Source organism: Triticum aestivum, chromosome 2B (genome assembly GCF_018294505.1).
Source record: "Triticum aestivum cultivar Chinese Spring chromosome 2B, IWGSC CS RefSeq v2.1, whole genome shotgun sequence".
Classification (NCBI taxonomy): domain Eukaryota; kingdom Viridiplantae; phylum Streptophyta; class Magnoliopsida; order Poales; family Poaceae; genus Triticum; species Triticum aestivum.
In genome coordinates this window covers 812,546,181-812,618,269 of record NC_057798.1, presented here as the reverse complement: position 1 = coordinate 812,618,269, position 72,089 = coordinate 812,546,181, and the positions used below count along the sequence as shown (strand labels likewise).

General features: G+C 42.8%; 1 protein-coding gene across 1 annotated transcript; it reads right to left on the bottom strand.

Annotated features, from left to right (window-relative positions):
- Positions 1-19,318: 19,318 nt before the first annotated feature.
- On the bottom strand, positions 19,319-26,124 carry LOC123043010 (cytochrome P450 87A3). Its single transcript, XM_044465336.1, has 9 exons — positions 25,910-26,124; positions 22,868-23,192; positions 22,558-22,707; positions 21,973-22,224; positions 21,369-21,458; positions 21,144-21,222; positions 20,851-20,957; positions 20,164-20,297; positions 19,319-19,409 (listed from the first exon to the last, which is right to left on the bottom strand). Exons 1-9 carry the CDS (start codon positions 26,122-26,124, stop codon positions 19,319-19,321), a joined length of 1,443 nt encoding a protein of 480 aa, XP_044321271.1.
- Between the last annotated feature and the right edge of the window lie 45,965 nt (positions 26,125-72,089).

The window sequence follows — 72,089 nt, the reverse complement described above, 5'->3', positions numbered from 1 at the left end:
CCTACACGCATTCATTTTCTTTTATGGGCATATTTTATTTTAGTGCAAAATGAGACAACTAACATTTTTATTATCTCATGTTTACACGTTAGATTTCACTTGGCATATTCTATATGCATTAGAGTATGCTCATTTCATAATCTATATGACAGATGTATGGGATATTTATACTTCCCTGTTTGTATTACTACTGACGTGGCATAGCATGTATGTCCGCAGTGTAACCAACAAGAGGCCTCAAATATGATTTGGCAAGCACCCGATTTATGCATTTTCATGCACTAGGTACGGAGGTACATGCACAATTTACATGACCTCGTTTTGTGCAACTCAAACGAATGAAGAGTGCATTTTTTGTAAGCACGTACTTATTCTATGATTTTATGTAGTTGGTTATATGGCGTTTGTGTATGTTTCATATTTGTTTTCCCCCGAGCTTTACCTTTGCGTCGCTCTCTTTTAGGATGGAAGGGAAAGATATGTCCTCCTTAGTTTGGGTCGCCATGATCCACCAAGGAGTGAAATTTATCATCTTTGACATAGTCGCACTTTGTTTCGTATCACGATGATCAACCAAGGCAAAAATGACAAGATGGGACTATATGTTGTATGCTCCTTGATTTGTATCATGATGATCCACCAAGGAGTATTTTGTTGCTCTTAAACATATTTGCACCTTGACTTGTATCATGATGATCAGCCAAGGAAAAATGTCAAGGTGAAAATATGTGAAATATGCTCCTTGGTTCGTATCGCAATGATCAACCAAGGGTAATTTTCCTCTTTTGAACATAATTGCTCTTTGGCTCGTATCACGATGATGAGCCAAGGCAAAATATCAAGATGAGGCTATATGACGTATGCTCCTTGGTTTGTATCACAATGATCAACCAAGGGAAAATTTCCCCTCCTAAACATAACTGCTCTTTGGCTCGTATCATGATGATCAGCCAAGGTAGAATGTCAAGATGAGGATACATGAGGCATACTTCTTGGTTTGTATCACAATGATCAACCACGAAGAAAGGTGAATATGATGAGACATATGGGGAGGAGCAAGAAGATTAGAGGAGGATCATGATTCCCACCTGAATTACCTTCCTCACGCTCCTCGCCGGACGACGGCCTTGCAACAGCAGCGTATATGAGCCCTTTTTTTACAGCAGCAGTCTATGTGTGTGGTTGAGAGCAGCAGCGGCAGCACAGCGGAGCGATTAGGAAAAGGAGGAAATGGAGAGCAGCCCCTCTGGTGCTATTTATAGGAGGGAGCAGCACTCTCGTCCGGCCAGAAGCGTGCCCACGTTTCTGGAGATCGTGTGCATCATGGGAGATCGTGGGATGATGGAGTGTCTCTCCCTTTTCTTTAATCATATTTCTTTAATCACTTATTGACTGAGATTTGGATCGGCTTGGTCCTGTGATTGGCCGCTATGGGCTAAAACGCTATTTCTTTAATCACCCATGTGGGCCTAGGCATAGTCCATTTGCATGCTTTTAATCAAAAAGTGGCCTTAGTACGTGCATGCAGCCTTGTATCGAAATTACAATTACGCTTGTTAGCTACGCGTAAGCATTTCTCCAATGGGACAGGCCTAATTATTTACTGACGGCTCATTAAGAATTATTTCTCAACGTGCATGCCATATATACATGGAAAATGTATTTTTTTTCTTTTCCTGCTTGCCGTTATATCCGTCGTACCCATATTTCATTAGGAATTCTATAAGTCTCTTTTTCTCTGTTGCCACGATATTTTACTACCGGCGATGAAATAATGCCCACGTATATTGCATGGTTCAATATTTGCCAAATAAGCGACGAAGCGATGATTTTATGTTGACATTTCATGCGGTCTAATATTTTGAAGATATTAGCGCCGCCTCATGACAATGTATTTTTGACATCGGGCACCCGCCGTCACTGGCGGCATGCGTGCGTGCTAATTATAATTTCAGAGGATACATGCATTTTGCAGCTATAAGTGGCACTTTCTTTCTTTATTTTATTTTTGTGACCGCTATTTCATACTAAGCGACCCAAAATTCACCATAGTCATTTCCTCGGTCTGTTCGGCAATTCGCCATTTTTTATATAATTTGACTTTATCATATTTTGATAATAGATATCCCTCTGTATTTTACTTCGGCGAAATTCCATATCAACAATGTATGTCTTGCCGTGCTTATCTGTGGTGACAATGGGATATCACGTGATCCACTTGATGTGTATTTTGGTTATCAACTTGCTGGTTCCGTCCATGAACCTATGCATAGGGGTTGGCACACATTTTTGTCTTGACTCTCCGGTAGAAACTTTGGGGCACTCTTTGAAGTACTTTGTGTTGTTTGAATAGATGAATCTGATATTGTGTGATGCATATCGTATAATTATGCCCACGGATACTTGAGGTGACAATGGAGTATCTAGGTGACATTAGGGTTTTGGTTGATTTATGTATTAAGGTGTTATTCTAGTATGAACTCTATGATAGATTGAAAGGAAAGAATAGCTTCATGTTATTTTACTACGGACTCTTGAACAGATCGAGCAGAAAGAATAACTTTGAGGTGGTTTCGTACCCTACGATAATCTCTTCGGTTGTTCTCCGCTATTAGTGGCTTTGGAGTGACTCTTTGTTGCATGTTGAGGGATAGTTATATGATCCAATTATGTTATTATTGTTGAGAGAACTTGCACTAGTGAAAGTATGAACCCTATGCCTTGTTTCCTACCATTGCAATACCGTTTACGCTCACTTCTATCATTAGTTACCTTGCTGTTTTTATATTTTCAGATTACAAAAACCTATATCTACCTTCCATATTGCACTTGTATCACCATCTCTTCGCCGAACTAGTGCACCTATACAATTTACCATTGTATTGGGTGTGTTGGGGACCCAAGAGACTCTTTGTTATTTGGTTGCAGGGTTGCCTGAGAGAGACCATCTTCATCCTACGCCTCCCACGGATTGATAAACCTTAGGTCATCCACTTGAGGGAAATTTTCTACTGTCCTACAAACGTCTGCATTTGGAGGCCCAACAACGTCTACAAGAAGAAGGTTGCGTAGTAGACATCAAGCTCTTTTCTTGCGCCGTTGCCGGGGAGGTTAGTGCTTGAAGGTAGATCTTTAGATCTTGCAATCGAATCTTTTAGTTTCTTGTTTTATTACTAGTTTAGTCTATAAAATAAAACTAAAAAAATGGAATTGAGTTTGCCTCATATGCTTCATCTTTTCAATATCTTTCGTGAGAATGATGGGGTGGAAAATTGTGCTCAAGTGCCAGAAGAAGAAGTCTATAAAATGTTTGGCACTAAATCTTTGTATGATGAGCATGATTGCAATGGTGTTAGTATGAATTCCTTGAATATCCATGATGCTAATGAGATGCAAAGCCACAAGCTTGGGGATGCTACGTTTAATGAAGATGATATTTTTAGCATCCCAAGTTTTGATATGCAAATTTGTTATGATGATAGCATGCTTCCTACTTATGATGATTATATTGATGAAAGTGGGTTTGTAAGAGTGTCAACTTTAGGAAGTAGTGATCACACTTTTTTCGAGGATGTTGAATCTTACAATATTTATGAAAGCGTATTTGGAGAGGTCATGGCTTTATTTAGTGATGAATCCACTATTTCGGAAGAGGTTCCAATTGATTATGAGAACAAAGTTGCTATCTATGATGATTATTGTGATGACTTGTATGCTATTAGGAATAATGATAACCATGAAACTTGTCATCATGATTTTAGTTTTCAATTGGATTATGCCTCACATGATAACTATTTTGTTGAGTTTGCTCTCACTACTATTCATGAGAAGAAATTTGCTTATGTGGAGAGTAGTAAATTTTCTATGCTTGTAGATCATGAAAAGAGTGCTTTATGTGCTGGTTATATTGTTGAATTCATTCATGATGCTACTGAAAATCATTATGAGGGAGGAACATATGCTTGTAGGAATTGCAATAATGTCAAGTTTCCTCTCTATGTGCTTAAAATTTTGAAGTTATGCTTGTTTTGCATTCCTATGCTAGTTGATTATTGTTCCCATAAGTTGTTTGCTCACAAAATCCCTATGCATAGGAAGTGGGTTAGGCTTAAATGTGCTAGTCATATGCTCCATGATGCTCCCCTTATGTTTCAATTCTTATCATTTAAGTGAGCATCATTGCCATCATCATGCCTAGCTAAAAAGGCATTAAAGAAAAGCGCTTGTTGGGAGACAACCCAATATTTACCCTTACTGTTTTTGTGTGTTCACATGATTATGCTACTGTAGTAATCATGTTTTATAGCTTTTTTTCAATAAAGTGCCAAGTAAGACCTTTAGGATAGCTTACGGTGATAGTTGTGTTGATCCTGCTGAAAATCAGAAACTTTTGCACCCAGTAAATTAGTTTTGATAATTCACAGAAACGTGTTTTTGATCTGATTCTTTTTGCTATGGATTGGTACACAAATTTCTTAGGACTTCCTAATTTGGTAGGATTGTTGGATTTCCATAAGTATATGTTTGACACAGATTACTACAGACTGTTCTGTTTTTGACAGATTCTGTTTTCTATGTGTTGTTTGCTTATTTTGATGAATCTATGAGTAGTATCGGAGGGTATGAACCATAGAGAAGTTGGAATACAGTAGATATTACACCATTATGAATTTAGAATGAGTTCATTACAGTACCTAAGTGGTGGTTTTATTTTCTTATACTAACGGAGCTTACGAGTTTTCTGTTGAGTTTTGTGTTGTGAAGTTTTCAAGTTTTGGGTAAAGATTCGATGGACTATGTAACAAGGAGTGGCAAGAGCCTAAGCTTGGGGATGCCCTGGAAGGCATCCCCTCTTTCGTCTTCGTTCATCGGTAACTTTACTTGGAGCTATATTTTTATTCACCACATGATATGTGTTTTACTTGGAGCGTCATTTCCTTTTGTTAGTATTTACTTGATGTTAGTTAGAATAATGTTTTGCATCTTTAGTTTCAATAAAAATGTCAAGGATAGCCTTTACCATGCTTATTTTGCTAGTATACATGTTGCTGTTTGAAAACAGAAAGTTTACCGCTGTTGCAAAAATTCCCTAGAAAAGTCAGAGAATGGTATAATGTTGAAACTTTTTGCATATTGAGCTCTGATAAATCTTCTACAACGTAGTATTTTTCTCATAATTTTTGGAGCTAGGGAAGTATGATGAAGCTTGCATTCTTTACAGACTATACTGTTTTGGCAGATTGCTGTTATGTTTGCATTGTTTGCATATGTTTGCTTGTTTAATGATTCTATTTGAGGATAGGAGTATTAAATATGCAGAGGCATTTAGTATGCAATGTTGAATAATAATTTTAGTGATTTGTTACAGTAGAAAATGATAAGGTTTTGCATTGGTTTATACTAACTTATCTCACGAGTTCTTGTTGAGTTTTATGTGGATGAAGTTTTTGAGAAATAGAGAAACCATGACATGAGAGGAATTAAGGAGACACAAAAGCTCAAGCTTGGGGATGCCCAAGGCACCCCAAGATAATATTCCAAGATGTCTCAAGCATCTAAGCTTGGGGATGCCCCGGTTGGCATCCCACCTTTCTTCTTCAACAACTATCGGTTAGTATCGGTTGAACCTAAGTTTTGCTTCTTCACATGAGTTGTGCTATCCTTGCAATGTCATTTTATTTTGCTTTGCTTGCTATTTGAATAAAATACCAAGATCTAAAATTCTTAAATGAGAGAGAGTCTTCGCATGGTTACATAATTATTTAGCTACTCATTGATCTTCACTCATATCTTTTTGGAGTAGTTTGTCATTTACTCGTGTGCTTCACTTATATCCTATGAGTAAATGGTTGAATGAGTCAAATGTCATAAATCTGAAATTATATATGTCTCATTTGCTTATCCCATGGGGAGTAATGATTTCACATCTAAGAAGTAGAGGTTGTAAATTTATTGAAGGTTAGCAAGCATTGTATTGGTCAATTGAACAATTCATGAAAGAATATTGAAGGAAGAGAGATTTCACATATAAATATACTACCTAGACATCTTTTATAATTGTGAGCACTCATTAAGTATGACATGCTAAAGAGTTGATGTTGGACAAGGAAGACAACGTAATGGGTTATGTTTTCTCACATCTCAGTTAAAGTATATTGTCATGGATCATTCAAACATGTTGAGCTTGCCTTTCCCCCTCATGCTAGCCAAATTCCTTGCACCAAGTAGAGATACTACTTGTGCTTCCAAATATCCTTAAACCCAGTTTTTCCATGAGAGTCCACCATACCTACCTATGGATTGAGTAAGATCCTTCAAGTAAGTTTTCATCGGTGCAAGCAATAAAAATTGCTCTCTAAATATGTATGATCTATTAGTGTGAAGAAAATAAGCTTTATACGATCTTGTTATGGAAGCAATAAAAGCGATGAATTGCATAATAAAGGTCCATATACAAGTGGCAATATAAAGTGACGTTCTTTTGCATTAAGATTTTGTGCATCCAACCATAAAAGCGCATGACAACCTTTGCTTCCCTCTGCGAAGGGCCTATCTTTTACTTTATGTCTTTTACTTTATGCAAGAGTCAAGGTGATCTTCACCTTTCCCTTTTTCATTTTATCCTTTGGCAAGCACCTCGTGTTGGAAAGATCCTGATATATATATCCAATTGGATGTAAGTTAGCATGAACTATTATTGTTGACATCACCCAAAGGTGAATACGTTGGGAGGCAACACTATAAGCCCCTATCTTTCTCAGTGTCCAATTAAAACTCCATAACCATTAGTATTGCGTGAGTGTTAGAAATTGTAGAAGACTATATGATAGTTGAGTATGTGGAGTTTGCTAAATCAAAGCTCTGACATAGACCCTTCCTGAAAACAAGATGAATTGTAATTGTTTGATGACTGAGAATGAAGTTTGCTAGTTTTCAAGAAAGTTTATGGTCTATGCTTTAACATGTGAATAGCTTGTTACTTGTTTGTGAGAAGTTTTATGAGATGAACTACTGTTATGACAAATAATCATGCTAGAAAAGGTGATTGAAATTATTATTAATCAAACTTGTGCACCTGCTAGCATTCACACTTCATAAATTCTTTCTTTTATCATTTATCTACTCGAGGACGTGCATGAATTAAGCTTGGGGATGCTGATACGTCTCCAACGTATCTATAATTTATGAAGCATTCATGCTATTATCCTATCTGTTTTGAATGATTACGGGCTTTATTATACACTTTTATATTACTTTTGGGACTAACCTATTAACCGGAGGCCCAACCCATATTGCTGTTTTATTGCCTATTTCAGTGTTTCAAAGAAAAGGAATATCAAACGGAGTCCAAACGGAATGAAACCTTCGGGAGCGTGATTTTTGGAAAGGATATGATCCAAGAGACTTGGAGTTGAAGTAAAGGAAGCTTTGAGGTGGCCACGAGGGTGGGGGGCGCGCCCACCCCCTGGGCGCGCCCCCTATCTCGTGGGCCCCTCGAGACTCCCCCGGTCGACTTCTTTCACCTATATATTCCCATATACCCTAAAACCATCGAAGGACAAGATAGATCGGGAGTTCCACCGCCGCAAGCCTCTGTAGGCACCAAAAACCTCTCGGGAGCCTGTTCCGGCACCCTGCCGGAGGGGTGATCTCTCACCGGTGGCCATCTTAATCATCCTGGCGCTATCCATGACGAGGATGGAGTAGTTCACCCTCGGGGCTGAGGGTATGTACCAGTAGCTATGTGTTTGATCTCTCTCTCTCTCTCTCGTGTTCCCTCTTTGGCACGATCTTGATGTATCGCGAGCTTTGCTATTATAGTTGGATCTTATGATGTTTCTCCCCCTCTACTCTCTTGTGATGAATTGAGTTTTCCCTTTGAAGTTATCTTGTCGGATTGAGTCTTTAAGGATTTGAGAACACTTGATGTATGTCTTGCTGTGCTTATCTGTGGTGACAATGGGATATCACGTGATCCACTTGATGTATGTTTTGGTGATCAACTTGCGGGTTCCGCCCATGAACCTATGCATAGGGGTTGGCACACGTTTTTGTCTTGACTCTCCGGTAGAAACTTTGGGGCACTCTTTGAAGTACTTTGTGTTGGTTGAATAGATGAATCTGAGATTGTGTGATGCATATCGTATAATCATGCCCGCGGATACTTGAGGTGACAATGGAGTATCTAGGTGACATTAGGGTTTTGGTTGATTTGTGTCTTAAGGTGTTATTCTAGTATGAACTCTATGATAGATTGAACGGAAAGAATAGCTTCGTGTTATTTTACTATGGACTCTTGAACAAATCGAGCAGAAAGAATAACTTTGAGGTGGTTTTGTACCCTACCATAATCTCTTCATTTGTTCTCCGCTATTAGTGGCTTTGGAGTGACTCTTTGTTGCATGTTGAGGGATAGTTGCATGTTGAGAGAACTTGCACTAGTGAAAGTATGAACCCTATGCCTTGTTTCCAACCATTTCAATACTGTTTACGCTCACTTTTATCATTAGTTACCTTGCTGTTTTTATATTTTCAGATTACAAAAACCTATATCTACCTTCCATATTGCACTTGTATCACCATCTCTTCACCGAACTAGTGCACCTATACAATTTACCATTGTATTGGGTGTGTTGGGGACACAAGAGACTCTTTGTTATTTGGTTGCAGGGTTGCTTGAGAGAGACCATCTTCATCCTACGCCTCCCACGGATTGATAAACCTTAGGTCATCCACTTGAGGGAAATTTGCTACTGCCCTACAAACCTCTGCACTTGGAGGCCCAACAACGTCTACAAGAAGAAGGCTGCGTAGTAGACATCAGTAAACTACTCACGCTTCATCGAAGAGGTAATGGTGTTGATGTAGAAGCCTTCTGTGATCGAATCCCCCTTCGGCAGGACGGCAGAAAAGGCCCCTAGATGGGATCTCACAGGTACAGAAGGTTGCGGCGGTGGAAAAGTGGTTTCGTGGCTCTCCTGGATGTTTTCAGTGTATGAGAGTATATATAGGCGAAGGAACTGGGTCAGGGGAGCCACGAGGGGCCCACGAGGGTGGGGGGTGCACCCTCCTGCCTCGTGGCTTCCTCGTTGCGTCTCCGACTTCATCTCCAAGTCTTTTGGTTTTCTTTCGGTCCAAGAAAGATCATTGCGAAGATTTCATTCCGTTTGGACTCCGTTTGGTATTCCTTTTCTGCGAAACTCTAAAATAGGCAAAAAAAAGCAGAAACTAGCACTGGGCCTTGGTTAATAAGTTAGTCCCAAAAATAATATAAAATAGCATATAAATGCCTATTAAACATCCAAAACAGATAATATAATAGCATGGAACAATCAAGAATTATAGATATGTTGGAGACGTATCAAGCATCCCCAAGCTTATTTCCTGCTCGTCCTCGAGTAGGTAAATGATAAAAGCAGAATTTTTGATGTGGAATGCGACCTACATATTTATCCATGTATTTTTCTTTATGCTGGCATGAATGTTCATATCCGAAAGATTCAAGACTAAAGTTTAATATTGACATAAAAATAATAATACTTCACGCATACTAACAAAGCAATCATGTCTTCTCAAAATAACATGGCCAAAGAAAGCTATCCCTACAAAATCATATAGTCTGGCTATGCTCTATCTTCATCACACAAAATATTTAAATCATGCACAACCCCGATGACAAGCCAAGCAATTGTTTCATACTTTTGATGTTCTCAAACTTTTTCAATCTTCACGCAATACATGAGCGTGAGCCATGGATATAGCACTATAGGTGGAACAGAATGGTGGTTGTGGAGAAGACAAAAAGGGGAAGATAGTCTCACATCAACTAGGCGTATCAACGGGCTATGGAGATGCCCATCAATATATATCAATGTGAGTGAGTAGAGATTGCCATGCAATGGATGCACTAGAGCTATAAGTGTATGAAAGCTCAAAAAAGAAACTAAGTGGGTGTGCATCCAACTTGCTTGCTCACGAAGACCTAGGGCATTTTGAGGAAGCCCATCATTGGAATATACAAGCCAAGTTCTATAATGAAAATTCCCACTAGTATATTAAAGTGACAACATAGGCGACTCTCTATCATGAAGATCATGGTGCTACTTTGAAGCACAATTGTGTAAAAAGGATAGTAACATTGCCCCTTCTTTCTTTTTCTCTCATTTTTTTAATTGGGCCTTCTCTTTTTTTATGGCCTCTTTTCTTTTCGTCCAGAGTCTCATCCCGACCTGTGGGGGAATCATAGTCTCCATCATCCTTTCCTCACATGGGACAATGCTCTAATAATGAAGATCATCACACTTCTACTTATTTACAACTCAAGAATTACAACTCAATACTTGGAACAAAATATGGCTCTATGTGAATGCCTCTGGCGGAGTACCGAGATGTGCAATGAATCAAGAGTGATATGGTATGAAAAAATTATGAACGGTGGCTATGCCACAAATACGATGTCAACCACATGATCATGCAAAGCAATATGACAATGATGAGCGTGTCATAATAAACGGAACGATGAAAAGTTGCATGGGAATATATCTCGGAATGGCTATAGAAATGCAATAATAGGTAGGTATGGTGGCTGTTTTGAGGAAGGTATATGGTGGGTGTATGGTATCGGTGAAACTTGCATGACACAAGAGAGGCTAGCAATGGTGGAAGGGTGACAGTGCGTATAATACATGGACTCGACATTAGTCATAAAGAACTCACATACTTATTGCAAAAACCTATTATTTATCGAAACAAAGTACTACGCGCATGCTCCTAGGGGGATAGATTGGTAGGAAAAGACCATCTCTCGTCCCCGACCGCCACTCATAAGGAAGACAATCAATAAATAAATCATGCTCCAACTTCATCACATAACGGTTCACCATACGTGCATGCTACGAGAATCACAAACTTTAACACAAGTATCTCTCAAATTCACAACTACTCTACTAGCATGAATCTAATATCACCATCTTCATATCTCAAAACAATCATAAAGAATCAAACTTCTCATAGTATTCAATGCACTTCATATGAAAGTTTTTATTATATCCATCTTGGATGCCCATCATATTAGGACTAATTTTATAACCAAAGAAAATTACCATGATTTTCTAAAAGACTCTCAAAATAATATAAGTGAAGCATGAGATTTCAACAATTTCTATAAAAGAAAACCACCTCCGTGCTCCAAAAAGATATAAGTGAAGCACTAGAGCAATATTGTCTAGCTCAAAAGATATAAGTGAAGCACATAGAGTATTCTAATAAATCATGATTCATGTGTGTCTCTCCCAAAAGGTGTGTACAGCAAGGATGACTGTGGTAAACTAAAAAGGAAAGACTCAAATCATACAAGACGCTCCAAGCAAAACACATATCATGTGGTGAATAAAAATATAGCCTCAAGTAAAGTTACTGATAGGCGAAGACGAAAGAGAGGATGCCTTTCGGGGCATCCCCAAGCTTAGGCTTTTGGTTGTCCTTGAAGTTTACCTTCGGGTGCCTCGGGCATCCCCAAGCTTAGGCTCTTGCCACTCCTTATTCCAAAGTCCATCAAATCCTTAACCAAAACTTGAAAACTTCACAACACAAAACTCGACAGAAAATCTCATGAGCTCCGTTAGTATAAGAAAATAAATCACCACTTTAAGGTACTGTTGTGAACTCATTTTTTATTTATATTGGTGTAATATATACTGTATTCCAACTTATCCATGGTTCATACCCCCCCCCCCCCCCGATACTACTCATAGATTCATCAAAATAAGCAAACAACACGCGAAAAACGGAATCTGTCAAAAACAGAACAATCTGTAGTAATCTGTAACTCTCGAATACTTCTGTAACTCTAAAAGTCGTACAAAATTAGGAAAACCTGAGAAATTTGTGTACAAATCCAGATAAAAAAAGAGTCAGATCAAAAGCACGTTTCGGCGAATTTGCAAAACTAATTTACTAAGCACAAATGTTTCTGATTTTCAGCAGGATCAACACAACTATCACTGTAAGCTAGCCTAAAGGTTTAACTTGGCACAAACACTAATTAAAACTTAACACCACATCTAACCAGAGGCTAGATAGATTATTTATTACTAAACAGGAGCAAAAAGCAAAGAACAAAAATAAAGTTGGGTTGCCTCCCAACAAGCGCTATCGTTTAATGCCCTTAGCTAGCCATAAAAACACGAATAGATCTAGGTATTGCCATCTTCGGTATGCAATTCTTTTCTCATCAAATCCTCCAAAACTCTTAAATCTATCCTTTCCCTTATTTCCCTTTTATAAGATGAACTTAAATCATGGAAAGGTCTTCGATTTGTAATTTTAATATTCATAAACCCATACTCGGGATCATCACCGTATATATCATCATATAAAATGCGTAGTTCATTTCTAACGGGTTCGTTCATCATTTTATTCAACCAATTCCTATTGAATCCTACGTAAATTCCTATAGTAATCCAATCAAACTCCTCAAAAGCCTCAAGGTACAAAGATTGAGATATTTCAGGATAGGGAACTCTCTTCCTATGATTTTCACTATAAGATTGATAATCTCTAGCTTCCAAACTACGCATGATTTCTTTATCATAAAGAATATCTATAATCGGAGGGTGTTCAACATCCTTTTTACAGAAAGCAAAAATATCCCTAGCTTCTTGTATTATAAAATCAAATTCACGCATAAGGATAATGGTGGCAATCTTTTTAGCTATTGTGTGATTAATATTGGGAAGTTCATAAAACACCTTTTGCAAAGCAGGATGAATATGCACAAATTTTCTTTCTAATTTCTCAATGAGCATAACAATGGCATCTGCATAGCAGTTGGTCTCAAGAAGAATAGACTTTTTATTAATAGGCATGGATCCTGTGCAATCAAAGAATTCTTAGATAACACTTTTTCCAATAATATCACCGCTACCAATGCGGAACTTTTTAGTGTGCAAAATAGTAGGTTCTTCATGAGGATTATCAAAAGCATCAAAGTTCCCCCCCATCGCTACTACTATCCTTTTCAATGATAACCTCCCCAATTTCAGAAATAGTGGCAACAAACCAAACTAACCAACGAGCACACAAGAAGCAAGCGAAAAGAGACAAACAGAAGAAGGGCGAAGAAAAGGCAAAGGTTTCAAAAATCGTTTTAGAATTGAGGAGAGGAAAATGAGGCGAATGGCGAATAATGTAATGCAAGGGAGAAGTGTTTATGATGGGTACTTGGTATGGCTTGACTTGACGTAGATCTCCCCGACAACGGCGCTAGAAATCCTTCTTGCTACCACTTGAGCTTGCATTGGTTTTCCCTTGAAGAGGAAAGGGTGATGCAGCACAGTAGCATAAGTATTTCCCTCAGTTTTGAGAACCAAGGTATCAATCCAGTAGGAGACAACGCACAAGTCACCGAATACCTGCACAAACTATCAACAACTTGCACCCAACGCGATAAAGGGGTTGTCAATCCCTTCATGGTCACTTGCAAAAGTGAGATCTGATAGAGATAGATAAACGATAAAGTAAATATTTTTGGTATTTTTGGTTTATAGATTGGAACATAAAGATTGCAAAATAGTAGATCGAAAACTAGCTAGATGTAAACGAGATTCCATATAATGGAAAAGAGACCTGGGGGCCATAGGTTTAACTAGTAGCTTCTCTCAAGATAGCAAATATTACGGTGGATGAACAAATTACCGCCGAGCAATTGATAGAAAATTGCATAGTTATGATGATATCTAAGGAAATGATCATGAACATAGGCATCACGTCCGTGTCAAGTAGACCGACTCCTGCCTACATCTACTACTATTACTCCACACATCGACCGCTATCCAGCATGCATCTAGAGTATTAAGTTCATAAGAATGGAGTAACGCATTAAGAAAGATGACATGATGTAGAGGGATAAACTCAAGCAATATGATATAATCCCCATCTTTTTATCCTCGATGTCAACAATACAATATGTGCCTTACTGCCCCTACTGTCACTGGGAAAGGACACCGCAAGATTAAACCCAAAGCTAAGCACTTCTCCCATTGCAAGAAAGATCAATCTTGTAGGCCAAACTAAACCGATAATTCGAGGAGACTTGCAAAGATATCAAATCATGCATATAAGAATTCAGAGAAGAACCAAATAATATTCATAGATAATCTGATCATAAATCCAAAATTCATCGGATCTCGACAAACACACCGCAAAAGAATATTACATCGAATAGATCTCCAAGAACATCAAGGAGAACATGGTATTGAGAATCAAAGAGAGAGAAGAAGCCATCTAGCTAATAACTATGGACCCGAAGGTCTATGGTAAACTACTCACGCTTCATCGGAGAGGTAATTGTGTTGATGTAGAAGCCCTCCGTGATCGAATCCCCCTCCGGCAGGACACCGGAAAAGACCCCTACATGGGATCTCACGGGTACAGAAGGTTGCGGCGGTGGAAAAGTGGTTTCGTGGCTCTCCTAGATGTTTTCAGGGTATAAGAGTATATATAGGCGAAGGAACTAGGTCAGGGGAGCCACGAGGGGCCCACGAGGGTGGGGGGCGCGCCCTACCCCCTGTGCGCGCCCTACCCCCTTTGCGTGCCCTTCTGCCTTGTGGCTTCCTCGTTGCGTATCCGACTTCATCTCCAAGTCTTCTGGTTTGCTTTCGGTCCAAGAAAGATCATCGCGAAGGTTTCATTTCCGTTTGGACTCCGTTTGGTATTCCTTTTCTGCGAAACTCTAAAATAGGCAGAAAAATAAAAACTGGCACTGGGCCCTCGGTTAATAGGTTAGTCCCAAAAATAATATAAAATAGCATATAAATGCCTGTTAAACATCCAAAACAGATAATATAATAACATGGAACAATCAAAAACTATAGATACGTTGGAGACGTATCATGCGTCACCCATGCCAAATCTGGCTTGGGCAACCGGAAGCAGTGTCTCTGCCTCGCCCTCCTCCTCCTCCATCCCTATGACCGACACCTCCTCCTATCCTCTTCCTTCTCCCCCCGGGGGTATAGGGCCAAATATGAGGGGTGCAAAGTCAGCCGAGATGTATAGGGCCAGTTTGAGGAGCCCGTCTGGTTGGGAATTTGTGAGCGGCTAGTGATCGGGTTGTCTGCTCGGGCGTATAGGGGGGTGGTTTGGATCCCGGCTATAGATACTCTAATTGTCTTGTTGTAGCTTGCCAAAGACGAATCCATCGCCATTGAAAGAATCTAAGCGAGGTAGCACCCGGACACGTGTCGAACCCCAAATCTGGCACCCGCGCTCAACTAAGATGTCGGAGGAGGAAACCATACTTGTCAGCCACCAACCACAAACCTAGCACACGATCCATTGTCTTTCAGATGCCGCTGATGCGGACAACTATCTGCATCCACTCTTGGATGACTTCCCGAGCTCCCCGCCGGAGCTAGAGTAAACATCGTCTCAACGACGGAGCGCCAGGACACAAGTCCACCACAAGGATGCAACCGCCACTACATCATCCCCACTTGAAAGGACTAATTCTGAAATACATTGCCGACCATAGAGGAGAACGCCTCACCGGGGAACGCGATCTAGAGCTTATTTATTCAACGACACCATCGCTTCCTCCGCCAAAGCCAAGACGTCGAACGAGGCAAAAACCTAAACTACTAGGTCACTGAAACCTAAAACTATACGATCCGCATGCGCGGGATCAGACTGACTAGTTATATATTAGGCCAAGCGAGAGTCTCCTAAGATTAATTGGTAGTTAGCATCGATCAATGTAGTTGTTGGTAATACCATTCTTAAGAAGTTGCTTCCCACTACTCCCTATTCTATCACCACGCACACTGTCCACATTGGCGATGTGCCACGTCATTGCAAGCTGTCCACATCATCAAATAGATCCGACATGTAAAATTGATTTCTCCTTCCATTACCAGTGTCCAGAACCAACCGAGGATCAGCCATCTCCGGATCTATAATGTATGTTCTCTCCTCTTCCCACCAAAGCGACTCTTCCTTCTCCAGCCTTTTCCTCAACTTTAATCTCCTCCCATGAGGCGTGAGCTCCTCTTAACCATAATCCACTACGAAGCATCATGGACAAATTCGCTTCAAAGGAGGGAGATTCCTTCTGCAACTGACTAGGCAGTTGAAAAGCACAGAGGCATCGTCTTACCCTCATTCTTAATTGACCCTTCGCCACCAGAATCAAGCTCCCGTGTGCGCTACCTCACCACGCGATGTCTCACCATCACGCCACCTGCCCGGTGCTGCTGCACGCCCGCAGCGCGTCAGCGGCACCCGCGGCGCTTTGCCATTGCCCCGCGTCGGCTTCGCCTGGACTGCGCTACCACACACCCGCAGTGGGTCTTTCGTACCCAACTACTTTTTCTTATGTTTGTGCATTTGTTGTTCAATTTGTTCTACGCTTGAGGGCTAGAAATATTGTTATATTCATTTCCATGGCCATTAGCCTCTTTAGTCCTAGAATGTTTCTAGTTTTTATAGATAATTTTTCTTCTGCAGATAAAATTTATTTCATTGTTTCTCGAGCAGGAACATGCTTTTTCAACTAATTTGGTTTCTCTAGACCTTTAGTACCACCCCCTGATTACTGAATGGCTCAAATGTCCAAACATGCTTTCCTATTCATTCACTATGTACACATTTTTCTTCAATCTATAAGTCCCGCAGCAACGCTCGGGGTATTATCTAGTTTGCGTGTCATCGTCAGCCGCTACCAATTGATCGATCATTGTGTGTCTGACTTCTAAAATGAAAAGAAAAAGGTAAAGCAAGTAAATGGCGGCCACCAGACTGTTGTACAGCGAGGTGGACACGACAACCACGGTCAGGCATGCGTGCGCACCTACTCAAGTTGCCTGGTCCGTTCAAGCTCAAGCTCAAGCTCAAGGAAATGGAAATCGAGCAGTGTATCCATCACCCACCTGGCCTCGCCCAACCAGGCCAGGCCACCCATGGCTCCTTCCCTTGCTCAACAACGGCAGCGTCGTCGGCATGTTCAGCTGTGACGGAGACGGGTATCTCCACGCCATCGGCTTCGACGTCCTCCCCGAATCAGTTTCGCATCTCTAAAAATATTTATATTTCATGAACATTTTAAAAAAATGTCATGTAACATATTTTCAAACACATTAATATTTTCTAAATGGCATGAACATTTTTTGTTTGCTTCAGACATTATTTCAGAACACTCGAACAATGTTGTACATTTTCATGAACATTTTTAAAATATGTCATGAAAACATTTTTTTGAACGTGTGAACATTTTTTAAATATCATGAATATTCTTTTGAAAGGTATGAACAGTTTCTAAAATTAAGCAAGCAACTTATTAAATTTTATGAATTTTTTTTAATGCGTGGTTAAGCTTTTTGAACATTTAACCAAGTAATTTCTGAAATACATATATTGGAAATATTAATAACAAAATAAAGGATTGCCCGCTACAACCGATTGTTGAGGGAGGCGAACGCCCCCGTCTCGCAGTAAGGGAGGTGTAGCCGATTCAGGCAGCGCTTTTCCTCGCCTCACCTCTATACTATTGGGCTGGCACAGTACTGGCCTCAGGTCTCCGCTCGTTCTCTATTCTCCTTCTCTGTTTGTTCCTTTTACACTTTTCTTCTTCTTTGGTTTGTATTTTGGAAATATTCTAAAGGTATATACCAAAAATTAATTAATTAATGAATTAAGATTGTGAAAAGCGTTCACTGGAGATTCAAAATAATGTTTCACATGAATTCAGAAAATGTTCAGCGTGTATTTGAAAAATGTTTAACATGTATAAAAAAAGTTCAAACATACATTTTGTAAATGTTCATCATGTATTGAAAAATGTTCAGCTTATATCAAAAAAGGGCAGAATGCAACGCATATTTGAAACAATGTTATTTGGTAAATGTTTCGAATTTATTACAAAAATATCCTATGTGTATTAAAAATGTCCGTGACATTAAAAAAACCACGTGTTGTAAAAAAATGTTCACGTAATTTGAAAATGTCTCTTACCATTGAATGAAATGTTCTTGGCATTTCAAAAGTATATTCATGAGTTTCAAAAATATGTTCATGTCATTTAAAAAAAAGTTATATAATGTACCAAATGTTTAGTTCATTCAAAAAATGATTGTGACATTTAACAATCTATTCATGCATTTAAAATATTATGTTCGTCCCATTTTTTTTAAAAAAGTTCATACAATGTAAAAAAATGTTGTAGGCCAAGACAAAGATCATGAGAGGGACGGTCTAGGCACCTGTGGCAGGAGTGCCTAGATTGGCTGCGTAGCGGCGGGCGAAGCGTTGTCTAGTGGCCTTGGAGGTCTTATCGTCATTCTGTATCATGTGATTTAGTACATGAGGAGGAGCACCCGTAGTTATGTCCCGGGGATGTAACCATGTTGGTGAACCTTATTATCACTTGGTGTTGTGCTCCTGTTTGTTTTTCCTCGATGGATCGAATTATTCTAACGTCGTCAGCCAACCATTCTCCCGCACGAGTTTCTATGTATAGAAATGTAGGTTCGTCATGTTACCAACTCAGAAAGTACATGTGTATATATTTATTTAGGTATACGAATTGGAGGGCCATGTAAAAACAGTTAGTGTGCGCAAGCACTATGTTGGATTGTAAATTAGGCCTATGTTTTGCTTTTTCTTTCATTCTCATGGCATGCTCCAAAGCAACATATTGACATACTACAAATTAATCATTGGAAAAAGTAGCACATTTTTTCGTATTATTTACCAAGTAGAAAATGCTACCATACTTTTTGGGGGTATTGTTTACCCCATCGCTTTGACTTACTGATAAGCTCTCTGGGTCAATCAAAAACCGCATGTTGGCATTCTCTTTGGTGACATTCAACATGTGCTGACTTAATGATAAGATCAACACAATGATTGTCCCCACCATTGGAGTCAACACACTGGTGAGTACAACAGTTTTACAAGCCTTAGCTCACAACAAGTTGAATATATAGAGATAGCGAGAGCACTCTTCAAACTGAATAGGAGAACCTCAGTTCACTAGCATTATTATTGCCGTCACCAGCGTTGCGACTACACTCAGCGCTTACACTTGGGGGGGGGGGGGTATCCCAATGCTTCTATGGAAGAGCAAGCAGAAATGACACATGCCCTTCACTAAAAACAAGCTTTTGAAACAAATAACGGTTTGACCAATGTTTATACATTGTTATTTTAATCCATAGCCACACATGGATATGACACCATAATAGAGATCTGTATAAACGACTATATTATGAATCCTCCAGAGGCTAAGAGGTCTTGCACGTATTGAAGCATTGACATCCATGCATCAAGCTTTTGGGAGAAGTTGTATGTGAAAACCACCAGGAAACTGTAGTCCAGGAGAAAGCACCATGGTTCCTCCCTTGACCACTTTCCAACTGTAAAGGAACAAACAAGTTTAAAATTTAGAGTGTCAAGACCTATGTACAATATTCTACTTTTGTACTGTATTCTATTTTTTGTACTAAACACATTTAATATGATCCATGTTAGTTACATCCATGGAGGTAGCACTAATCTTAAAAACTAGTTATCCGCTAATAAAGTTTCATGTATAACAATTCGTGCTTAGGATTCCGTTGGCGCTAGTAACCTTGATAGTTGATTTTTTACGAACATGCATTTAAACGATTATAAAATTATATTGTTAAACTATGTTATATGAATGTTTATCATACTTTTTATTTAATCAAATAGAAATTATTTTTACTAATCAGTTTTCAATGATAGAAATTCAACTACAGAGTTATGACCAAGCCATAAATTTTCGAGCAAGTAGTGGTAGAAAATGCATTTTTATAGAAATAGAAACTTCCATGTAGGATATAATGACAACAAAGAAGATCCATCTTCTATTTCTGCAATTGTTAGTCATACAAATACTGTAAGCCTACTAAGGAAATATATAAAAATGGGTATATACAACATAGTTGTGCCATTGAAGTTACATTCATTCTCCTACTTCTCATGTTACCAACAATAATAAGGATGCTCCATTGTATGCAAGCAAAAACCTAGAACTACATGAGTAAGCACTCACATGTCTATTATTAAATAAGAAGCAATCAATACTTATTATTATTGGTACAGTTATAATAATTAATATTTTGAGGACATGAAAAAGCAATTCACCTATATTTGGTAACTAAGCAATGCAGGAAGATGGCCATTTGTAGCTTAGCAAAGTCGGCACCAACACATAATCGTAGCCCGCCACCAAAGGCCATGAACTCCTTTGAGGAGCCACCAGCTGGTTCAGTAGTATCCTGTGTACAAAGTTGTCACAAGTTTTAGAGAGAGTCGTTTTTTATTACATAAATACTCCCCCTTTGTTTGAAATTTTCCTAGAAACTCTCCTTTTTAATGCTTTCTCAAGAAAAATATTTGGGATAAAAGAACCAAACATTATAACTAGCCATGTATTCTCCTATATTTTAGTTCCTTCTCGAAACATTTTTTTATATTGTAATTCCTTCTTGAAAAATATTTCCAGTACTCTCCATGCCTAAATATTTTTCTTCAAAAAATAAATTTTACTTAGTTTGAAGGCTATAGGCCATGAGCTACTTTTCCTTTCTTAGAAAGGTTTTGAGCTACCATTTTCTCATAATATATAGATTTTCAGCTATATTGTGGATGCACGTTAACTAAAAAATTAAAATCACATTAATATCTATTACACATTATGATAAAACATCATATACTTTAGAAAAGGCATAGATCAATCAACCAGATTGTGTTGCTTTATAATAAAAACATATGTACTGATTTATTAGAATAACAAGGAATATCCCTTCGAAATTGATAAATTTGACAAACCTTCCACCTCCAGGGATTGAACACACTAGGATCCTTGTAAACCGTAGGATCCAGATGAATGCTAGAAGGATTAACCATGATCTTTGATCCTTTTGGAAGAGTGTAACCTGCACAAATCACGAGCATATATAGAAGAGATATTAAGACGTCATTAGTTGAAGTGTTATAGCTACAATATATAGTCTCTCTCCCCCAATTTGTGATTACAAGGAGGGTGCAGACACTCCCTATACACGCACAAACATATATATCCTACTGTCCTACATGTCTCATTCTTTGAACAATCTTCTCACCTTTGATATGAACTTCCTCTGTTGCTTTTCTAAACATTAAGGGAGCAATGTTAGCCAGCCTTAATGCTTCATGTATGACCTACAAATAATAATGAAGCTGATGAAATAATACAACTTGTACAGTGCTCATGTCACTAATTACACAATAAGAATGGACCAGTTTACATCATGTGTGTATGGTTGATGTCATGAAAAGGAAAGGCCAAAGAGAGACAAACTATATACATGAGATGTAAATTTCATGGACTTGTATTCCTCCCATGTGATTTCAGAGTCAGGATCAATCCTTCTTTTCCGGATGTTGTTGTGCTCCTCCTGGAAAAATATAAATCTAGCTTAATTAGTCATTTGTGTACATAAGTTACCTAATTACATATATAACTGTTTTCTTGAATTGTGCCCAACTTAATTAATTATCTATATATATGTACAAGAACTCCTATTAGTATTATTAGGTTGTTATATCCACATATATTTCACATGACCAAGGAGTTTGTGACATAACTGGGTATCTAGTGGTAGATTGGTAGTAATAGGAATATACAATACCACTTAGTTGTGACTACTTTTTGGTGGCATATGAGGCAGATGTATAACTACAACCAAGAGTAAGATGGATATTTCCTATATGGATAATCATGTATATCTATTTAATATCTATGTATAGAAGTATAAATGCTAAATTAGTGTATTGTGTGTAACAGAATGCACATACGTAGGTGTGTACTAGCGTGGTTGAAGACTTCTAGTGTGTATGTCTAGATAGAAATATCCTTTTTAACTGGTGATAAAAATACTGGAGTGGCTACTTCTCTTTGTCGACACTTACTGTTAGTTCCTGCAGCGCCTTAGGATCATCGGCTAGAAACTTGAGTGTCGCAGTTATCCCAGATGACGTGGTTTCAAAGCCTGCGAACAATAATAAGAAGAGCAAATCCAATGCAATTTTCTCATTCATTATAGTCTTCTTCTCCTTCATATCGTTGATCAAGAGATCGATAAAGTCAACACTCTCCCGATGTGTTTCCTTCTTCCTCTCACTGAGCATTTCCTGCAAAATCTTCATCACATTCTTCCGGCCCTAGGCAATGAGGAAATCATACATATAAGAAAATGATTTTTAATAGTGTAAAAATATAGTTTGAATTTCTCGTGTAAAATCACATGCCTAAGCACAATGGGACCCCAATTAGTTAGGCTATATATACACACTATTTCCTTACTACTAGGTGCAATTGTGTCTTGTGGGAATACTATTGGGTGCAGTTGTACTGACATATTGTTTTATACTAGAATGTAGTGGGGGGTCTAGTCTAAATGGACGAGAGTGCCTATTAATAGATTTGTTCATATGGATTTATTTATTTATGTTATGATATGAGGAAATATGAGGGTGGTAGTAGTCCCTAATTACCTGCATACATTTGTAGAATGCTGTGCCAGGAACGTAAAGTGGAAATGCTAGTAGTCCTTGAAGAAATGCATCGAATTGCTTCCACAACTTCCCATCCGACCTTGAGGAGTCATAGCTGATTAATCGCTTTGCTGTAATGCTGAATATCATCTACAATAAGGAAATTTTGGAGTTGCTTTAACCCTCATGTATATATAAGCTTTGCTAATTAAACAATAATAACCTGTAGTATATCCTAATTAATCAAGTTGTTTAGCTAGCTTAAACCACAACACCATTAACATAGGTAGAGGCTGATTAAAGGACATACACTAGAGGTTGCCTCTTTCACTTCGATGCTAGGATGATCGAGCCAGGAGAGTAGACTAGCCTGGGCCGTCTGCTCCACTTCATGGAGCAGAACTAGCCTGAGATTTTCTGGGCCAAAGAGACGAAGTACTAGAGTCCTGAGGTGCTTGTGGAAGGTCCCAAGTGTCGCAATAATGCAGTCGGCTCCCATGATTCTCATGATTGACTCCGGATACCAAATTTGGAATAGCTTCTCCTCCTTTTGGAACACTAAGTTGTTCAACTCTGGATCCATGGAGACAATGAGGTCTTCACCAATCAAATTTGTCCTAAAAATTGGACCGTACCTGAAATTACAGCAGACGTGAATTTAGATTTATTATGCATACATCGCTTGGTCAGATCGTCCATCTAAATAGATCAACATTCCAATAAGATTGCCTTTATTGAATGATGTCATACGACTAGTGACTCTTCTTTGTGTATAAAAAATGACACTCGTTGTATTTCTAAAATTATTTTGTGTTGTTATCAACATATAATAATGTTTATCCTGCCTAGGATAAGCTCATATCCTCTTGTTCTAGATTATGGGACACAACCCATAAATCACTATGATCAAGGAGAGTCTAATTAAATGCTAGACCATGTGTTAAATTACATGTATTAATCACCCTCCTTGATGCATTGGATGGTTTTAGTTAATACCATATTGAGAGCAAGAATTACATTAAAAACAACAACTTATAATTTATGATTGCATATTTCCAAAGCAAGTAATTAAATAAAAAAAGGGATATGAGTCATTGCATGCCTTACAACTAGAAATTCCAGATATTTTTTGATGAGGCTAATAAACTAGAAATGAAGGGGTAGAAAAATAGTGCCATTATATAATCGTCTTCCTGCAATGGATGGTGAGTGATGAGCCTGCAACACCTCCTTGCTATTTGCAAATAGTGAAGGGGTGGTGAATACTTTTGTATAGCACATATTCATACTAGACTAGCTACATGGCAACTTCATCCGCAAAGAAAGAAAATACCATCGAAACTTACCCCCTGGAATGCAGCTTTATTGTGCTTGAAAAAAAAATAGGAATGTCCAAACATACCACGAATTGGATAAATTGTTGGAGTAAGAAATTTTTTAAATTTTGGATTAACTAATTAAGTAATTATTGAGTTTTTTTGCTATATAATAATTGGAGTGCAGGTAGAGTTAATATTTGGTAAGAACAAGTTTGGTTCATAGCCACATCTTGTCAAACTTTGCCATGGGTGTGTGCACTAATAGGCCATTATTTGTTTCACTGTCATAATTGTGGCTTGTTTTGCTTCCTTAACTAACTGTTACACTCTTCATACACTCATTTGCCAAAAAATAGCTTGGAACTTGTGGCGAGAAATTTCCTGACCATGATTTCTTGACTTCCTAGTCAACTACTGTTTGGCAGAAAAACATTGCCAAATATGGTTATGAAACAATCAGACACGACCTAAATTAAAATGTACCTCTCTTAGTTCATTAATTCGATGATTTCGCCAAATTGCAGACCAAATTCATCACATCTTTAGTTAAGATTTTCTGTGTATGGATATTGATATTTTTTAGTCTAAGGTTTGAGATCAAGTACATGTAGGATTTATGAGATATCACTTGAGTTGCTAGTTTGTTGAGGCCAAGACAAGTTGGAAACATTGTATCAATGAAGTATGGCTTTGATGTTATGAATAAACCTAGCTAGAAATCAAAATAGTTAGTTTTCCTGTCTCTTAATTAGGTTGTGATGACTTAGTCAATCTTAAGACTTGTCGACTCAGTCTTTCAAAGATGCTCATAGTGGCAGCGTGTGCATGTGCGTTCATAGGGGCGAGTGTATGTGCGCATATGTGAGCGCCTGCGTATGTACAATGCTTATTTCAAAAAGAAGAAGTTTTGTTCAAAGTATTGTGCAAACATTGCGTAACACTTTTTCTGCGAGTGCCCATACTTTTGCGATGGTTAAAGAATCACCCTTTGATCTTCTATGTCTATCTATCTTTCTATTTCTTCTACCTGATCCACGAAGCCATATGTGAAGATAAACATATACTTCTATGTTTTACTTCATTTTGATGTTGTTTGCTTGATGCATACGCCGAGACATGAGGACCTCATCTAAATCAGGTGTCTCACCGCAATAGCTGTACCATGACAGTTAAACCCAGTGCCCCCGCACGGTTAAGGTGGAGCATCTGGTGCCATTTCGCACATGCTGCTGCTACACCTAGTGCATGTTCTAGGGTTGTGGAAGCGAGAGCAGTCATAATGCATTTCATGTGAAGAGGAATGACATACATGCATGGATGTCGCCCACGGTGCATTTGACGACATATCATCCAGTGGGGCATGACTTTTCATCGGACCCACCAAACAGCTGCGCTAATCCAGGGGTAGTTGGTGTGTTGATTAATTCCCAAGGGGTTATTGAAATGTTTTGTCACAAAAACATGGCCACATATTTGTGCATCATGCATGTCTCTAATATATTTATTTTTCTGTAAAAAGAATTTCCTTAACAGGAAGGCAATGTTTCTGCTGAGTGCCAAAAGAAAACTTATTACTCCCTCCGTTTCAGTTTACAAGTCATGTGCGTATACCCAGATGGGCAATTTTATCACCTTAATATAAACTATATAACATAACAATTGCATCGTTTGAAAATAGAGCATCTGAAGTTTATAACGATATGTTTTTTGTAATATATGACTTCTATTAGGTTGGTCAAATTGACGACCTAGGGGTATGCTCACGCCTTATAAACTAGGCGTGTGTCGTCGTGGATTAGTAAAATCCGTCAACCGTTTGAAAAAGTTGGAGAGGGTATTTACATGGTTCTGTTTAAGTACACCTAACAGTAACGTACGTGGGAGGATATATATAATGGTTACTTACTTAAGGCAGGCATGCATGCGTGCACGTTTAGATTGGATAGTAATTTCCTAAAGAAAAAGAAGAAGAATATTGTATAGTGCTCCCTCTATAAAGAAATATAAGATCGTTTAGATCACTATTTAATTACCTATCCACACGTCGCTTCAAGAAGGGGATGAGCTCCAGCGAAGGGTTCCGGGCAAAGAACTGGAGCGTCTCCCCGAGGAGCGGGAGACCCCTCGACCCCGGCGGCAGCAGTGCCCCTGCGCTGCATGGTGGACCCATGTTCCATCTCATGACCAAATGGATTAACCACGCAGCTAACAGGGCCACGACCATGGCCACGAGAAGAAGCCAAGGCATGGCCGGAGCCGCAGGGAGCAGACTGCCCGACATGTCTTCACCAGAGCAATTATGTGTATTGCACTACGTATCACTGCATGTGATGGATCGATCGATTATGTATGTGTATATATATATATATATAGAGAGAGAGAGAGAGAGAGAATTGGAGTGCATGGCCTACAACAATGACAGTGCAACAAAAAACGTGCAGTTCCTCAATTTCCACACTCCCACCCTTCTACCTCTGTCTACATCTACAAGAAGAAGAAAAAACGTGCAGTTCGTGGGCAAGACTATTCCTTGTTTCAACAAAAGCTCAAGGATCTGTACCTTTGACGGCTATAAACCTGGTCATATATCCGCAATTAATGTTCCCAAATTTCTAATGTAGCATACTTCCTGTTAGTATTATATTACAACAAAAACATATACGACGCGACGCGTTTGGTTCACGATTTTCAGATCCACAATCAGAATGCATTGTACTCCCTCCGTTCCTAAATATAAGTCTTTGTAGAGATTCTACTATGAACTACATACGGATGTATATAGATGCATTTTAAGTGTGGATTCATTCATTTTGCTCCGTATGTAGTCCACCTAGTGAAGTCTCTACAAAGACTTACATTTAGGAACGGAGGGAGTATTAGGGTGGGGATTGGGTGATTGCGTGAAACGATCATGTGCCCATGTAGGGCATATGATTCACATGGATGGATAAGCTCAACCGTGTGCACATGCATCGCCGTCTCGTCCTCCCCCACATGCCGACCTGCATGCTGGCCTCCTCGCCTACACGACACACATGTGTCCCCTATCTAGTACTACTATCTATCTATAAGTCTCCTTTGTATTTTGTGTCAAATTTAACTAACAAAATATTAATGCATGTCGCCAAAAATTATATCGTGGATGCGTATTTGAAAATAATTTATCATTATATTATTTTTTATGACATGCATTAACATTTTGTTAATTAAACTTAAGGTCAAAATTTAGCATAAAATACAAAGGGGACTAATAAAGCAGGAGGGAGGTACGTAGTATATAACTAGCTTATATTTGTATGTCCTTTGTATGTTAGTGTGATGAATTTGATTGGATTGAATGAACCTTTTGAAGGTGAATGAAACAAATGTTGGAACGATGAATCATAAGTAGATACCACAATACTTGGAGGCATGTACGAGAAAAAAACGAGTTAGTAACCCATAATTTGCACTCGGATAGTAGGTGTTTGAGATACGGCGTGAGAATTGATGATGGGCCGCCAATGGAGCCAAGACCTCAACCTTGTCAGTTACCGCTGCCGTCGATGTCTTCTATACTCAATAGTCAATACTACTAGGGTCTACGAGTACTACTTTTCAGCCGGAATCGGACATAGAATTTCTTTCTGCGTCACACGTCTAGGCCTTCCGCCCATCCTTCCGCCGAATTTTTTGTTGCCTATGACCTTGGGCCAAACAGTTACAGTTGGCTAGGTGTACATGCCTTCCGTCAAACACACGTGAAACCTTCCCAAGATTTGCTCTCGGTTTACGAGAATTCGGAGGGTGAACTGGTCCACGTTGGATACCTTATATCGTCTCGACACCTAACTCCGAAAATTTCTGGGCATTTTTATGGTCCGTGTTAAAAGATGCGCGTACACGCTCTTGAAAATTCTATGAAAGCTAAATGGAAGCAACGGTAGAGAGCGCGAGACTTTCTAGTATCATCATCGTACACAAAGATTTCTATTCTACTCAGTCAACATCGTCGACGACCTTTGCTAAATGAATGAATAGAAAATTCTATGGTAAAAGCTAATACTGACAGCAACCTGGACAGAATTTCCATTCTACCCAGTCGTCGACAACGACTGTGCATAGCGGTATGAGCAACCTGCGAGACTAGTAAAAGTATGCACGAATTTGAAAATTATATGAAATCTACACCTTTGTACCAGATGATAATTATATGGAAGCACGGATTTGAAAATTACATGAAAGCCACATACGCAAGAATTAGACTTTAATTATTCAGAAAAAACATAGAAACAGACTTTAATTATTCAGAAAAAACATGTTCATACACCATATATTAATATATTTTTTCAGATCTGTAATCAGAATGCACTGTATTAGGCTGGGGATTGGGTGATTACGTGATGTGTTTGGTTCAACGAAGGGTTTGGTTTCCCAAAACAGAGCATCCAGAAAAGAAGTTCATGGCCAAGAATATTCCTTGTTTCAAGACTATTCCTTTGACGGCTAAATAAACATGGTCATAGATCCGCAATTAATGTTCCAAAATTTCTAGCATACTTCCTGTTAGTATTACAACAAAAACATGTAGTGTTACACCATCGAATATATTGCTACCTCCTCCAAATTCTGTAAATTATATTGCTACATCAGCTGGCTTACAAAAGACCAACGGTTAGTTCGAATTCCGGCAGATAATAATCATGTAGTGGCACACATAGAAGATAAGATTGAGTGCACACGAGAAAAAGGATTTACCTAACTAGATTCGGCTCCTGATGGTGGAGGTAATAGTTTACTCCTACATGTATGATATGTACTATTGAAGCAGGATGTCTCATATGAGAGAGGCTTCTGTTAGTCGCCTACTCGGGAGCCCCCCTTGTATAGCTAGACGATGGTTAGGAGACACCCTTCTGGAGGAGGCCTATCGGCCAGGTAGAGAAATGGGTCTATGACAGGTCAGGCGAGGCATGCCGGCCTCTGGTCTTGCGGTGTACCCCGGTACATGGCACAGTCACCGACGGAAGAAAAATCTAGCCATGAGTTCTTGCTGCACCTCAACTTTTCACATTTATTTTTTCTTTGAAAGGTTTATGAGGCAAATTACATTGAAAAGATCATGTGCCATGTAGGGTATATCGCACATGGGTGGATAAGCACAACCGTGTGCACCCGCGCGCATCACCGTCTCGCCCTCTCCCGCATGCGACCATGGATTCCCACCTGCATGCTGGCCTCCCCGACACACATGCGTCGCCAATGTTACTGTAATATCTTATATCTTATCTTATATCTTATATTTACTAATTGAAGGCACCATACGAGGCTCCATGTTAATCCTTAATAACAGTTTCTAATTAACCATTAGATCTTAAATTTGCGTCTAGGATTAAACGAGATATAATTCTTATGTTTCGCAGTACATATGTTTAAAGGAAGGTCACATCCCAAGAGTCCGTATGTGGTAAGATAGGAAGGAAGCGTACAAACCAAAATCAAGGAATAAAGTAAACATGTTTCTTTCCAAAACCGTATCCCAATGAAGTTACCCATGTGGACTAAAAAAAATTACAAATCAACGCTGCTCACCTTTTTTCACGAATAAAAAATCACAGATCAAGGTTGGTCACCTAGCTAGCTGAAAATCAGTGTTTAGTGCTTCAGTGTGTTGTCTACATCTAGGTGTAGGTACGTGGTCTAAATTTTTTTCATCCAGAAATCATCGCACACACACAGGCCACAACGCATGTATACATGTACTGTACCAATCCTTTCTATAAATCACACTTAATTAAATATATACTCTCAAATATGCATGTGACAATGCGTATAGTATCTGAAAATATAAAATAATAATGTCAAAATTTTTATAAATATATGTCAAAAATATAACTAATGCATAAATCCTAGAATATATTAAAAATAATAATTCTAAACCATGCAAGTACATCAGAAACCCACGGCGATTCAGAGGTCAGGGAATGAAGTGCATGCATTTTTTTTCCGAAAAAGGCCTGAATTTCATATTTAAGATATTTAAGAAATAAGCGCAACAATAAGCGTAATAGAAATCTAGACGTTTCACATAGAAGTCCTGTGAGGTTACGGTACAAAAAGATGTCCATGTACAGCTTCCAAAATAGACACGTTAGCCCCTCCTACCAAGGTAAAGCAATAAAAAAAAGGACCGATAGTAACACGTTTCCATGGATGGATTAGATTGGCGTGATGTACTACTTAGCAAGGAGATCGAGACATAGGGAATTTGCATGTGTATAAGAGTCGGTCATAATCCAAAAAAATTCTACAACCAAAAAAATTATATGTGACAGATAAGTGTATTTTTTTTGCACAGACAATAGATTTAAGCCGGACTACCCCGTGGAAAAAAGATTTAATATGGACCTAAAAAGCCAAGGGTTTTGGGATGCACCCTCAAGAAAAAATTTAATTTTTACTCTTATTATTAGGATATAATACATCGCATTAGTTCATCAAATTTATACATTATCACTAATTATGGTTGTGCATTGATTCGAGGCTAAATTATGTAACCATGATTTCGAAAAGTACACTTACAATTAGAAATTGTGAACTCTGTTACGACATTTAGTCTTTTTCCAAACTATATTAAACATCAAGTTTTCCGGCTCAAGGTCGCTAGCCCGTGCAGATGCACGGGTTGATGACTAGTATATATATATATATATATATATATATATATATATATATATATATATATATATATATATATATATATATATATATATATATATATATATATATATATATATATAGGGATTGACTATTCTCACCCTGGGTGAGGAATAGTTATTCTTCACCCCCCTCTATTTTACTATCAATGGACCGTAATTTTACGTTCCGTAAATTTTGCCTTATTTCTGAAGTAAAAAGAGACCGTAAGAAAATATATAATCGTCGGAAAAAATATTTTATGTTATGTAAAATTACAAATTTAAAAACATAGTGTAAAATACACATAAACTGTAAATTTTCTTGTTTTATGACCTATATTTTTATTTTCTTATGTCAAATTTTACGTCGTGAATCGATAGGAATGTAACTATTTGAATTCCAAACGTAATTTAATTATGAAATGATCGTAAGATTACCTCGGGTGAAGAATAACTTATTCTGCACCCTGGGTGATGAATAGTAACACGGATTGGGTCTCCGGGTTCACCGTCACAATACGCTTTCTTTTCATGTCATAATACGCTTTCAGTTTGAATTTAAAACATATACACGAGGTGATACTAATGTTGCCATTGGTATAGATTTGACTAATTACGATTTTTATCCGTCACGGGCTTTGCCCCACATGGGCCGAGATTGTGAGCTGCGACTTCGCCCTTGCATATGGGCCGAGATTGTAGAGGAGCGGAGCAAAAATTAGTTGATTTTCATGGGAGTCGAACTCAAGACCTGCCATTTAATCTCAACGTGTACAACCAACTGGCTAAAGCCAGGCACGCGTTAGCTTATGGTTGTGCATTGATATATGGTTGTGTAAAATACACATAAACTGTAAATTTTCTTGTTTTATGACCTATATTTTTATTTTCTTATGTCAAATTTTACGTCGTGAATCGATAGGAATGTAACTATTTGAATTCCAAACGTAATTTAATTATGAAATGATCGTAAGATTACCTCGGGTGAAGAATAACTTATTCTGCACCCTGGGTGATGAATAGTAACACGGATTGGGTCTCCGGGTTCACCGTCACAATACGCTTTCTTTTCATGTCATAATACGCTTTCAGTTTGAATTTAAAACATATACACGAGGTGATACTAATGTTGCCATTGGTATAGATTTGACTAATTACGATTTTTATCCGTCACGGGCTTTGCCCCACATGGGCCGAGATTGTGAGCTGCGACTTCGCCCTTGCATATGGGCCGAGATTGTAGAGGAGCGGAGCAAAAATTAGTTGATTTTCATGGGAGTCGAACTCAAGACCTGCCATTTAATCTCAACGTGTACAACCAACTGGCTAAAGCCAGGCACGCGTTAGCTTATGAATTTCTTGGGAAATAAGCATAGCTGCCCCGAGAGTCTAAGAAATAAATGATTTTCTGCAATTAGAAAGACAAGAAAGGAAGGAATAACGCCAAGAAAAAAAAGGAAAATGAAGAAGTTGACTCCACGGGAAGGCAATGATTTAATTAGTGCAGCTTGATTGCTTTCCTACTTAAAAGCGGAGATGCAGATCTAAAAAAAGCAAGATGCACGCTGGATAATTATTGTCGCTGATTGCCTTCCTATTTAAAAAGCGGACATATATATGCATATCACGAAATTAATTAGTAGGAAATCCAACATTAAATTAAATTATTTTATATTTTAACTTTCTGTTATTAATCTGATTTTTAGATAAAATCAAGCTTTTTAATTGTACAATTTTGAACAAAAGTTTCTAAGTTTCATAATTTTCTTCCTTGGTTCCTAATTTTAGCTAATTTTTCCTTTTTCCCTTTTAGTAAAACTCTGGCAGACATGACAAGAATTACATTATGTTTAGACTATCAAGAACAATCATTAGAGAGGAAAGTAACCTTTTTTGGTGGGGTGAGTAACCATATTTGTGACTTTTTTTAAGATATAGAGTGCACTAGATTTTTTTTCAAATTTTTTTACCTTCTCTATCAATATAGATATAGAATTTGTACAATTTGGCAGAAGAAGGGGCGCTTTGTGTCGATTTTAAGCAATACCCGGGGTGTGTTGACAATTGAGGAACATTGTTGTGAACCATAGAGTTTGACATTTTCTTTGAAATCTAGGAAGTGCTTTCGACTAAGAAAATATTTTTTTAAGGTATGCGCGTTGGATCAAAGATAATTAGTTATATTTTTAATTGCATATGATGTGGAAGTATAGGTTTATTTTAACACATTCAAGTGCAAGTGCAACCGATATATAAGTTATTTTGTGACAATGTGCGTCCATAGATTTTGTAAACATTAAATTATTCATGAGCTGTTATATTTTGTCCATAAAATTCTAATTACATTTGAATACATATTGATTTTGTCTTCCGGTGCAACGCACGGGTATATGTGCTAGTATATATATATATATATATAGAGGCACCATACGATGCTTCACATTAATCCTCACAACTAAAAAAATTAATCGTACGATCTCAAGAGTAATTATCTACAACCGTAGGATGATTTACCTTAAGAGTCCTAAGTTGTTGTCCCACGTACACCCCCTTTTAGGAAAAAAAAACTCCCCTTGAGACTTCTTCCTCCGCCAATCCTGTCAGCCCTAGCGATGAAAAGAGTTCTAGCGCTGCTCCTCCTCATCCCTCGTCCGATCCACTTCCTCCTATCCCATCTGTAGTTTGACGCAGGAGTCTTCTCAAGCGATCCAACCAGCCTCTATGGTTGTTGGATCTCCACTACCCCATGTCTCCAGATCCCAACGATGCAATCCATATCGGTTGAGGATGAGGGCGTTCAATCCCCTCAACTTCTATGGCGCGATCAAGTTGCAATTCATGTCGAAAGTTATAGTGGAGAAGGAGTCACATCAAGTGCAGTTTGAATCAGATCCAACAATCGCCATTATTGGTGAAGCTTTAGAGTGGAGGAACTATGGCAGATGACCCACAGTTTAACTCCCCTACAATATTCACGTTACATCTTCTGTTCCCCAAAAAAATCCATGTAGAAACAGCCCTGCCTCCTTACATAGTCCGGTACTGCTCTCTGCTCAATATTTATGTTGGATATTTGGAGAGAAACCTAATGTGTCCTCTCATCCGATTCTTCATGTGCGATCTTCTTCCTATATGCTAGGGTTGCAATTTACATCAAGCGTTGACATGATGTGTTTGATTTTTTAGTGGAAAATAGCATATAGGTCAAAGGAACAGAATAATCTTTTCATAAGTGTATTGGAGTTATAGATGCCCTAAAATTGCTGCTGCTGAGTTTGTCTGCTTCTACCTCCCTCCCAAGACAGTTCCCAGCGTTGGAATCTATCTCTCGAGGTATGGCACTGGGATCACATCAGCCGGTGCCGTTGAGTTGTGGGCATGGCATTTTTAGTTGATATAAACCTGCAGCTGTGCTGGCATATGCCAAGCCAATAAGAAGTGTCCAAAAGATGCAGCAGCAGGCTGGACTTAGCAGTAAGCCAGCAGGCATGCTGTATGATTGATGTCTTCCATCCATGTCGACATCTACATATGCAAGAGACAAAAATTGGACTGGAATGGCCATTGCATGTTGTAGTACTTTTTCTACAAGGTAAGCTCCCTACAGGGAGTGACTAATATGTTTGAATGCCTGATGAAGCTGGGCGGTTAGATGTCTAAAACATGGGATATCCATTGCCAATAAGATATAATTTTTAGCTTAACTGTGTCTTTATCTTCCACAAAGAGCGCATGTTTTTACTTCTCTCATATTTTTGCAGGTGCTCGATGAAATGCCTGCTGGAACAAACAATTTATTTTACTACCAGAGATACAAGTTTGAAGTTTAAGGTGGAGCAGAATTTACTCAAACGCGTCAGGTTCTTTTATGAATTTTTTTGTGGGAGAGAATGGTGTGCAACTAGCAGTAACAATTCATGGTCGTCAACTCTGAGAGATGTCTCAAGAGTATGTGGTACGTAGTGCCCTACAAGTAAGAATGAAATGCATGACAATTTAGTTTCAATATTTGTACTAATTCCTATGTAAGAGAGGGTGGTATGAAGGAAGATGAAGAAAGTACTATCATCGGCGCTATCGTCGCATACGATGTAGGATGTCCAGGCTGAAACGTGAAGGTAAGGTAATCATCGAAGAACAAATAATCTAGGTGAGACATCACAATCCATGTTCCTTGACATGACTTAGATATAGCCACCATCATTTCAGTTCTATATGATTCTGCCTTTCTTCTTATAAACTATGTCACAATTTGTTTCTAAGTATAAGAGGAACTAACGTGTGCTACTTTGTATTTAGGGACTGCTCAAATTTATGGTTTTACATAACAGTTGCTACACTCATATATATGATATACTTAATCGATGGTCTGACTAAGTTGCAGATTTGATACCCACATGATAGCTATTCGAATTTCAATATCATGGGAACTTATAAATGCCAGGCTTTGTCCTCTTCATTTATTTTTATTTCTCTTTGTATTATGCAGCAAGTGGTAACTGATACTGCTGCTTTCATGCCTACAGACCAGATCAATAGTTTGTGCTTCGTTTCTCAAGCAAGTAAACCAAACTGTTGTAGTATGGGGATTATCCTAACCAGAGCACTTTTATTTTTGTCACATATCTATATGGGTACAGTTTTCACAATTAATAAGTTTTTTCAGAGAGTGCTTAGCCTGATGCTATGAAGATCAAGTTTCATCGTGGCTTCACATTGTTAGATCAATTTGGGTTTTTATAGCAAGTTCAAAGCCTAATGCTCCAAATGGTACATTCTAATTTTAGAAGTATACCTTATTTTCTTAATCTGGAAATGATAAACCACCTGTATGGACATATGGTCTACAAAATCAGGGTAAAAGTGAACCTAAATTCAGATATATTTTGATGTAATCATATATTAGATGCAATTAGATTATATGAGCATATCAGACTAGATGGTCTCATAGACCTTTAGAAGTTGCTGATATTCTCTATTTTTGGCCACGTCATTTTTGTCAAAATAGTAGAGTCGCTAACACATCTGCACAACATATGGCTTATTACATATATACGCTTGGTCTTTTGTTCTGCGCAACAAAACCATGGGTTTTTTCTTCTAAGAAAACGTTGTATATATCCTTAAATGTTGGAATTTTTTTAAACATTAGTGCTGTATCCACGAGATCTATAGAAGTTAGAAAGTTAGAAGTAATGCCTTACATGTAAATAGAAGCATTATTGATTTCCGTGGTATGATTAAAAAGTTCACGTAGGCCCAATTGCTTTTTATTTGTTGTTTTGGTTCCGATAATGTCTCATTGATAGTTTGAGTTTCCTCAGCACGAATAGACTCAACTGTGTATCGATTCAGTTTTGCATATATTTTGCCAGTATGGTATTTATCATTTTTTCCCATGATACAGGAGATCGGATTTAGGAGCTTCTGTTATTTGAGGCAATTTCAAAAAGGATCGGTAAGGTCAAAATGATCTAAAAGCTTATTGCATTCATAAGTAGTATGTCACATCATATCACAAGAAGAAGCACGAAACACTAGCAGGTATATAATGTCTATTTTGCTTTCTATTTGTTGTTTAGGTTCAGATTACAAATTCTTGCATGATGTACAAGTTTCAACCGAATAGTGCACACTAAATATTTTGTATTGTTATGCACGATGAACCACACCAAGATTTTGAATGGCTCATGGCAGACTATACAACTAACCTATTATATGGCATCCTTAATTTCTGTCTAGAAGCATTACTTCTACATATGCTTCTATTGTTGCACCATCGCATGGATCAAACACACTAAAATATGATGTTGATCTTGCAGAAAAGGAAGAACAGCGGTGCCACATAAGCAAGGCTCGACCTAGCGGTTATCATGGTAGCCTCTTAGGTGTTCCTACTTCCTACTATCCATGCTCCCTGACAACCCAGCTTATTACACATCCAGCTCCAGAGCAATGACATATTGTAGGCATCACTGTATATAATTTTATTGCATATTGCTCAAGCGTGTGTCACTACACTTGCTATCCACATGTACTATAGACAAATATGTTATCCTACTGTAGTATGAAGGTTTATGTTTTCCTTCCACATGTATGTTCATCGAAATGTTCAATGATATGCCACGTGGAAGATATTCTCATGCTTGCTCTAGTTTTTTTTTATTGGCAGTAGATCATTGGTCATGACTATATTGTACGAAAGGTAATAATTTCTCATCCAGATGTTTGTGATTAGAAAAATTCATTTGCTCCCTATAACATCTTCTGAAGTGTATTTAGAAGTCCATATTACCCCCCTAAACTTGTCTCACGGTTCAGTCTACAACCCTTAACTTTGTTTTGGTTCATATTACACCCTTGAACTATAAAAACCGGTCACAATACCCCCTTCCTTCTCATTTAACCAGTTTGGACGTGTTTTCACTCTAGTTGTGTCCTAGGCAGCACTGCCACGTCATCATATTTCTCTCTCATTTCTGCCATGTCACAATTTCTCTCTCCTCTCAGAACTGAAACAAAAAATAGTATGTTTCTCACGATCCGTATGTACATTTTAGATAAAATTTCACCAGATTGTTCACTGCATTGTTCTTGATTTACTAGGATTGTTTTTTCAATTCTCTGCGCAGTTTGATTTTTGAGGTTCTCATCAAACCGTAAACAAATTTTAACTAAAATTATACCACATTGGTCATTTAATAATTCCAGATTTACTGAAAATATTTTTATTTCAGTACACTTTCCTTTTTTACTTTTAGATTTGTGAGCATTTCGACAACACAAGGACGTATGTTGTAGGTTTTTTGGCACTACGTCGACATAATATCAACCATGTGAATCAATACATATTACTCATATTCTAATACTACATTGCACAATCTCAATACAAAAGCATGGTCCATATAGTTCTTAATGGTCTTCATAGTCTCACATAAATTGAAGAAAGCATCAAACTAGACACACATGGTCTGTATGGTTCACGACAATCATGAATGGAAAAGAGTTTAACAAGCAATAGGAAATGGTTTGGCATATCACAACAGTAAAGCATCACAAGTTGACAAGCAATGTAACTATCAACTGGAGATAATCTAGAGCCCGAAAAGCACGCCTACTCGTTGTGTTGTTGTCCTCTCTTCTTATTCCTTTTAGGTTTTGTACTTGCCTTTCTCTTTCTGCTAGTTGTCGTGCTTTCTTGCGAAGGCTACAAAAACATTGGTCAAATTGAGACCACAAGTTCATCTCCAAGAGTTCATATTGCACAACAATAGTGTGAGCTTACCATGAAGGTTGTAGTTCGTGGTTGTGTGGATGGCGAAGCCCGAGGGAACATCGATGGCGCAGACCGAGGCTATAAGTAATACATGTTATAAATATTATAATTCATAATACAATATTAAAATAATGGATATTGAGAGCTCACCACATTAGGTGCAGCCCGAGAGAGTGTGGTTGGTGCAGCTGATTGTTGTTGATGTGAAGGCTGCTACTAACAAAATTAATAAATATTGCAACTCATAATACATGAATGTAAATTGGAAAATAATGAGAGCTCACCACATTAGATGTTCCAGCCATGACTCCGTTTCTCCTCTCACATGATGTTCTATTATGCCCAATCTGTTTGCATTTCCCACAACGAATGGTAGTACCAGCTTTGCTAACTCTACTGCTCCCTGGCTTCTCATCTGGTTCTTTCGTTCTTGACTTCTTCTTTCTGCCAGGCATTGCAATGTGCCCAGGTGCCACTGGCCTAGGTTTGTCTGAAATTGGCCATGCAGACATTCCTTCCACAGGCTGAAGGCAATGCTCATAGGTTTTTCTAAACTCCTTAACATGGTAGCACTTTGCAATATAGTCGTCAAGGCTATTTGTATGATAATATATGCAAGCTATAGCATGTGAACAAGGAAGCCCCGAAAGTTGCCAATACCTGCAGGTACATGTCCTCTCTTCAAGTTTAACAGTAAACCTATGCTCACGAAGCTTAACTTCATAAGAATCATTGCCATTCCAGATTGCATGGCAGTATGCAGACTGGTTTATGCTCTTCTTCAATTTCTTTGTTATGTTAGGACAAATAATGACACTGGCCGCTCACTTATCTAGCTGAGTTCTCATCTCTTGTATTCTAACCATCACCTTGCATCGGATAGCTTCAAGCATGGTAATTATGGGCATGTACCTAGCTTGAACTATCCACTTATTGAATGATTCACATATATTATTGTCCACGGAGTCACAGTTAGAACCTAACTTGAACCAGGCCCTACTCCAGTGATGTGGGTCCTTTTCCATCATTGCTTTGGCACCATCTGTCGTCTCTTGTGCCAAAAAAGCCCTTGCTTGATTGAACAACATTGGGCATGGAGCTTTCGCACACGCCCAAAAAAGTTTCTACCATTTTTATCTATGAATTTCTTTCTCCAATTGGCATAAATGTGCCTAGCACAATTACGATGCTCTGCCCTCGGAATCCAGTTTTGCACAGCATTAAGAATACCCTAAGACAAAAAAGATGGATAAAAGGGTTAGCATATAAGATAAAATTATCACTGAAATAAACCAATGTCCATAAACATCAAGTAGAAAATACCTTTTGTTGATCAGATATTATTACCCAACCGTCTCCATCTCCTAGCTTCAGATCATTGAACAATACAGAACAAAACCAATTCCAAGAATCCTTGGTCTCCTTATCAACTGCTGCCCAAGCGATAGGATAAATCTGATTGTTGGCATCTCTACCAACAGCACACAATAGCTCTCCGGCTCTTCCTTTGAAAAAGCACCCATCAAGTCCAATTACTTTCCTACAACCAGCAAGAAAACCTTTTCTACAAGCTTCAAAACAAACATAGAATCTGTAAAATGTTGGCTTTTGAAAGTCAGGGTGCAGCTTGACAATCACAGTGCTACCGGGGTTGCTTCTAAGTAGCTCGTTCTGGTAATCAAACACTTTGCCGTATTCACCAGACTGTGCATCCATCATTCTAGCAACCACTATAGCCTTAGCTTTCTTGATCTTTGATATGTGCACATTTGCAAACATCTCTTCTTGGACTGTCTGTTGTAGGTGTGCAACACTCCACTGTGGATTTGCCGTTATCAAATTTTGGAACTTGTTTGCAATTCTAGTTGCAGTCACCAACTTACTATCTCTTCTCTGAGGGCATATGTGCTCATCTTTGTAAGAAGTTACCTGCCAACTCTCGAACCTGCTAGTTTTCTTCAACAAGCAGACCCAAGGACACAAAGGCCAACTACAGATTGCCCTTACTCTGTCACCCTCATCCTTCACAAATTTGATTTCTTTCTTCTCATTAAGACCATAGTTGATAATGGCTTGCTTGAACTCCTGTTTGCCACTAAATTTCATGCCAAGCTCAAAATATGGCACGTTTGCATTTTCATCAAACCTTGGATACTTCGACTCTTTACGAATAAGCTCACCTTCACTATCTTCATCCAATGATTCATCATCATCACTAGAGTTAGCTTCTATTTGCTGCGGCACATCATTGAACTTGAGATCACCTTCAAGAATAGGAGCTTTACCAGCCTTCACCAAAGCCTTGAATTCTTGATAACTATGGTGAATATTTGCTGCCTCATCATCATCAGAAGAATCATCATCCGGAGCATAGTCTGACTCATCGGAAGAAATGTCGGAATCAACTCCACATGCTTCAACTGTGTGACTTGGTGCTGCCCTATGCACTGCCAATTTTTTCTTTCCTTGTACATGTCCTGAAGACATATTCTCACAATCCTTGCTGCCACCAACATGCATCTCATCACCAAAATCTGGTTCGGGAAACGGGATGCCAATATCTCCATGATCTGCAAACATTCCTTCTATCTCGTCCTCTGTAAATCCATCATTCATTGCCTCATTTGGCTCAACTGTTTTCTCTCTTGGTTCTTCAACATATATGTCCACAACGCCATCAATAGGAATATGTTGTAACATTACCGTGCATGCCTCATCATTCCAAAGACAACTAAGGCCACCGAACAAACATTTCCCAGGCACCAACCAGTGCAATATTTCTCCATCTAAAATTGTGTGGTGAAGCCTCAAGTGGCGTTGAATCTCTGCCATTCCACATCTATCGTAGAGAATCATAGACAAAGCTTCTTCCCCTCCCACATAATCCAATAATTGCCCATGATTCATAAATTTTCCATCGAAGTGGAATCGAACCGTCAAATAGTCCTTCCTTGACATCAAGCAGCTGCCAAAAATAAACATAGTAATTCAAAATTTTAATGTACTTCACGAAAGAAAAAAAGTAAATGTAATAAAAGCACGGTGAGCTAAAACAAGTTTAGTGCATAATTTTTATATAAGCTTACAGGATCACACTTCCTTCTAATTGTACACTTTTAAAGAAATTATCTGCATCCAAACTTCAAATACGATGTTGTTTCTGTCCTATAGTAACCTCAAATCATTTGTATGCTTATGTACTAGTTAGATGGTTAGCTAGTAATAAAAACACTTTGGTGCTTAGCAAGTAATGAGAAGTAATAAGACTAGTAATCAATAAGCTAGTAATTAGTTGTTTCAATCCATAGCGTGTGCGTCCATGCAAGCACGTAACCTGCCTTGTGACGATGAATACTGTTGGGTCCCTGTACTCCAGCTCGTCAACTAGAGAGTCCTTTTTCCATTACGCATGCACCCTGCAAGTCGGATGAAAGAAATCAACACACATGCAAAGCAAGAGACGAGCAGAAAGATCAGCCTCTAGCAACGAATGAGGAGACGGGACAGCGCTGCCGGCTGCCGGCGTCGACCGGCGGCTGCTTAGCCTAGCGGCAGAAGGGCATGACGCATGGGGGAGGAGATGGGACACGCGGCGGCAGCAACGGTGGAGACCTGGATGGTGGCGGCGGCGGCAGCAACGGTGGAGACCTGGATGGTGGCGGCGGCGGTGCGGAGACCTAGATTGATCGACGTGCGAATGATACCTCGAGAAACCCTTGCATGACTAGCTGACTAGACAGTTTACGTGGCAAGGAGAGGAGAAAATCCACCATGTGGCAGAAAAAAACCGGAGCTAAATCAAGTCGACTTGTGCGAGGGATGCATTGTGAACGGTTTTTATAGTTTGAGGTTGGAATTTGAACCAAAGCAAAGTTAAGGGTTGTAGACTGAACCATGAGACAAGTTTAGGGGGGTAATATGGACTTCTCTCTTCAAACAATACATATACATATTGTGTTTTATGAAATAAATTCACATACAAGAAATGCTACTAAATTTTGGATATCCATGTGTTGCTAAAATTCGCTAGCCCGTGCAGATGCACGGGTTGTTGACTAGTATATCTAGTTTATATTTGTATATGTCCTTTGTATGTTAGTGTAATGAATTTGATTGGATTGAATGAACCTTTTGAGGGTGAATGAAACAAATGTTGGAATGATGAATCATAAATACCACAATGGCCCTGTTTGGATCCATGGGTTAGAGTTAGTTTGAACTAGTTTGGGCTCAAATGGCCCTAAAGTATCCAAACATGAGGGCTAGTTTTGAGCTAGCTGCACCCAAAAAAAAATTCTCCTCAAGAGGTGCTAATTGGAGCTAGTTCTCCTAGTGCATTTATTGTCAATCTAACCCTGTAATTCAAACATCTCTTTGGCTAAAGTTAGCTCAGGATTAGTCATGAGCTAGAAACTAACTCTAACCTCTAGCTAAGTGGAGTATGCAAACAGGGTAAATACTTGGCGGCCAGCATGTAATATTATTAGATTGATACTTGGAATTACTCTCGGATAGTAGGTGTTTGAGATACGGCGTGAGAATTGCAAGCTAAGATGACGCGCCGCCAATGGAGCCAAGACCTCAATCTTGTCAGTTACCGCTGCCGTCACTGCCTGAGATGGAATGCCAGAGCACTGCCTCTGTTCCTACTCAATACTACTATGGTCTACGAGTACTTCTTTTCAGCCGGAATCGGGCATAGAATTTCTGCGTCAGTGCACCACATGTCTTGCCGATCTCGAAGAATACCATTTACCGGTCCACGATTCTCATTTTCGGTTGTGTTTAGTTTAATTTTATGAGCGATGACCATCGTGTTTGAGATACCGTATCATACTAATGCTGTACTGCACGTCTACACCACCTGACAATAAATCCAGCAGCTGAACAAATTCAACCCAAAAAAGGAGCCGAGCCGCCACGACATAGAATTAAATCTGTAGGCCCGTCGGATCGAGTAACCGAGCCGCCACGACATCAACACCGCCGCCAGACCAGCGCCAGCTGCCTACGCAGTCACAACAACATGGCCACCACCGAAGGATCCCGGGGCTACCGCCCCAGCATCCGTGCTCCACTAGACTCGGCCGCCATCTAGGGTTGACTGTCGCCCATCGGCCGGAGGCCCCCCGCCACGAGAATAAGCGAGGAGACAAGGACCCGCCGATTGTTCGTCGCGCAGGGCTTTATGCACCGGTTTCCTCTAGCGGCAGCGGGTGGCTAGATGGAGAGGCAGTAGGCCATCCAACTCGACTATGAACACGGATACGGCAGCAGGCCATCCAACTCTATACCTCGAATGTCCGGCATTTATTAAATTTTAAAAATATATGCAACCTTCCAACAAATTGATATGGACGCTATACAATGGCCTTCCGCCAAATGAGCATGTTTTATTGCCTTCCGCCAAATAAGCAAGTTTATTGCATATGAAGTATATATGATTTACAATATAGATGGTATCCAAATTTGGCGGAAGGTTGCAGCCATGGCCTTCTGCCGAATTGTTTGTTGCCTATGACCTGCGGTCAAACAGTTGGCTAGGTGTACATGCCTTCAGTCAAACACACGTGACTTGGCCAAGATATGCTAGCTAGCCTTCTACCAAACAGCCATGCTAATCACGTTACGCTCTTCTCCTTTCGTCAAATAGCATCGGTCTTCTGCCATCCAGCATATATGGGCGAGGAGTACATGATGACTTTTGATTGGCCAGGCTGATGCCTCGACTCCCGCAAACCTTCTCAAGATTTGTTTTCGGTTTACGAGAATTCGGAGGGTGAATTGGTTAGGCTGGTCGTAATGGTAGTATCATAGCTAGTATCATGCATATCAACTAGGCAATTTTGATGAGGTGTCATAGCATTAAATGAAGAAAGAGAGGGTGTAGTATCATATCATAATACCGTATCATATTAAATGCTATGCTACTTTGTGTCATGCATGGCAATAAATAGAGTACAATTTGATACTAATATATGATACTATGCATTAGGGAGGTAGTATCATACACTAGTATCATATGCATGATACTAGGATATGATACTCCCCATTACAACCAGCCTTACTGGTCCACGTTAGATACCTTATATCGTCTCGACACCTAACTCCGAAAAGTTCTGGGCATTTTTATGGTCCGTGTTGAAAGATGCGCTTACACGCTCTTGAAAATTCTATGAAAGCTAAATGGAAGCAACGGTAGAGAGCGCGAGACTTGCTACTATCATCATCGTACACAAAGATTTCTATTCTACTCAGTCAACATCGTCGACAACCTTAATTTGCTAAATGAATGAATAGAAAATTCTATGGTAAAAGCTAATGCTGCCAGCAACCTGGACAGAGTTTCCATTCTACCCAGTCGTCGACAACGACTGTGCATAGCAGTATGAACAACCTGCGAGACTAGTAAAGCATGCACGAATTTGAAAATTATATGAAAGCTACACCTTTGTACCAGATGATAAGCATGCCACATAAGCAAGAATTAATGTGATTTTGGTGTTAAAAAGTGCTAATCCCGCCATCCAGGTGCATAGGGCGCCTAAGAAAAAGTTCTGCGATTTAGGTGGGTTGATATTGGACGAGAGCGCACCCAGGTTTCCCTCAGACTAGCCATAATGGGTAGTAACGTAGACTAGTAACATGCACATATTACTAGTCTATGTTACTACCTCTATAGTGGGGAGTAACATATGTGTGATAACATGCAACACTTCATTTATTAGGCTATAGACTCATTTTATCTAGATATGTGTGATGTTACTCATACTACTAGTAACTAGCTATGTTACCACTTTCCTCAATTTTTTCATTTATTGCTTACCACATCATCTATTTTATCTAGATATATGTGATGTTACTGCCTATGTTACTCCCACTGTGGGTATTCTCAAAATCAAAACCGAATTTGAAAATTAATCATGTCATTAGTGCTGACCGTTTGGGCTTGGCCCACCCGTAGAATTCACTCGTCTAATCAGCGCCTGGCTACCGTGCATACATTGGCTCTTTCCTTCTCTCACGGATCGCCATGCATGTTGTTTGCTTTCACACAGGAGATTACTAGGAGGTGGACCAGTGGGAGATTAGGAGAATGAGAGCGTCCTGGTGGAGTGAACGGAAAAATCGAGACGGTTTAGATAAACGAGGAGCATTTAATTGAATTACGTCTAACACTTTTGGAATTTTAGGATTCCCTTAAGCGCCCTATGCACCTGAACAGAGGGAGTAGGCACAATGCACCCGATACCTGCAACGCTGCCGGGAGACATATGGTGTTTCAAAGCCGGGTTATTCTAAAAAAAAGGGTTTTCCAGTTTTCTCCTATATATATAATTCATGAACATTTTTCTATATATTGATTGATTTATTTAATTTCTTTTTCAGTGTGTGTATATATATTTAAAATGTTCAGTGTGTATTGGAAAAAATGGCACTGCGCATTTTTTGAAAAAACTCACTGTACATTGAAAAAAGATCATTGTATAGAAAAATTGTTTGTTAGTATATTGGTTCAGTGAGTTTTTAGAATATCATACACCATATAATATATTTTTTGTTCAGTGTGTAATTAAAAATTGTTTGTCATATATTAATAATGTTCATGAACATTTTATAAATTGGTAAAGATTTTTTTCGGAAACATAGAAACGGACTTTAATTATTCACATTGCTACATGTTGGTAAAGCTACCCCATGCTGTTACTGGGCCGGCCCTTCGCCTCAAGATGTAGGCGATTGCTACATGTTGCTCACGACGAGTGATACATAACAGCTTCGAACCCGATTCCTATTTGGCGCTATGGTTAAAGGCGAGAAAACAAACCGGCACGCCCCTCTGCTTCCTGGGTACGGTCCATTTTCATTATTTTTAACCCTGAACCTCACTTCTTCCTTCCAAAAGCAGCAACCAACTCGGACGACTCAGCTATTGTGGCCGCATATACTTCTTCTACTTCTTATTCCGCGCTTCGAGACTTTTGTCTTTTTTTCAGTTTTTCTTTGGGAGGTTTTTCATTTTGTTTTTACTTCAGTTTTCCTTTTTTTCTTTTTTGTTGTTCCTTTTTTTTGGAATACGTGAATCTTTTCAAATTTGAAACTTTATTCAAATCTTGATTTTTTTGCAATTTGTAAACTTCTTCTCAATTTGATGAACTTTTTGAAACAATTGGTTAACCTTTTCTAATTTTTAAATTTTATTTATATAAAAAAGAACTTATCTCAAATCTGTGAACTTTTTCAAAATCGATGAACATTTCTTGAATTCATGAACTTTTTTCAAAACTGATGAAATTTTTTCAAGCCCATGAAATTTTTTCTATCAAAATTGATGAACTTTTTTCAAATCCGTGTACTTTTCTAAAGAATTGATGAAATGTAAAAAAAAATCCTGTTTTTAGTTAAAAATCAATGATTTTTTTAAAATACCTAGGTTTTTTTTCGAATTTGTGAACTTTTTCCAATCTATGATTTTTTTTCAAACTTGTGATTTTTGTCAAAATCATGTTTTTTCTCAAATTCTTAACACCGCCGATGAACGAATGCTTAATGCTAGAGTTCACAAAGGAGGAGGTCAAAGCAGCCCTGGATCATATCGGCGATCTAAAGGCTCCAGGGCCGGATGGCATGCCTTCTCTGGTGTACAGAAACATTGGGAGATGATGGGAGAGAAATTGTGATGGAAGTGCTCAGCGTGCTGAATGATGGGCCGATGCCGGAAGGGTGGAATGATACATATGTTGTGCTAATCCCTAAAGTGAAGGACCCAACCAAAATCAAGGATTTGAGGCCCATAAGCTTATGTAACATGCTTTACAAGCTCGTGTTGAAGGTTCTCGCCAATAGACTGAAGCTTATTCTGCCTGAAGTAATATTAGAAAACCAAAGTGCATTTGTTCCGGGACGACTAATCACGGATACTATTTTGATCCATACGAGATTTCCCACATGTTGTTGAACAAGAAGCAGGGGAAAGAGGGTTATGCAACAATTAAGGCGAACATGAGCAAGTGTATGATAGGGTCGAGCGAAACTTCCTGAAAATGATGATGGAACGGTTGTGGTGTTTTCAAACCTGGGTGGATCTGATTATGATAATGTGTTACTACTGTTCGGTATCAAATCAAGGTCAATGGTTGTCTGAAGGAGCAGTTTGTGCCCACCCGGGGGTTGCGTCAAGGAGACCCACTCTCGCCATATCTATTTCTCATTTGTGTGGAGGGGATGTCTGTGCTGCTACATGATGCAAAAAGGACAGGAAGGCATAGTGGGGTGCGATGTGTCAGGGTGCCCCGGCTATCACCCATCTTTTGTGTGTGGATGACTTAGTATTGATGAAAGCGAACAACGGAGAAGCAATTGAGCTAAAGAGGCTGTTGGACCTGTATGAGGACTACTCTAGACAATGGATCAATACAGAAAAAAGCGATCATGTTCAGTGCTAATACACGAAGAGAACAGAAGGAAACAGTGAAGCAAAGAGTTGGCATAGCTGTGAAACCGGGAATGAGCGTTACCTTGGGCTACCAGTGTATGTGGGCCGGTCAATGAATAAGGTATTTGCATATATCAAGGATGCCATCTGGCGTAGGATTCAGGGCTAGAAGGAACGTTTTCTGGACAAAGTAGGGAAGGAAGTGCTAGTCAAAGCCGTCGTGCAGGCCATCCCAACCTATGTTATGTCGTGTTTCTATCTTACCAAGTCACTTTGTGAGGAGATAAGCTCTCTAATTGGTAGATTTTGGTGGAACCAACACGATAACGAATCCAAGATCCATTGGATTGGGTGGCTGAAACTCACAAAGTCGAAGTCATACGGGGGCTTAGGGTTCCGAGACATACACTGTTTTAACATCGCTATCTTATCTCGGCAAATATGGAGGCTAATACAACGACCAGAGAGTCTATGTGCACAAGTCTTGAGTGCTTAATACTTTCCTGATGGCAACATTATGGCAGCAGAGCCAAGAGAGGGCATATCCTATACATGGAGGAGTTTACTACATGGACTGGAACTGGTGAAACACGGGTGAGGGAGTCCTGGACTAGGGGGTGTCCGGACAGCCGGACTATCAATATCCGCAGGACTCCCAGACTACGAAGATACAAGATTGAAGACTCCGGCTCGTGTCCGGATGGTACTTTCCTTGGCGTGGAAGGCAAGCTTGGCGATACGGATATGTAGATCTCCTACCATTGTAACCGACTCTGTGTAACCCTAGCCCTCTCCGGTGTCTATATAAACCGGAGGGCCTTAGTCCGTAGGACGAACATACATCTCAACAATCATACCATAGGCTAGCTTCTAGGGTTTAGCCTCCTTGATCTCGTGGTAGATCTACTCTTGTACTACCCATATCATCAATATTAATCAAGCAGGACGTAGGGTTTTACCTCCCTCGAGAGGGCCTGAACCTGGGTAAAAACATTGTGTCCCTCGTCTCTTGTTACCATCCGCCTAGACGCACAGTTCGGGACCCCCTACCCGAGATCCGCCGGTTTTGACACCGACATTCGTGCTTTCATTGAGAGTTCCTCTGTGTCGTCGCTGATAGGCCTGATGGCGTCTTCAACCAGCAACGCTGTCCAAGGTGAGACTTTTCTCCCCGGGCAGATCTTCGTATTCGGCGGCTTTGCACTGCGAGCCAATTCTCTTGGCCGTCTGGAGCAGATCGAAAGCTACGCCCCTGGCCGTCAGGTCAGATTCGGAAGCTTAGACTTCACGGCCGATGACCGCGGAGACTTGATCTTCGACGGACTCGAGCCATAGCCAAGCGTGCCGCACTGTGACGATGGGCACGATCTAGCTCTGCCGCCGGACAGTGCCTTGGTGGCCGCACTCGGATCCGCTTCGGCCATTAGCCCGGAGCCGATCGCCCAGATCGAGGGTCGGTGGATAGACGCCGCCCCGGGGGCTTCAACATCCACGGCGATGGAGCCGAACACCAATCTTGTCCCTTGCGAAACTCGTGAATCCGAGGTGCCGGACTCCTCGCTGGACTCCGAACCTCCCGCGCCCCTACCGATCGGTCCGGATTGGGCGCCGGTTATGGAATTCACCGCCACGGACATATTCCAACACTCGCCTTTCGGCGATATCCTAAACTCATTAAAGCATCTCTCGTTATCGGGAGAGTCCTGGCCGGACTATGGCCAGGATGGTTGGAGTACGGACGACGAAGAAATTCAGAGCCCACCCACCACCCACTTTGTAGCCACTGTCGAGGATTTAACCGACATGCTAGACTACGACTCCGAAGACATCGACGCTATGGACGACGATGCTGGAGACGAACAAGAACCAGCGCCTACAGGGCACTGGAAGGCCACCTCGTCATATGACATATACATGGTGGATACCCCAAAAGAAGGGGATGGCGAAGAAGCAGCGGAGGCAGACTCTTTAAAGAAGCAGCCCAAACGCCGGCGTCAGCGGCGCCGCTCTAAATCCCGCCAAAGCAAGAATAAAGATTCCGGCACAGGAAATAATAATACCCCAGAGAGTGCCGAAGACAATCCCATCCAGCAAGACTCAGCGCAGGAGGATGCAGAAGCAAGCCCCCACGAGAGGGCAGCAGACGAAGAGGTTGAGGGTCATAACTATATGCCTCCCTCCGAAGACGAAGCAAGCCTCAATGACGATGAACTCGTCGTGCCCGAGGACCCCGTCGAACAAGAGCTTTTTAAGCGCAGGCTCATCGCTACAGCAAGAAGCCTGAAGAAGGAAAAGCGGAAGCTCAAAACAGCGGAAGACACGCTCAGAATAAGATGGAGCAAAGTACTCAAAACCGCAGATAAATACGGCAATGGCCACCAATCGAAGAGCTACCCGAAGCGTAAGCTGCTACCAGAATTCGACGAGGAGGCCATAGAGCCTCCACCGTCAAATGGCCCAGCCAGGTCCATCTACGGACCCAAAAAGAAGGCCCCAGGAAGCAAAGCAACACGTCAAGTGTCCGATGATAGCGGCACATACAAGTACAGGGGCGCCGCACACCCACTATGTTTCACCGATGAGGTGCTGGACCATGAATTCCCAGCAGGGTTTAAACCCATAAACATAGAGGCCTACGATGGAACAACAGACCCTGGAGTCTGGATAGAAGATTATATACTACATATACACATGGCCAGAGGAGACGATCTCCACGCCATAAAATATCTACCCCTCAAGCTCAAAAGGGCCAGCCCGTCATTGGCTCAAAAGCCTCCCAGAAAACACTGTTGGAAGTTGGGAAGAGCTCGAGGAAGCATTTAGAGCAAATTTTCAAGGGACTTATGTCCGTCCTCCGGATGCAGATGATTTAAGTCATATAACTCAACAGCCCGGAGAGTCAGCGCAGAAATTCTGGAACAGGTTTCTTACCAAAAAGAACCAAATAGTTGACTGTCCAGACGCCGAAGCCTTAGCAGCTTTCAAGCACAATGTCCGAGACGAATGGCTTGCCAGGCACCTCGGTCAAGAGAAACCGAGGACAATGACCGCATTAACAAGCCTCATGACCCGCTTCTGTGCGGGAGAGGATAGCTGGCTAGCAAGAAGCAGCACCAGCGACCCAAGTACATCCGAGATAAGAGATGGAAACGGAAAATCACGGCGCAGAAAAGAGCAGCGCCGGAATAAAGAGAAAAGCCCAAAGAGCACGGCAGTCAACGCCGGATTCAAAAGCTCGCGGTCCAATAACAAAACTCAGCCCCTCAAGGATGACAGTGACGAACTGTCCAACCTACACAAAATTCTGGGTCGGATATGTCAAATCCACAGTACCCCCGGAAGGCCTGCAAATCACACCCACAGGGATTGTTGGGTTTTCAAACAGTCCGGCCGATTAAATGCCGAACACAAGGGGCTCGACGCGTCAAGCGAAGAAGATAAACCCCGCCAGCAGGGCACCGGAAAACAAAAGACTTTCCCACAAGGGGTCAAAGCAGTAAACTCACTTCATGTGATAACACGGAAAAATAGTGCGGCACTTTCTAAAAAGAGCTTCGCACGGTCCAACCCAGCAGACCATAGAGATTGGATATCCAAACCAATCACTTTCGACCACCTGGACTATTCCAGAAGCGTTTGAAACGCGGGACGGACTCCCCTGATATTGAATCCCATAATAGACGGATTACAATTCACTAACGTCCTAATGGACGGAGGCAGTGACTTAAACCTGCTATGTTCAAACACAATCCGTAGGATGGGGATAGACCCTACCAAAATTCGACATAGCCGCACTTCCTTCAAAGGAGTGACGCCAGGCCCTTACGCCAAGTGCACAGGCTCGATACTACTAGAAGTCGTGTTCGGATCGCCGAACAATTTTCGACGCGAAAAATTAATTTTTCATATCGTCCCATTTGAAAGTGAATATCAAGCACTCTTGGGACGAAAGGCTTTTGTCCGCTTCAACGCCATACCGCATTACGCGTCTCTTACACTCAAGATGCCCGGTCCACATGGCGTCATTTCAGCGCGAGGGTCACTCGAGGACCCCGGACTCGGATAGACGAATCCGGACTCAGCAGGCTAGGGGTTACCTAGCCGCATACCCCTTCACAGGGGGCTGCGCGCACAAACCACCGCGGTTTCACATAAACCTCACTTTAATTATTTATATTTCTTCTTTTAAATATTTTTCGCACGAACGGTTTCTAAAACTAAACGTTCCTCTCTTTCTACAGATGAACAACGTGCGTACCCGTCCAGGATAACGGCGCAACGAAGACACAGGCGCAGACGTGCAGTAGGGACCCGTTGCAAGGATTCTTTTTAGATTAAGACCCTGCGTAGACCTTTTTATTACTGTCTCTTGTTGTTACTCTCCCTTGGTTTCTTCCTATAGCCAAAGCGGAGCCTGACGCGTTGGCATCGGCCGCGTCAGAGGACCATGCCCGTACCCGGACACTAGGGGCTTAGGGCATCTTTCTGCCCATTATTATAAAGTCCGAACACCTTCGGGAGTGTTCGGCGTCTCGAGTTAGGCATTATATGCATCAGCTCCGAATCATGTCTTTGGTCAAATGTTGGGTTTGCCCGGCTCCTGTGTTTTGCTGCCTTACGTTCCGTATCATCGGCTAACGCGGCACCAGGAGAACTACTGCGATTGTGCACCAGTTCGGCTGGGCGAGCACCTCAGTAGAGAAAGCCGAAAACTGACTGTCATGATACAGCGAGAGTCTGGTCAGCCACTCGATCGACCATCGGAATGTTTAGAATTCCCTGCTTTGACGAAGGACCGTTTCCCGGTCAGGCACATATGCACCCCGAATCCGGAGATGTGCGGTGCCACCAGGGGCTATATCGTAGCCCCACCCTCGAGCTCCATTGGCTAAGTGAAAGAGATAAAGCATTATAGTCCGGATTGCCTCGTTCGCTACGCTACCACCTCCTTATAACAGGACCGAGACGTCAGATTAAGTTTGAAAACGCGCTACTTTGCGAACACCCCAGCACCTTGTGCGAGTGGGCTGAAGCCGAAGACTGCATCTTTCAGGTTATACACAAGTATACGTAAACGGCCGCACAGGAGAAGTTTTACTACTTGGACGCACAAGTATAAAAAGCAGTCATACCATAATCATTGATTTACAAGCTAATGCGTTCATTTGAACGTTACATTCTTTGAGCACTGCGCCCCTATTTTACGAGCACCTCGCATGACTTCTCCGAAGTAGTGCTCGGCAGGGAGCTGGTTTCCTTCCGGACCCTGGGTGGCAACGGCGGTGGCATCCATCTCCGGATAATGCACCTTTACACGGGCAAGAGCCATCCGCGCGCCCTCGATGCAGGTCGACCGCTTCATATCCTTTATATGCGGCACCGCTCCAAGGAATTGCTGCAGTAAGCCGAAGTAGCTCGTCGCCTTGGACCTCCCTGGCCAGACATGGGCCACGATGTTAGACATGGCAAGTCCGGACAATCTGTTTAGCTCAGCCCATTCGGCCAACCAGTCCGTCAACGGAAGGGAGCGATCCGGACTGTGGAATTGAGACCAATACAGCTCTTCCGTCTCGTGATCCCCCTGGCTCCGGAAGTGCTTCACGGCATCAGCCGCGCTTGCAGCTAAGTCCATATACGGATCCTCCGGACTCCACAGCCGCTCAAATTGAGCATACTTCGCATCCATAAACCGGCGACACAGCAGAATAGGCTTGCCAGCCACGATCTCTCCAGCCTGGCGCAGCTCCTCCTTCATAGCCCGCATGGCAGAGCGGGCATCCTTGGCTTCGGCGGTGGCCTTCTTCAGGTCTTCCCGCTCCGATAAGCGCTCCTTTTCAAGAGCCTCATTACGGTCGGTAACATCCTTTAATTTCCTGGCCAATTCGGCCACCTCCGCCCTGCTTAGGCAGTGCGCAGCCTTTTCGGCTTTCAACTCTTCGGCTGCCTTCGAGGCAGCCGCGTCACTCCTTCGGGCCTGCTCCTTAGCTCGAGCAAGTTCGGCCCGGAGGCTCTCCACAGCAGCAGCACTGTCTGTACAATAGCATACAATTTATCAGAGGAGGGCTTCGACCCCTTTAAATAAAGCGGCTGCGGAGAATTTATTTACCTTGCGACTCGTCAAGTCGCCGGTTGACAAGTGCGATGTCAGCATCTGCCACGTCAAGTTGCCGACTTAATTCGGCAAACTCATTAGTCCGGCTGGCCCCCGGACTATCCGCCACCTGTATCAGGACGACGGTATTCATTACTTGAGACTTTGAGATTTTGATCCTCGGCACGCTGTCGTTTCCGACAACCCACCGAGTCTCAGGGGCTACTATCTATACAGTGCGCATTTTTATGTACAATACTGTTAAAATACAAAAGGATGCGTCATTTCTGCATACCTCAAAACCCGCCAGCAAACTCACGGCGGCATTACGCAATCTGCTCTCGGCGGACGAAATCCTTCCTATCACCATACGCATTAACGCACGGTGATCTTCTGAAATGGACGCCCTCTCAAGCATATTCTTCAGTTCTCCCGGTCGGACACTAGTAGGTGCCGAACTCCCCGGTCCCTCCGGGCTCGGGGATACCCTCCGTGATGACACTTCGGGTTCGCCTGCCTCGTTTGGCGGCACTGCGGATGGAGGCGTATCGCTCTCCATCATCTCCGGAAGAAGGTCCCCCGAAGACGAACTCATCTGAGAAGACTGCAGATCCGAACTGCAATGTAAATATTTCGGTTACCTACAGAAGCACAAATGAAGGTATTTCCTCACTAATTAACTCCCTCTTTTACACTCACGGCTCGTTGGAGGGCTGGTCCTTCGGCGATGATTGTGCGTCCGTATTCTCTCCGGACGCCGGACCCCCCGGTGAGGATTTCTTCCCACGCTTAGGGGCTTTGGCCTCCGGATCTTCGGAGGCGGTCCTCTTCTCCCCCTGAAAGGAGGGGCTCTTGGTTCCTCCCCCTTCAGTTGCCCCTTTGGGCAAAATATTTGCTCCCTTATCTTCCCCGTCGCCCTCTTCTATGGGCGCAACCTCCAACATTCTGACCAGCACGGGCTCCAGTGCGGTCTCTGGGAGGGGGGCCGGACACCTTATCAGCCTTGATCGCGCCACCCATTCCTGTAAAGAACAAAGGGTCAGGAGGCGAATTCTAGAAAGGCACGCACACAGAATGTCCGGGCTCTGAGCTATTTACCTGAGTATCCGGGCGATCGCGGCTTAGACCTGCATCCTCGGCTAAATCCGGACAAGCCACCTGCGGTCCGAAGAACAACTTGTACATCTCCACGGGTGTCGCACCCATGAAGTGTTGGAGAATTCGAGGTCCCTCCGGATTGAACTCCCATAAACGGAGAGGACGGCGTTTGCAGGGCAGGAGATGCCTGACTAGCATGACCTGCATCACCTTGATCAGGTCAATCTCCCTCGCTTGGAGATCTCAAATCCGGCCCTGCAGTGAGGGCACGTCTTCGGACGACCCCCAACTGAGCCCTTGGTTGACCCACGGCATCAGTTGGCGTGGAGGTCCCGGGCGGAAGGAGGGCGGCGGCTTTTGCTTGCTGCCTGAGGGAGTCCTGGACTAGGGGGTGTCCGGACAGCCGGACTATCAATATCCGCCGGACTCCCAGACTACGAAGATACAAGATTGAAGACTCCGGCTCGTGTCCAGATGGTACTTTCCTTGGCGTGGAAGGCAAGCTTGGCGATACGGATATGTAGATCTCCTACCATTGTAACCGACTCTGTGTAACCCTAGCCCTCTCCGGTGTCTATATAAACCGGAGGGCCTTAGTCCGTAGGACGAACATACATCTCAACAATCATACCATAGGCTAGCTTCTAGGGTTTAGCCTCCTTGATCTCGTGGTAGATCTACTCTTGTACTACCCATATCATCAATATTAATCAAGAAGGACGTAGGGTTTTACCTCCCTCGAGAGGGCCTGAACCTGGGTAAAAACATTGTGTCCCTCGTCTCTTGTTACCATCCGCCTAGACGCACAGTTCGGGACCCCCTACCCGAGATCCGCCGGTTTTGACACCGACATTGGTGCTTTCATTGAGAGTTCCTCTGTGTCGTCGCTGATAGGCCTGATGGCGTCTTCAACCAGCAACGCTGTCCAAGGTGAGACTTTTCTCCCCGGGCAGATCTTCGTATTCGGCGGCTTTGCACTGCGAGCCAATTCTCTTGGCCGTCTGGAGCAGATCGAAAGCTACGCCCCTGGCCGTCAGGTCAGATTCGGAAGCTTAGACTTCACGGCCGATGACCGCGGAGACTTGATCTTCGACGGACTCGAGCCACAGCCAAGCGTGCCGCACTGTGACGATGGGCACGATCTAGCTCTGCCGCCGGACAATGCCTTGGTGGCCGCACTCGGATCCGCTTCGGCCATTATCCCGGAGCCGATCGCCCAGATCGAGGGTCGGTGGATAGACGCCGCCTCGGGGGCTTCAACATCCACGGCGATGGAGCCAAACATCAATCTTGTCCCTTGCGAAACTCGTGAATCTGAGGTGCCGGACTCCTCGCTGGACTTCGAACCTCCCGCGCCCCTACCGGTCGGTCCGGATTGGGCGCCGGTTATGGAATTCACCGCCACGGACATATTCCAACACTCGCCTTTCGGCGATATCCTAAACTCATTAAAGCATCTCTCGTTATCGGGAGAGTCCTGGCCGGACTATGGCCAGGATGGTTGGAGTACGAACGACGAAGAAATTCAGAGCCCACCCACCACCCACTTTGTAGCCACTGTCGAGGATTTAACCGACATGCTAGACTACGACTCCGAAGACATCGACGCTATGGACGACGATGCTGGAGGCAAACAAGAACCAGCGCCTACAGGGCACTGGAAGGCCACCTCATCATATGACATATACATGTTGGATACCCCAAAAGAAGGGGATGGCGAAGAAGCAGTGGAGGCAGACTCTTTAAAGAAGGAGCCCAAACGCCGGCGTCAGCGGCGCCGCTCTAAATCCCACCAAAGCAAGAATAAAGATTCCAGCACAGGAAATAACAATACACCAGAGAGTGCCGAAGACAATCCCATCCAGCAAGACTCAGCGCAGGAGGATGCAGAAGCAAGCCCCCAGGAGAGGGCAGCAGACGAAGAGGTTGAGGGTCATAACTATATGCCTCCCTCCGAAGACGAAGCAAGCCTCAATGACGACGAACTCGTCGTGCCCAAGGACCCCGTCGAACAAGAGCGTTTTAAGCGCAGGCTCATCGCTACAGCAAGAAGCCTGAAGAAGGAAAAGCGGAAGCTCAAAACAGCGGAAGACACGCTCAGAATAAGATGGAGCAAAGTACTCAAGACCGAAGATAAATACGGTAATGGCCACCAATCGAAGAGCTACCCGAAGCGTAAGCTGCTACCAGAATTCGACGAGGAGGCCATAGAGCCTCCACCGTCCAATGGCCCAACCAGGTCCATCTACGGACCCAAAAAGAAAGCCCCAGGAAGCAAAGCAACACGTCAAGTGTCCGATGATAGCGGCACATACAAGTATAGGGGCGCCGCACACCCACTATGTTTCACCGATGAGGTGCTGGATCATGAATTCTCAGCAGGGTTTAAACCCATAAACATAGAGGCCTACGATGGAACAACAGACCCTGGAGTCTGGATAGAAGATTATATACTGCATATACATATGGCCAGAGGAGACGATCTCCACGCCATAAAATATCTACCCCTCAAACTCAAAGGGCCAGCCCGTCATTGGCTCAAAAGCCTCCCAGAAAACACTGTTGGAAGTTGGGAAGAGCTCGAGGAAGCGTTTAGAGCAAACTTTCAAGGAACTTATGTCCGTCCTCCGGATGCAGATGATTTAAGTCATATAACTCAACAGCCCGGAGAGTCAGCGCGGAAATTCTGGAACAGGTTTCTTACCAAAAAGAACCAAATAGTCGACTGTCCGGACGCCGAAGCCTTAGCAGCTTTCAAGCACAATGTCCGAGACGAATGGCTTGCCAGGCACCTCGGTCAAGAGAAACCGAGGACAATGACCGCATTAACAAGCCTGATGACCCGCTTCTGTGCGGGAGAGGATAGCTGGCTAGCAAGAAGCAGCACCAGCGACCCAAGTACATCCGAGATAAGAGATGGAAACGGAAAATCACGGCGCAGAAAAGAGCAGCGCCGGAATAAAGAGAAAAGCCCAAAGAGCACGGCAGTCAACGCCGGATTCAAAAGCTCGCGGTCCAATAACAAAACTCAGCCCCTCAAGGACGACAGTGACGAACTGTCCAACCTACACGAAATTCTGGGTCGAATATGTCAAATCCACAGTACCCCCGGAAGGCCCGCAAATCACACCCACAGGGATTGTTGGGTTTTCAAACAGTCCGGCCGATTAAACGCCGAACACAAGGGGCTCGACGCGTCAAGCGAAGAAGATAAACCCTGCCAGCAAGGCACCGGAAAACAAAAGACTTTCCCACAAGGGGTCAAAGCAGTAAACTCACTTCATGTGATAACACGGAAAAATAGTGCGGCACTTTCTAAAAAGAGCTTCGCACGGTCCAACCCAGCAGACCATAGAGATTGGATATCCAAACCAATCACTTTCGACCACCTGAACTATTCTAGAAGCATTCGAAACGCGGGACGGACTCCCCTGATATTGAATCCCATAATAGACGGATTACAATTCACTAACGTCCTAATGGACGGAGGCAGTGACTTAAACCTGCTATATTCAAACACAATCCGTAGGATGGGGATAGACCCTACCAAAATTCGACATAGCCGCACTTCCTTCAAAGGAGTGACGCCAGGCCCTTACGCCAAGTGCACAGGCTCGATACTACTAGAAGTCATGTTCGGATCGCCGAACAATCTTCGACGCGAAAAATTAATTTTTCATATCGTCCCATTTGAAAGTGAACATCAAGCACTCTTGGGACGAAAGGCTTTTGTCCGCTTCAACGCCATACCGCATTACGCGTCTCTTACACTCAAGATGCCCGGTCCACATGGCGTCATTTCAGCGCGAGGGTCACTCGAGGACCCCGGACTCGGATAGACGAATCCGGACTCAGCAGGCTAGGGGTTACCTAGCCGCATACCCCTTCACAGGGGGCTGCGCGCACAAACCACCGCGGTTTCACATAAACCTCGCTTTAATTATTTATATTTCTTCTTTTAAATATTTTTCGCACGAACGGTTTCTAAAACTAAACGTTCCTCTCTTTCTACAGATGAACAACGTGCGTACCCGTCCAGGATAACGGCGCAACGGAGACACAGGCGCAGACGTGCAGTAGGGACCCGTTGCAAGGATTCTTTTTAGATTAAGACCCTGCGTAGACCTTTTTATTACTGTCTCTTGTTGTTACTCTCCCTTGGTTTCTTCCTATAGCCAAAGCGGAGCCTGACGCGTTGGCATCGGCCGCGTCAGAGGACCATGCCCGTACCCGGACACTAGGGGCTTAGGGCATCTTTCTGCCCATTATTATAAAGTCCGAACACCTTCCGGAGTGTTTGGCGTCTCGAGTTAGGCATTATATGCATCAGCTCCGAATCATGTCTTTGGTCAAATGTTGGGTTTGCCTGGCTCCTGTGTTTTGCTGCCTTACGTTCCGTATCATCAGCTAACGCGGCACCAGGAGAACTACTGCGATTGTGCACCAGTTCGGCTGGGCGAGCACCTCAGTAGAGAAAGCCGAAAACTGACTGTCATGATACAGCGAGAGTCTGGTCAGCCACTCGATCGACCATCGGAATGTTTAGAATTCCCCGCTTTGACGAAGGACCGTTTCCCGGTCAGGCACATACGCACCCCGAATCCGGAGATGTGCGGTGCCACCAGGGGCTATATCGTAGCCCCACCCTCGAGCTCCATTGGCTAAGTGAAAGAGATAAAGCATTATAGTCCGGATTGCCTCGTTCGCTACGCTACCACCTCCTTATAACAGGACCGAGACGTCGGATTAAGTGTGAAAACGCGCTACTTTGCGAACACCCCAGCACCTTGTGCGAGGGGGCTGAAGCCGAAGACTGCATCTTTCAGGTTATACACAAGTATACGTAAACGGCCGCACAGGAGAAGTTTTACTACTTGGACGCACAAGTATAAAAAGCAGTCATACCATAATCATTGATTTACAAGCTAATGCGTTCATTTGAACGTTACATTCTTTGAGCATTGCGCCCCTATTTTACGAGCACCTCGCATGACTTCTCCGAAGTAGTGCTCGGCAGGGAGCTGGTTTCCTTCCGGACCCTGGGTGGCAACGGCGGTGGCATCCATCTCCGGATAATGCACCTTTACACGGGCAAGAGCCATCCGCGCGCCCTCGATGCAGGCCGACCGCTTCATATCCTTTATATGCGGCACCGCTCCAAGGAATTGCTGCAGTAAGCCGAAGTAGCTCGTCGCCTTGGACCTCCCTGGCCAGACATGGGCCACGATGTTAGACATGGCAAGTCCGGACAATCTGTTTAGCTCAGCCCATTCGGCCACCCGGTCCATCAACGGAAGGGAGTGATCCGGACTGTGGAATTGAGACCAATACAGCTCTTCCGTCTCGTGATCCCCCTGGCTCCGGAAGTGCTTCACGGCATCAGCCGCGCTTGCAGCTAAGTCCATATACGGATCCTCCGGACTCCACAGCCGCTCAAATTGAGCATACTTCGCATCCATAAACCGGCGACACAGCAGAATAGGCTTGCCAGCCACGATCTCTCCAGCCTGGCGCAGCTCCTCCTTCATTGCCCGCATGGCAGAGCGGGCATCCTTGGCTTCGGCGGTGGCCTTCTTCAGGTCTTCCCGCTCCGATAAGCGCTCCTTTTCAAGAGCCTCATTACGATCGGTAACATCCTTTAATTTCCTGGCCAATTCGGCCACCTCCGCCCTGCTTAGGCAGTGCGTAGCCTTTTCGGCTTTCAACTCTTCGGCTGCCTTCGAGGCAGCCGCGTCACTCCTTCGGGCCTGCTCCTTAGCTCGAGCAAGTTCGGCCCGGAGGCTCTCCACAGCAGCAGCACTGTTTGTACAACAGCATACAATTTATCAGAGGAGGGCTTCGACCCCTTTAAATAAAGCGGCTGCGGAGAATTTATTTACCTTGCGACTCGTCAAGTCGCCGGTTGACAAGTGCGATGTCAGCATCTGCCACGTCAAGTTGCCGACTTAATTCGGCAAACTCATTAGTCCGGCTGGCCCCCGGACTATCCGCCACCTGTATCAGGACGACGGTATTCATTACTTGAGATTTGAGATTTTGATCCTCGGCACGCTGTCGTTTCCGACAACCTACCGAGTCTCAGGGGCTACTATCTATACAGTGCGCATTTTTATGTGCAATACTGTTAAAATACAAAAGGATGCGTCATTTCTGCATACCTCAAAACCTGCCAGCAAACTCATGGCGGCATTACGCAATCCGCTCTCGGCGGACGAAATCCTTCCTATCACCATACGCATTAACGCACGGTGATCTTCTGAAATGGACGCCCTCTCAAGCAGATTCTTCAGTTCTCCCGGCCGGACACTAGTAGGTGCCGAACTCTCCGGCCCCTCCGGACTCGGGGATACCCTCCGTGATGACACTTCGGGTTCGCCTGCCTCGTTTGGCGGCACTGCGGATGGAGGCGTATCGCTCTCCATCATCTCCGGAAGAAGGTCCCCCGAAGACGAACTCATCTGAGAAGGCTGCAGATCCGAACTGCAATGTAAATATTTCGGTTACCTACAGAGGCACAAATGAAGGTATTTCCTCACTAATTAACTCCCTCTTTTACACTCACGGCTCGTTGGAGGGCTGGTCCTTCGGCGATGATTGTGCGTCCGTATTCTCTCCGGACGCCGGACCCCCCGGTGAGGATCTCTTCCCACGCTTAGGGGCTTTGGCCTCCGGATCTTCGGAGGCGGTCCTCTTCTCCCCCTGAAAGGAGGGGCTCTTGGTTCCTCCCTCTTCAGTTGCCCCTTTGGGCAAAATATTAGCTCCTTTATCTTCCCCGTCGCCCCCTTCTATGGGCGCAACCTCCAACATTCTGACCAGCACGGGCTCCAGTGCGGTCTCTGGGAGGGGGGCCGGACACCTTATCAGCCTTGATCGCGCCACCCATTCCTGTAAAGAACAAAGGGTCAGGAGGCGAACTCTAGAAAGGCACGCACACAGAATGTCCGGACTCTGAGCTATTTACCTGAGTATCCGGGCGATCGCGGCTTAGACCTGCATCCTCGGCTAAATCCGGACACGCCACCTGCGGTCCGAAGAACAACTTGTACATCTCCACGGGTGTCGCACCCATGAAGTGTTGGAGAATTCGAGGTCCCTCCGGATTGAACTCCCATAAACGGAGAGGACGGCGTTTGCAGGGCAGGAGATGCCTGACTAGCATGACCTGCATCACCTTGATCAGGTCAATCTCCCTCGCTTGGAGATCTCAAATCCGGCCCTGCAGTGAGGGCACGTCTTCGGACGACCCCCAACTGAGCCCTTGGTTGACCCACGACATCAGTTGGCGTGGAGGTCCCGGGCGGAAGGAGGGCGGCGGCTTTTGCTTGCTGCCCCTAGGAGCAGTGATGTAGAACCACTCCTGCTGCCACAATCCAAGTTCCTCTTGGAAGGAACCTTCGAGTCACGGGGCATCGACCTTCTTGCTTATGGTCGCCCCGCCGCACTCCGCCTGACGCCCCCCAATCATTTTCCGCTCCACCTTGAAGGTCTTCAGCCATAGGCCGAAGTGGGGGATGACGCGGAGAAAGGCTTCACAGACGATGATGAATGCGGAAATATGGAGGATAGACTCCGGAGCCAAATCGTGAAAGTCCAGCCCGTAGTAGAACAGGAGCCCTCTCACGAAGGGATCCGTCGGGAAGCCTAAACCCCGGCGGAGGTGGGATGCGAAAACGACGTATTCACCGGGCTCGGGGGCTGGCACGGCCTGCCCTTGGGCGGGCAGCCTGTGCGAAACCTCGTAGGCCAGGTACTTGGCCTCACGCAACTTCAGTATGTCCTCCTCCGTGACGGAGGAGGGCATCCACCGGCCCTGGAGGTCGGAGCCGGACATGATTGAGGATCCGAAGCGCTCGAATCTGAGGCTCTGGGTGTTGGAACTGGGAGCGGGGAAGAGATTCGATGCGAGATTGAAGAACAAGGACAGGCCTTGGTCCTCTTATAAAGGGGAAGAAATACCAAGGGCCGTCTCCGTGACCGTTTGGGATTCCCCTTCGATAGAGGAGGCGTGGCGACGGGAACGGTTGGGTTACCCACGCATGTATTGATGAGGATCCCGGAATAAGGGGAACACGATCTCTGCTTCGACAGGACGTGCCAAGGAAACCGCCTCGCCAAACGTGCTGAGGTGGTACAGTAAAAAACGATTCAAACAAAGGCTTGGCTGCGGTGTGGTATCATGCCGCATAATACGTCAGCAGATTGAACTAAGTGTATATTTTATTCTCTCTACAGTGGAATGTGGAATTTATTTTGCAGAGCCGGACACTATCCTGGTGTTCATTATCTTCTCCGAATTATTCAAGGGAGGAACCCGCCTTGCAATGCCGAACAATATGCATGCCGGACTTATCGTCATTGAAGACTGGTTCAGGGGCTACTGAGGGAGTCCTGGACTAGGGGGTGTCCGGACAGCCGGACTATCAATATCCGCCGGACTCCCAGACTACGAAGATACAAGATTGAAGACTCCGGCTCGTGTCCGGATGGTACTTTCCTTGGCGTGGAAGGCAAGCTTGGCGATACGGATATGTAGATCTCCTACCATTGTAACCGACTCTGTGTAACCCTAGCCCTCTCCGGTGTCTATATAAACCGGAGGGCCTTAGTCCGTAGGACGAACATACATCTCAACAATCATACCATAGGCTAGCTTCTAGGGTTTAGCCTCCTTGATCTCGTGGTAGATCTACTCTTGTACTACCCATATCATCAATATTAATCAAGGAGGACGTAGGGTTTTACCTCCATCGAGAGGGCCTGCACCTGGGTAAAAACATTGTGTCCCTCGTCTCTTGTTACCATCCGCCTAGACGCACAGTTCGGGACCCCCTAACCGAGATCCGCCGGTTTTGACACCGACACTGCCCCTAGGAGCAGTGATGTAGAACCACTCCTGCTGCCACAATCCAAGTTCCTCTTGGAAGGAACCTTCAAGCCACGGGGCATCGACCTTCTTGCTTATGGTCGCCCCGCCGCACTCCGCCTGACGCCCCCCAATCATTTTCGGCTCCACCTTGAAGGTCTTCAGCCATAGGCCGAAGTGGGGGATGACGCGGAGAAAGGCTTCACAGACGATGATGAATGCGGAAATATGGAGGATAGACTCCGGAGCCAAATCGTGAAAGTCCAGCCCGTAGTAGAACAGGAGCCCTCTCACGAAGGGATCCGTCGGGAAGCCTAAACCCCGGCGGAGGTGGGATGCGAAAACGACGTATTCACCGGGCTCGGGGGCTGGCACGGCCTGCCCTTGGGCGGGCAGCCTGTGCGAAACCTCGTAGGCCAGGTACTTGGCCTCATGAAACTTCAGTATGTCCTCCTCCGTGATGGAGGAGGGCATCCACCGGCCCTGGAGGTCGGAGCCGGACATGATTGAGGATCCGAAGCGCTCGAATCTGAGGCTCTGGGTGTTGGAACTGGGAGCGGGGAAGAGATTCGGTGCGAGATTAAAGAACAAGGACAGGCCTTGGTCCTCTTATAAAGGGGAAGAAATACCAAGGGCCGTCTCCGTGACCGTTTGGGATTCCCCTTCGATAGAGGAGGCGTGGCGACGGGAACGGTTGGGTTACCCACGCATGTATTGATGAGGATCCCGGAATAAGGGGAACACGATCTCTGCTTCGACAGGACGTGCCAAGGAAACCGCCTCGCCAAACGTGCTGAGGTGGTACAGTAAAAAACGATTCAAACAAAGGCTTGGCTGCGGTGTGGTATCACGCCGCATAATACGTCAGCAGATTGAACTAAGTGTATATTTTATTCTCTCTACGGTGGAATGTGGAATTTATTTTGCAGAGCCGGACACTATCCTGGTGTTCATTATCTTCTCCGAATTATTCAAGGGAGGAACCCGCTTTGCAATGCCGAACAATATGCATGCCAGACTTATCGTCATTGAAGACTAGTTCAGGGGCTACTGAGGGAGTCCTGGACTAGGGGGTGTCCGGACAGCCAGACTATCAATATCCGCCGGACTCCCAGACTACGAAGATACAAGATTGAAGTCTCCGGCTCGTGTCCGGATGGTACTTTCCTTGGCGTGGAAGGCAAGCTTGGCGATACGGATATGTAGATCTCCTACCATTGTAACCGACTCTGTGTGACCCTAGCCCTCTCCGGTGTTTATATAAACCGGAGGGCCTTAGTCTGTAGGACGAACATACATCTCAACAATCATACCATAGGCTAGCTTCTAGGGTTTAGCCTCCTTGATCTCGTGGTAGATCTACTCTTGTACTACCCATATCATCAATATTAATCAAGCAGGACGTAGGGTTTTACCTCCATCGAGAGGGCCTGAACCTGGGTAAAAACATTGTGTCCCTCGTCTCTTGTTACCATCCGCCTAGACGCACAGTTCGGGACCCCCTACCCGAGATCCGCCGGTTTTGACACCGACAACGGGTATATATGGAGGATAGGTGACGGACAAAGTGTTAACATTTGGGATGACCCATGGGTACCAAAGCTGTGGTCTAGAAGGGTGCAGACACAGAGAAACGGAGTACTGCTGGACAAGGTTAGCGAGCTCATCTCTACTTCTAATGTCTGAGTTGGTAGTCTCACCTCACTTCGGTTAATTCTTCCCCACCATTTTTTTATCCCGCCAACACATTTAACCGAATTTTACGCACGATCTATATAAGCCGATTTTATCCGCCAATAAGTTCAATCTCTACTCCTAAAAGGGGAGTTGGCAGCTTTTCCTCACCGGTTTATTTTTGTCTGTTTTTTTTCACCTCACCCCCCCCCCCCCATTGATTTAGACCGGTTATCAATCTTTGGTAATGCAATAGAAGTCACAGAGTACGGGAATAAATCAGATCACTTTCGGCAATCAATCTGAAACCTGCCAAGAGATAAGGTAACAAAATAATTTCAAATGGAAGAGTGGGAGGACGTTCGTGTACACAAGGGTGGTAATCACCATCGCATAGTAATTACTCCAGAATCAATCACGGTCATTCTAAAAAAATAGAAAAAATCAATCACGGTCATCCTTGCTAACCATGCACCCATATCTATGAACACATTTTCTACCCAAGCGGGATGTCTTTCTCCCCGAGAAAAGTCAAGGGTTTCCTTGCTTCCCACCGGCGCCGCCGTCGGTCTGCCTTGTCTCCGGTGGCCTTAGGGCCATGGTGGCGCGGTGGATCTCAGGCCTTGCCGGCGGGAGGGCTTTGTTTTCAGTTGTTTCTTCGTGTTTTGTTAGGGTTTGCGTCCTACTCAGGAAGACAAGATGACCATCTTCATCCTACGCCTCCCACGGATTGATAAACCTTAGGTCATCCACTTGAGGGAAAATTGCTACCGTCTTACAAAACTCTGCGCTTGAAGGCCCAACACGAGTCTGCGCTTGGAGGCCCAACACGAGTCTACAAGAACAAGTTGTGTAGTAGACATCACTACACTCTCGTGTGCTCAAACCATCGAGAAATACATGCACAGTACCGAAAGTATCCTTCTAATCTCGAGCACAAATGCTCCTGCCATGAACATTAAAATAGGACAAAATAGAAAAAAAAATTCAAAAACTCTTAATTTTTGTGCGTGGCAAACTAAAAGGAATGTTTGAAGTGCATGCAAAGTTTCATCACGAAATCACATTGGAGAAAGACGTGGCAAAAAAACAAAATTAGAGCTCCAAAATGCGTTTGAAAGCAACATTTCAGAGTATTGATTTTGGTTTTTTACCACGCCATGCTCTGATGTGATTTTGTGAAGATTTTTTGCATGCACTTCAAACATTTTTTTAAGTTTGCCACAAAAAAAATCAGAATTTTTTATTTTTTTTCTATTTTGTTACAATTTACTGTTCATGCAGGAGCATTTGAGCTCGAGCTTAAAAACTCCACACATACTCTCTTATTAGATATCTTACTTGAGCACATGGATGGCCTATGGCACCTGTCTCTCTCATTACAAGCGAAATTGTTCATCGCGTCAGAGAGTTCACAGCTACCTTCCTGCCTATACTAAGTTTCCCACATGGCATCTGCTCCACTAACCTCCCATTGTTCCCAATCCAACTCCATGTCTTCAGAGTTAATCGCCAACTGCAACCAACCGTGATCGAATGTCTTCAAATTCAGAACACGCATGCAATAACGGGACGAGGAGGAACAAGATAGAGCTGATAGATGGGACCCACGTCAGCTACCTGTAAAAGACAAGCCTTTATTAGTCTTACTTCTTACATCAACACCACCCTAATTACCAAACTGAAACGAAACTAAAACCGTACAAATCAGCAGCCGAAAATTAGATCTTTTTTTTCCAACTGCATGCTCAAACTGAACAATTAATCTACTGACCCAGCTGAGCAGCGATCAATCCTTGCGCTCAAGCGAGAAATTTACATACAGGTGAAAGGACATAGAACATTCTTATTATAAATTTTTAAGCGTACGGACAGCCTCTCACCAGTGAGTTCAAATTAACAGACCATGGGAGGTTGCTGGACCAGACACCAGGTATACACCCAAGACCAAGAGATATCAAGCCGTACCACCGGAGGTGTGTGAGCTTGCACTTCACACCAGCGGCGTATTCTCCATTTGCATTTAACCTATAAGGCTCATCATCTGGACGGATGTCCTGATAGTGGCGCTGCGGATTCAGCGTGGCAGCAATAGGACCTGAATCGATGATCTTGCACATCAACTCACAAAATTTCATAACCTTCACAAACATGTCACGTGTAGAGTCACAGCAAAGCCCTTGAGAAATTGCCTCTTCGGTCCATGACTCCTTAGTAAGTGGGAGCGTATGGGCTGAGCCATATGTTATGGACAGACCGAGAACGTACGCCCGCTGGTGCGGCTTCAGCACAACACCACTCGGGAGTAAGAAAGCTAGGACACAAGTGGCTTCGAATGGAATACCAAATTGAGCAATCAACGGAGATATGTTATAAATTATTGCTCCACTTTCTCTAAGGAACCCCCGACCAGCAGCAGAGAGAATCAATGCCAAATGATCGACATTGAAGCTCACGTCTTGATGGTAGACCAACCATAACAACGTTGTGAGTGTTTCGCCATAGCAGCGCAAAGAGCATAGTCCACCTGCAGAGATTAAACCGGAAAAGAAGTTAGGAGCAGTGTCAATGTCAATTCATGAAAGAATTTGGACCAAAGTATTTTCCTTGGGATGGATAATCTGTTACTTACTCCATTTTGTCTTGTTTGGTTGTTTGGAGATGCGAGGCAGACTATTTGCAAGCTGCAATGTTGGTGGTGGTAGAATGTGATCCCAGTGGCGGTAGTAGTAAGACTTCCAATCTCTGCATGCCCCGGGCAAAGGAGGACGAACTTGCTGCTTACCCTCCTCCTCCTCCTCCTCCTTCTCCTCCTCCTCCTCCTCCTGCTCCTCCTTCACTTCCTCCTTCACCTCTTCAAACTAGGCTTGCAACCTAACAGAAGGACTCACTTACTCAACGTGAGGCACTTAAGTAAAACCCGAGCCGTGGCACAAAGTAAACGCAAGAGGCCTCTGAGTCAGCATCATAGAACTTACTGCCCCGTTTCACCACCAACACATCAACTCAACGAATCAACTGTTGTTTGCTACCATACCACTAAGACAGGGAAGCTACTACTTCTCAAGAACATCGCCACATATATTCTAGCCAATTGTAGTTTGCTAGCACTAAGCCCACATTTCTATAGCAGTGCAATCCAGCAAATATATGAAACCTATGATTCAATTGTAGTTTTCTACCGCTAAGACAACATGCTAAGCAAGAAAATGTACGAAACATATTGTCACACATATTGTGACTAAATCACTAAGACAACATGCATCACATCACCATAGCAGTGTAGCAAGATGCATCATAAAACCACATCAATCCAATTTTCACATTCACATACACACATACCAAGCAAGAAAATAAAAGAGCTATTAGATGGATGAGGCCCTAAACCAACAAACCCGAATAAAGCACGGACCGAGTCGGCCCACGACTCGAGACCCGACTCGACACGATGCGACTCAAAATGGCAACGGGGACGGGGATCACTGGGGGGGCATGCCACCGTCCCCGCCCCGATCCCCGCTACTACCCGTCCTCGCTAGCCCCGCCAACCTTCGCGCGGGGGGGGGGGGGGGGGGGGGGGCAGTCCCCATTCCCGCGAACAACGGGTACCTGATCCCCATGGGGACCTCCATGGTTACCAACAACAGCAAAACAACAGTAAAAGAGGAGCTACACAACAACAGTATATTGGCATCAGTAAAAGAGGAGCACAAGTGCACAACAACAGTACATTGGCAGCACAAAACAGCAGTAAAAGAGGAGTAAAACAGCAGTAAACTTTTGACAGATTTAATCATACATTATAGCAGCACAACAACAGTATATTGGTAGCACAACAACAATATAATTTTGACAGCAATCCTCCATTAGAGAAGCCAAACAATAGTAAATTAGCAGCACAAACACAATATTTTTGACATAGATTCAATCATCCCAGGTCTGACCACAATAAGTTTGACAAATTCAACCATCTCGACTCAAGTCTAACCACATACTGGAAGTACGAATGGCACAAACAACAATACTTAGTGCGATTACAAGCCAGAAGTTCTAATTCTTAACACAAGCTGACAAGCATGGATGTGCAAAATAAATGAAATGAAGACTTGAAGAGACCATCACAGTAGCTTATTGGTCCTCCATTTTCTTCATTCTTGACTTCATGGAGGCAAGCAGCAAGGCTAATAGTTATTGCAAGTGGAGAGTTCCTCATCCTGGTCATGGAAATAGTTCAAGATAATTTAGAAAGTTGCAAATGAAATAAAGACATAGGATGAGAATTGGGAATGTCAAGTTACCATTGGTTCATCCTCATCATCAAGGCAAGTTTGAAACTCAGTAGACAGAGATGAATTGTTCTCACCTAAAATTGCAAACAATGTAAAATTAGATGGCAGAAGTGTAACTGATTTAGGTATATATTCTAGTAAATTGTCTAAGCAAAAAAAAATAGTGTAAGAACGACACAACAACAGTAATAGGAGCAAAAGAGCACATTTGAGTTGTCTTACCTAGCATGTCAGCATTAGACCAAGCCTGCATACACATTATAGCCTCAACCATCTTTGGTGCGAGCCTACTGCGGTGAGGGCTAAGAATTCTACCACTTGTAGAGAATGCAGATTCCGATGCTACCGTTGTGAACGGAATAGGCAAGATATCATGGGCAATGAGTTGTAGAGTTGGATACTTTATCCCTCCAAACTTCCACCAATTGATGATATCAAAATCAGGTGTTCTTGGCAAAGTTGGCTCTTTTAAATACATATCTAGCTCTGTATGAACCAACATAGATGAAGCAGTAGGTTGTGAAGACATGTACTATTCAAATATGTCAAAAACTTCTTCCTGTGAAGCTGAATCAGTGGGCTGTGAAGCAGTAGCAACATTTGATGTTCCCGCAGAAGAGGCATCTTGGTATTGAACCAACAATTCTCGGAGCAATTGCTTCACGCGTGCAACCTCCTGATTTGCAGCCTCAGGTCCATAAAGAGGACCGTACAAAGCCTGCACCATATGGAGTTTGTATCTTGGGTCAAGAACAGTGGCAATAGCCATCACACCGTGGATATCTGTCCAGTACTTCTGAAACTTCTTTTTCATCTCCTCGGACATTTGTTGCATCACTTCATACTTCTTTTTCATCTCATCAGACATATCTTGCAACAGCTCATAATCAAGTGCAGTCCATTTGCGAATTGCCATCTTAATACCACAAACCTTAGGGAAGAACATATTTGCTGTAACATATCTAGTTCCTGACCATAAGCAAGTGACATCATAGAATAATTTGAGCCTAGCAATCATCTCTTTGGCAAAATCCCAATCAGCAGCTGTTGGATAGCAATTAAAAACCTTTCACGCAGACTAAGACAATCAAAAACATCCCTATACAACACAACAATACTAAGCATTATGTATGTGGAGTTCCACCTGGTTTTGCAATCAAGGTTCAACCTCCTAGAGTACTCAATGTTCATCAAGCGACAAGTTTTTTTCAAACTTCTCATGTCTTTCTGGAGTTGCTGACCAAAACCCCACACTATCCCGCACCCTCTCAATACCATCCCCCAAAACAGCAAGCCCATCTTTCACAATCAGATTTAATATATGAGCACAACACCGCATATGCAACAGTTTACCACCTAGCATGAGAGAGGAGGAGTATAACTTATCTAGGAGATCTTCCACCACCTTGTCGTTGGTTGTGCAGTTATCAAGAGTAATGGTTGGTATCTTTCTCTCAAGATGATACTCTACCAAAACTTCATGTAGAACATCACAAATCACTTTATACAAACCTGCAAAATTATAAATTATTGGGTTAGAAAGCATGAATAAGAGCAAAGGTATTCAGACAAGCCGTAAGATAGGAGCAATGGTATTGTACCTTAGAAGGAATGAATTTAGATTCCGAGAACCATCAATGTAGTGACCTGCTACAGCCATGTATCCTCTCTTTTGATGTCCAGCAGTCCACATATCCGAAGTCACAGCAACTCTATTCTTGAAGTTTGCAAAGTACTTGATCAACTTATCTCTTTGTCTTTCATGCATTTCTAGAATATCTTTCCGGATGGTATTCCTACACACAACCTTGAACATAGGCTGCAACATAGCACAGAACTTTCTAAAACCTACATGATCTACCATAGCAAGTGGGTACGATCATGACAACATATCATCAGAGCAAGTTCTTTCCTGCATAGTTCTTGATCAAATATGTAATTCTCCACATTCACTTTCCCATCTTCCTCCTTGGTCAGTTACAACTTTGCTTGCTTCCAGGTTGTTGTGGTCTGCCTAGCAGCACATGTTGCTAAATGCGCGTGAAGATGTGATGTTCCATCCTTTGTTTCTCCTCCAAGCTTACTATAGCACCACTCACATTCAGCCTTCCATTTTTCGCCCACAAGAACCCTCTCAAATTCAGCCCACACCTTAGACTTGAGCTTTCTCTTCACACCAGCCAACTTGTGTGCATCCTGCAGTTTAGTTGCTCTTGTTGTTTGAGATGGCACCTCCAAGTCAACTGATTCAGCTAGCATTGTATTGGCACTAGAGCTTGGCGTTGGAGTGGGAGCTGCAGTAGAGGCTGGTGTCGGTGTCAAAACCGGCGGATCTCGGGTAGGGGGCCCCGAACTGTGCGTCTAGGCGGATGGTAACAGGAGACAAGGGACACGATGTTTTTACCCAGGTTCAGGCCCTCTCGACGGAGGTAAAACCCTACTCCTGCTTGATTGATATTGATGATATGGGTAGTACAAGAGTGGATCTACCACGAGATCAAGGAGGCTAAACCCTAGAAGCTAGCCTATGGTATGATTGTTGTAATGGTTGTGTCCTACGGACTAAAACCCTCCGGTTTATATAGACACCGGAGAGGGCTAGGGTTACACAGAGTCGGTTACAATGGTAGGAGATCTACATATCCGTATCACCAAGCTTGCCTTTCACGCCAAGGAAAGTCCCATCCGGACACGGGACGAAGTCTTCAATCTTGTATCTTCATAGTCTTGGAGTCCGGCCGATGATGATAGTCCGGCTGTCCGGACACCCCCTAGTCCAGGACTCCCTCAGTAGCCCCTGAACCAGGCT

Excerpts from the sequence above, each read along its gene's own strand:
- LOC123043010 (XM_044465336.1), bottom strand. The coding sequence starts at position 26,124 with ATGCCTTGGCTTCTTCTCGTGGCCATGGTCGTGGCCCTGTTAGCTGCG. Across the intron at positions 21,459-21,972 it reads AGGCGCTGCAGGAACTAACA|GAGGAGCACAACAACATCCG; the intron begins GTAAGTGTCGAC and ends ATATTTTTCCAG. Across the intron at positions 21,223-21,368 it reads CCATGAAATTTACATCTCAT|GTCATACATGAAGCATTAAG; the intron begins GTATATAGTTTG and ends TATTATTTGTAG.